This window comes from Hemitrygon akajei, unplaced genomic scaffold, assembly GCF_048418815.1.
Source record: "Hemitrygon akajei unplaced genomic scaffold, sHemAka1.3 Scf000034, whole genome shotgun sequence".
Classification (NCBI taxonomy): Eukaryota; Metazoa; Chordata; class Chondrichthyes; order Myliobatiformes; family Dasyatidae; genus Hemitrygon; species Hemitrygon akajei.
In genome coordinates, this window is record NW_027331920.1 from 2,990,664 (window position 1) to 3,062,752 (window position 72,089).

Consider the following 72,089-nt stretch of genomic DNA (forward strand, 5'->3'; position numbering starts at 1 on the left):
CCGGGCATGCAGCGAGGATCAGACTGGGAGGGTCCCTCTCGTCTCCACTGTAGTAATCTCGGGGCAGCGCGCTGTGGGAGTGATCTCCGGGCATGCAGCAAGGATCAGACTGGGAGGGCCTCTCTCGTCTCCACTGCAGTAATCTCGGGGCAGCGCGCTGTGGGAGTGATCTCCAGGCATGCAGCAAGGATCAGACTGGGAGGGACCCTCTCGTCTCCACTGCAGTAATCTCGGGGCAGCGCGCTGTGGGAGTGATCTCCGGGTATGCAGCAAGGATCATACCGGGAGGGACCCTCTCGCCGCCAGACAGGTGAGGTGTTGGTACCTGTCGGTGAGATCTGGTGATGAGGCATTCTGCCAGATGGTGTGGACTGTCTGCTCAGGGAACCTGTGTTCATCCAGTCCTTCTCCTGCAGTAACTGCAGGACATTCCGTGCTGACCACTGTCTGGTGTTCTTGTGGTCAAAGCCGCTGGTCTGAAAGGTTCACATGGATCGCGATGAACAAAGTAGTTCATCGCCCTCCTGATGAACCTACACAAGGTGTTGGATTCGGCCCGGTACATCCCGGGTGGATCCTCCCAACCACTGAGCACATCGACATGAAACCCTATCGGAGTAGAGCATCATCCATCATCAGAGATGCTCACCACCCAGGCCAGGCTCTTTTCTCGCTGCTGCAATCAGGTAGAAGGGACAGGCTCAATCTCACAGGATATTGACAGGGTCGGGGCAGGAATGATGTTTCCCCTGGCTGGGCTGTGGAACCAGGGTTCACAGACTGAATATCACAGTTCACCTCAGCAGGACTGAGATGAGGAGAAATTTCCTCACCAGTGCAGCGAATCTTTGCAATCTCCTCCACAGGGTTTCTAAATTCAATAGACATATTCTGGGGTTCAGCGCTGATGGGGACATTGCAGGAAAGTGGTGTTGAGGTCAAAGGTCAGACATGGAGAGGTTTCAGATCAATTTCACAAGGATGATTCCAGGAATGAAATGGTTATTATATGTTTGATGGCTGTGGGTCTGTACTCGATTGAATTCAAATGGATGAGTGGAATCTGATTGATACCTTTTGAATATTAAAAGGTAGACAGAGTAGATGTGGAGAGGATGTTTCCCATGGTGTGAGAGTCTCGGACCTGAGGGCAGGATAGAGGGGCGCCCTTTCAAAACAGAGATACGGTTTAGACAAAACCTGGTGAATTTGTATCCGGGTCGTTGATTGTCATTAATGCAGAGATTGATAGGTTCTTGATTGGACATGACAGCAAAGGTTACGGGGAGAAGCCGGGAACTGGGGTTGAGGAGGGAAAAAGGATCATCCATGATCGAATGGCGGAGCAGACTCGATGGGCCAGGCGGCTTAATTCTGCTCCTGTGTCTTATGGTTTTATGTTCTGAGTGAAGGGCAGAACAGGCGCAATGGGCCGAATAGCCACGCCTCCTCCTGTTTCTAATTTTCTAAATCACCAGTTTTCTTTTGCGCCTTGTTCTCTCTTGGCCTTCAGCCTGTCGGATTGCACAGGGGAGCGGTGAGAGCTCCGGAGATCCATCAGCAGCCGCTGCGGTTATTTCATGTTCCTGTTATTTATTGCTATTAATTTATATTTGCATTTGCACAGTTTGTTCTCTTCTGCACTCAGGCTGATCTTCCACAGATCCAGGTATAGTTACTATTCTGCAGATTTTCTCTGTGTCCGCAGCAAAATGCTTTTCCTGGTTGTATGTGGTGAGTTATCTGTATCTGATAATAAAATTTACTTTGAACTTTAAGTTTCGGGGAAATTCCTTTGATTCCGAGAACAAACTGTGACTGACATCTCCAGCTCTAGGCCGCAGCCTGTCCTCCGACACACTCACAGCCAATCAACGGCACCGCTGGAAAGTCTTGCTCCCATTGGCTGAGTGTCAGTAGGCGGGATGCTGAATGTTCGGAGCGGTCCGAGTTTTGGAACCGAGAGCGAGTGGACCCGGGGAGAGGCCGGAGGTGAGGTGCTAAACTTCGGGTAAAGGCTGCAACACCGGCCGGGTGAATCCTTCCCATGGCAGAGGTGAAGAGACTGGCGGAGATTCTGTGAGATGTTTCATCTGCACGGAGGGTGCCCAGACTTTCCCCGCCGTGGATCGGGGCCTGTTGCCGGGAGTTAACTCCCAGACCAACCTCCTGATGCTGGGAGCCCGGATCTGACCTGCAGCTGCCTCCGACGGCTCTCCGGTGCTCTCTCCGCTCCCCTGTGCAATCGGACAGGCTGAAGGCCAGGGGAGAACCAGGCGCAAAGGTGAGTTCGTGCTTTAGAAAATAGGAAACAGGGGTAGCTGTGGCCATTCAGCCCCTTGCGTATGTTCTGCCTTTCCCTCCGATCATGGCTGATCTTTGACCTCAGCGACACTTTCCTGCAACGTTCCCATCTTCGCTCATCCTTTCAATATTCCTTCTGAATTTAGAAAACTTGCGGGAAAAATCCAAAGATTCGCCGCACTCTTCATCTAACTCCTGTCAGCTGACATCGGATTCTGAGTCTGTGACCCCTGATTCAACACCCAGTGAGGAAAATCGTCATTCCTGCCCCCACCCTGTCAATACCCTGCGAGACTGTGTCTGTCACAGTCAGACCTCTTGTTATTTCTCTAATTTTGAGACAGGCCCAGTCAGTGTAATCTCTCTGAGGACACTACCGCAATCCCAAAATCAATCTCTGAACCCTTCTCTTCATCCCTTCATCCCAGAGGCTGACTCCAGGAGGGAGATCAGACCTGTGCACAGTGTTCCATGTACGCTCTCACCAGGACCCCATATACCTTCAGAGGAGATCTTTATTCTTGTATTCAAACCTTCCTTCTCATTCAATTCTCTTCATTTAATATCGAACTCAAACAGTGAACAGACACAACACAGCCTCAGCCATGAATTTAAAGGGCAGGTGTTGCAACAGTTTGAGCTTCATACCGGGGGCCACGGAGCAAGCAGGGTGTCACAAAGGGAGGAATGTGGGAGTGTTGTATGTCTGAGCTCAGCTGTGTGTGTTTGTGTATCAGAATCAGGTTTAATATCACCGGAATATGTGGTGAAATTTGTTGTTTTGTGACGGCAATACATAGTAATAAAAAGTATAAATTGCAATCGGTGAGTATAAAAGTAAATTAAATAAGCAGTGCAAAAAAGAGAGGGAGATCGGGGTCCTTAATGATGGATGCCACCTTTTGTGGCATCATCTTTTGAATGTGTCCTGGATGCTGTGGAGTCCAGTGCCCATGAAGGAGCTGGCTGAGTTTCCAACTTTCTGCAGCATTTTCCGATCCTGTGCAGTGGCCTCTCGACACCAGGCAGTGATGCAACCAGTTAGAATGCTCTCCAAAGTACATCTGTAGAAATTTGCAAGTGTCTTTAGTGACAGACCGATTCTCCTCAATCTCCGAATGAAATATAGCCGATGTTGTGCCTTCATTGTATCTGCATCAATATGTTGGGCCCAGGATAGTTTCTCAGAGATGTTGACAGGCAGGAAATGGAAACTGCTCACCCTTTTCACTTCTGTTCCCACGATGAGGACTGGTGTGTGTTCCCTCGACTTCCCCTTCCCGAATCCACAATCAATTCCTTTGTATTCATGATGCTGAGTGCAAGGTTGTTGCTGTGACACCACTCAACTTGCTGATCTATCTCACTCCTGTACTCCTCCTCGTCACCATCCGAAATTCCAGCAACAATAGTTGTGTCATCGGCAAGTTTATAGATGAGCCTAGCCACACAGACGTGGGTGTTGATAGAGTAGAGCAGTGGCCTGAGCACACATCGTTGAGGTGTGCCAGTGTTGATTGTCAGCAAGGAGGAGATGTTATTTCTGATCCACACAGACTGTTGTCTCCTGGTGAGGATCCAGTTGCAGAAGGAGGTACAGAGGCCCAGGTTTTGGAGCTTGTTGATTACAATTGAGGGTCTGATTGTGTTGAACGCTGAGCTATAATCAGCAGCCTGACTTGTGTATTGTTATTGTCCAGGGATGATCTAAGCCTGTGGGTGAACTGTGTTTGTAGACGTAATAAGAAGGAGCAGAGGGTAAAGATGGGAGATGAGGATGACTTTGTCCCCTTTCCCACAACCTCATCCCCCGCAGCCCCTCATTAGGACAGGGGATGAATTTGCCGGAACCCTTAAGCAACACCGGTCCTGATGAAGTGTTTCAGTCTGAACCGTCGACTGTTTTCTCTTTTCCATAGAAACTTCCCGGCTTGCTATTCCCCCAACAATTTGTGTGTGTTACTCCGCTTTAAATATACTCAATTACTTGGCCTCTTGGCAGATTCACTGTCCTGTGGATAAAGGAATTCCTCCTCATCTCTGTCCTAATTGGACATCCCTATAGTCGGAGGCTGTGCTTACCGTTCTCGACCCACCCACATCCTCCCAACATCAACTCTCTCCAAACAGGTGTCAGGGAGATCGGGCCGGGACCTTCACCAGGACCTGTGTAGCTTAGATTACCAGCATCTGCAGATTTTCTCCTGTTTGATTTTTAAAGCAGAAGTTAATAAGTAAACTTCTTGATTAGTCAGAGTCTCAAAAGTGTTGTGGAGGTGGATGGAGAATAGGGTTGAGGGGGATAATAAATCAGCCATTCTTCTAAACTCCAGTGAGTACAGGCCCAGAACTATCAAACACTCCTCATATATTAACTCTTTCATTCCCGGAATCATTATTGTGAACTGCCTGGAGCCTCTTTCTGATATAAGGGACCCAAAACTGCTCACAATACTTCAAGTGTGGTCTGACCAATGCCTTATAAAATGTCAGCATTACATCCTTGCTCTTGTATTCTAATCCTCTCGAAATGCATGCTCACATTGAGTTTGCCAATCTTACCACTGACACAAATTGCAAGGTAACCTTGAGGGAATCCTGCACAAGGACACCCAAGTCCCTTTGCTTTTCTGATTTTTGAATTCTATCTCTTTTCAAAAATGTCTATGCCTTTAATCCTTCTACCAAAGTGCATGCATGACTTCCCTACCCGATAATCCATCTATCACTTATTTGCCCATTTCCTGATCTGTCTCTGTCCTTCCCCAGATTCCGAGCTTCTGCAGCACTACTTGCCCCTTCACCTATCTTCATATCGTCTGCAAGCTTGGCCACAAAGTCAACAATTCTGTCATCCAAATCATTCTTTGTATATCTTGGCTTTGTGTTCCTCAAAGAATTCCAACAGATTTGTCAGGTAAGATTTCCCCTTAAGGGAAGGCATACTGTCTTTGCCCTATTTTATCATTTGCCTCCATTTACCCAAAAGCTCGTTCTTAATACTGGACTCCAACATCTTCCCCAGCACACCACATCCAGACTAACACACTTATAATTTTCTTTCCCCAGCTGCTCTGCCTTCTTAAAGAGTTAAGTGACCTTTGCAATTTCCAGTCATCTTGAATGACCAAGCTTCTAGTGATCCTTGAAAGATCATCACTAATGGTCCATATTCTCTTCAGTTAACTCCATCCAAAGACTGGGGTGTAGTCCATCTGGTCCAGGACCTTCAGACCTTCAATCGCCCCACACACTTTCTCCTCAGTAACAGCAACAACACTCATTTCTGTCCCCTGACACTCTCACATTTCTGACATACAGATAATATCATTCACTGCGAGAATTGATGCAAAACATTAATTAAGTACCTCTGCCATGGCTTTTGTCACATTTCTCCTCTCCGGTGTCATTTTCTAGGGGTCCAATATCCACTCTCGCCTCTCTTTTACTCTTTAAATTTTTTGTGTCCTCTTGAGTATTGTTGGTAAGCTTTCCCTCGGATCTCATTTTCACTCCTTATGGCTTTGTAATTGCTTTCTGTTGATTATTAAAACCTTCTCAATACTCCAACATCCGGCTAGTTTTTGCCCTCCCTTTCGCTTTTATGCTGTCTTTGACTTCTCTTGTCAAACACGGATACCTCATCCTCCCTGTGTAATACTTCTTCATCTTTGGGATTTATCTATCCGAATTGCCCCTGGAACTCCAGTTTCTGTTGCTCTGCAATCATCCCTGCTCGTGTCCCCTTCCAATCTACTTTGGTCAGCTCCTCCCTCATGACCCATCAGGGTCTTTTTACCCTTGCACTTTCGTAACTCTACCCGCAATGATTCTCCATCTTCCAATCCTATGTCACCTCTCTCGAAGGATTTCATTTCATTTCTTACCAACAGACCCTCCCCAGCCTCTCCGCCTACCTACCTGCCTGTCCTTTGAATACAAGGTGGATCCTTTAAAGTTCAGCTTCAAGCCAGGATCTCCTTTCCATCACAACTCAGTGATGCCAACAACGTTGTAACTGCTAATCTCTACCTGTGCTACAACATCATCTACCTTATTCCATATACTGGTGCATTGAAATGCAACACCTTCAGTCCTGTATTCATCAGCCTATTCCACACTGTCCACATGAACTGAAGTAAGGCTTTTGATTTCAATGATAGACCACACTTGGGGGATTGTCTGCATTTCTGGTTCCCCGAACATGGGGAGGATGTCATTACACTGGACAGGAAGCTTCAGGAGGATGTTACCAGGACTGGGGGCTTGGGTTAAAAGCAGAAAGTAGAGAAGCTTGAGCTATTTAGCTGTAGTGTAGGATGTTGAGGGTTGACCCCATATCGAGGTATATACATTCATAAGGGTCTCTGATAAAGTGAGTCATTTTCTGAGAAATGGGAGTACAGAACCAGAGAGCTCAGATTGAATGTGAAAGGGGAAATTTTATGAGGGATCTAAAGGGTAACATTCCCACAGAGAACGAGGTGGGTAAATGGAATTTGCCATCAGGCGCTGTAGAAACAGGTATAAATAAAATATTTTAAAATAAATTTGTACAGGTACATAGATAGGAAATGGTTAGGGGAATATGGGGCAAACACATACAAATGGACATGCTCAAGTTTGGACATCTGCCAAACCCTCCCAGATCATCCTCCTGAGGAATCTCTCCCCGAAGACTGTCTCTGAACTGTTGATGTGACATCATGTCAGAGGGCAGCTCAATACCTCAGAAAAGACGGAATGGGTAAAGACTGCAGATTTTATTCATAAATGGGAATTTGTGTCTGGTAATGTGTGTGTGTGTGTGTGTGTGTGTGTGTGTGTGTGTGTGTGTGTGTGTGTGTGTGTGTGTGTGTGTGTGTGTGTGTGTGTGTGTGTGTGTGTGTGTGTGTGTGTGTGTGTGTGTGTGTGTGTGTGTGTGTGTGTGTGTGTGTGTACACACTTGAGCAGAGAGACAGAGTATTTGAGGCTTTCCAGTTCAATTCAGGAATATTTCCTGTAATTGGTGTGCCTCGAAAGACGGGTCACAGTGTTGGGCCGACCATTCAGATCAGAACAAAATAACTTACCCGGCAGACTGAGCTCACAACCCGCTCTTGCGTTTCAGAGTTATTTACAAATTGAAATGTACAATTTAAAATGTGCAAAGTAAATATATTATCAAAGTATAGGCACATCACCATGTATAATTCTGGGATTTGATTATTTTGTAAATTCAGTGAACTCAAGAACCATTAAAAGATGAATGAAAGATCGCCCCCAACAGGACAAACAAAACAACCATGTGCAAAAGACAACAAAATTCAAATACAAAAGAAGTAAAACTAACAAATAACCCAGAAATAAACATCAAGAACATGAGATGAAGAGCTGTTGATTGTGTCCATTGGTTGTGGGAATAGCAAAGTTTAAGGATCTGGTCTCAATTTAGAAAAAAAATTTGGTTTAGCGAATTTTTCATTATCATCTCCCATTCTCCTTAATTATTTTTTTTTATCCCTTCCATAACTGACAAAGTCTTTAAGTATTGGGATGAACTACGTATTAAGTGTTTTTGGAACTTGTTTATCTCAGGATCTCTTGCATTATTTGACCAATTGTCAAATAAATTTGCACTCCCAAAATCACATTTTTACAGATAGCTTCAAATTAGAGATTTCTATGTTTCCAATTAGCTACTTTTCCTATAGGTCCTGATAAAAATTTACTGGACGATGTTTTAAATTTAAAACCTTTTGTTAATGGTTCTATTACCGGTATCTATAACTTGTTGATTAATTCTAGACAAGACTTTTTAGATAAAATAAAAAAAGCTTGGGAGGATTACCTAAATTGTCAGATTGATAGATGGAATAAAATTCTTAAGCGGGTTAATAAATCATCTTTCTGTGCTCGTCATTCTCTTCTACAATTTAAAGTGGTTCATAGAGCTTACATTTCTAAACAGAAGCTCTTCAGTTTTTACCCGAATGTTTCTGCACTTTGTAATAAATGCAACTCTGCTGATGCCTCTTTAATTCATGTGTTTTGGTTTTGCCCTACAATTGAAAAGTTTTGGCGGGAAGTATTTCATACCTTCTCTCAACTTTTTAGGGTCCAATTTGACCCAAATCCCCTTACTGCCTTGTTTGCTATTATTGCAAATGAAGATATAACTTTAAATACCCCTAACCTACCGGTTTTAGTTTTTACCTCTCTTTTAGCAAGAAGAGCAATCTTGCTTAAATGGAAGGAGTCTACCCCTCCTACACATCTTCAACAGCTACATGATATTATGTCGTATTTAAATTTTGAAAATATCCGCTGCTCAGTCTTAAATTCGAAACAATCTTTTTTATGATATTTGGGGACCTTTCTTAAATTACTTTTCCAATTTATAAAGTTTAACAGTGCCCAGACTTTTATGTATATTTTTATCTTCTCTTAAGTGAATACGTTTTTTTTCTAATTATCGATTGTCATCCATTACCTTTTTTCTTTAGTAGTTGGTAGGGGTTTGACTTTTTTATATATAAAAAAATTATTTTATGGTGTATGACCTATCTTTACATGTTTGATTACTTTATGTATTATGCTATAACATTTTGATCAATTTTATTACAATATATGAATGTACACAAGTTATGTTGAGATATATCTATGTGTTGCACTCTGTAAATCTTTTTTTTTCCTTCTGAATAAAAATATTGTAAAAGAAAGCAGGACCTGTTGGTTGAGTGTAATAACTGTTCCTGAACCTGGGGTTGAGGCTCCTGAGGCTCATGCACCTTCTTCCTGATGGCAGCATTGAGAAGAGAGCATGGCCTGGGTGGTGGGGGTCCTTGATGATGGATGCTGATTTCCTGCGACAGCACTCCGCAGAGATGTGCTCAGTCGTGAGGAGAGTTTTACCCGTGATGTGAAGGGCCATATCTACTATGATGTGCTGGGCCACACTACTGAGGGCAGACAGTTCCTACTTTCTTGTAATTGCACCTGTGTCTCGGGCTTGGGAGAGGTCCTCTGAAATGTTAACAGTGTGGAATTTAAAGTTGCTGAACGTCTCCACCTTTGAGCCCCGATGAGGATTGCCTCATGGGTTCCTGTTTCCTCCTCCAAAGTCCAGAACCAGTTCATTGCTCTTGCTCTCATTGAATGAGAGGCTGCTCTTGGTCCATAAGACCATGAGAGACAGAAGCAGAATTAGGCCATTTGGCCCATCAAAACTGCTCTGCCACTTCATCATGGTAAATCCATTTTTCCTCCCAGCCCCATTTTCCTGCCTTCGCCGCGTATCCTTTCATGCCCTGACCGATCGAAAGTCCATCAACCTCTGCCTTAGCAAAAGGAAAAGCAGCATCCGTCATCAAGGCAAGATGAGCTGAGGCACCTCCCACTCCATACCCATCCATTTCTGTCCCTCCCCCCTCTCCACTCTCTTGCCTACAAACCTCACTTTCACTCCTTACCATTCTCTTCTCTCTCTACCTCCCCTCCCTCAACTTTCTCCTCTCTCCTCTCTCTCTCACACTCTCCTCCCACACTCTCTCCCCACACTTCCCACTCTCTCCCAACTCTCCCACCCTCACCCCCACTACACCCACTCTCTCAGATCAATGATTCTCTGCTCTGTTTAGACTTGTTTAGTAGATTGTTCGTATCACTTGTTCCTTCATCAATTCCTTCACTCTTTGTTTTAGACGTGGGATTGTGTTTTTCATTATATATTGTACTTCTCACTTACTGTAATCCAAAAAACAATCCCGCAGCATCCTCGAAAAGTTCCTAATCCCCTCTGATCGAATCCTCTCATCTTGCTGATCTCGGTCCGACACGTCCACTCTTTATTATTTTCCATAGAGGTTGCCTGACCTGCTGAGTTCCTCCAGCATTTTGTGTGTGTTGTTCTCCTTTACACCAACTCCTCTCTGTTCCTTTCCTTTCCCATTTCCTGCACCTCTCTCCCTTCCTCCATTCTTACCCATGTCTGCCACGCGCTCTCACTCCCTCTGTCCCTCTCTCATCCCGACAATTCATTGCAGTCTCTCTGTCTCCCCCTTTATCACTCTCTCTCTCACACACACAAACCTCTCCCCTGTATTACTCTCGCAATCACTCCCACACTCTCCTCCACTCCATCCCTCTCCATCTCTCCCGCCTCCACGCTACTCCACTCCTTCCTATCCCCCTCTCTCCTTCCCTCCCTCTCTATCCCACCCCTGTTCCTGCTCTCCTTCTCTTGTTTGCCCAAATTTCACGTAAAATTGTTCTCCCTCTCTGCCTCCCCAGCCTCTATCTTTGCTCAGGTTCTTACCCTCCACCTTCCTTCCTCCTTCCCTCGGTGCCTCTCTTCACCCTCTATCACTGCACCCACTCGCTCAACCCACTCTCACCCTGTTCAACCTACTTACCCGCACTCTCCCATTCTCCCCCCTATAGTCTACCCTTTGTCTCTTAACATCTCTCTCCCTCACTCTCTTTCTCTCCTCACCACTGTCACAACTGTCCTTCGGCCACGGAGAGAGGGGAAAGAAATAGACGCAGATGAAGAGGGAGGAGTGAAACTGATCGAGTCAGCAATTGATTGTATCGGCATTGGCTTCGTTCAGTGAACCCAGCTCCGCCTTTCTCCCAGACTGCATATCCTTCCCTCCATCCGTGCATTTATAGTACACTGAGTGAGAGAGAGAGAGACAGACAGACAGACAGAGAGGGAGACAGAGAGAGAGGGAGAGACAGAAAGGGAGAGGGGGAGAGAGGGAGAGACAGCGAGAGAGGGAGAGAGAGAGAGAGAGAGCGGGAGACAGAAAGGGAAAGAGAGTGAGTGGGAGAGGGAGACAGAGAGAGAGAGGGGGGAAGAGAGACAGAGAGGGAGAGGGAGACAGAGGGGGAGAGAGAGAGGGTGTGGAGAGAGTGAGAGAGAGACAGACAGACAGAGAAGAGAAAGTGAGTGAGAGAGAGTGGGGGGAGAGACAGAGGGAGAGAGAGAGAGAGGGAGACAGAAAGAAAGTGAGAGACAGAGAGAGGAAGGGGAGAGAGAGAGAGAGAGGAGGGGGAGTGAGAGAGGGAGACGTATAGGGAGAGGGAGATGGAGAGGGTGAGAGTAAAATTCCTCTCCTGTCTGGTTCCATTTAGTCCTGTTTCTCCATCTTCCCAGTATCTCCTGCTTCTCAACTTCCCCCGAGCTCTTTACCCGTTCTATCTCTCCTCCTTCTACACACTTACTTCTCCCCACATCTCGTCATCCCTTAGTCTCCCTCCTCCCTCGCCGCCTTCCCAATTCCCTCAACTGTTTCTCCCTCTTCCCAATGGCCTGATACTTCGCCTCGCCCTCTCCCTCCCTCTCCGCTGAGGGTTTAACAGTGAATCAGAGTCACCGGAAGTTGAGTAAATCCGTGTCCAGCGGAAGCGACAGCAGATAAAGCCTTTCGGCTGGATGAGGAGGGCGCGGGAGGAATATGTTTCTTATGAGTGATGCAGGATTCAGGAAGGTAGGGAGTAAGCAGAGGGTGAGGGGTTAGTGTGAGAGTGGTGTAAGGCGGAGGGAGTGGGGAGTAAAGGAGGAGAGTGAGGAGGAGGGATAGTAGAGTTTGGGATGAGAAAGGAGAAGCGGAGAGAGACTAGAGAGAGGAAGGTGAGAGTGAGAAAAGTGAGAGAGAAGGACGAGATTCGGGGAAAGCGCGTAAATAGACCCTTCAGTCCGTCTGGACAGTTCCACCCGTGTTCACAGAGCCAGTGCTGTTTGCACACGGTTGGAATTTACTCCTGTAAACCTTCTCCACCCGCGTGTCGGGTCGGAGCTGGAGAGCTTTGTGACCTGGTATCGACACTCCCCACCCCCTCCATTTCACCAACACAATAGAGCTGGTTACTGACAACAGGAAGTCAGCCGGGGCGATGCAGACATTCCTGATTACATCAACGGCAGAGGATAAGGGGGTTGACAGCTCCAATCTCCTGAGAGTGAACACCACTAACAGCCTGTCCTTGTCCTGCCACAAGGACACTATCGCCAAGAAAGCTCAGCGGCATCTCTGCTTCTGTGAGAGGCTGAAGAAAATCGGCGCCTCCTGGACGACCATCATCTATTTTTACAGAACTCATCCTGTGCGGAAACTAGTCGTGTTGTCACGGCAACAGCACTGGCCACCACCGGAAACACTGCAGAGAGCTGTGAACAAGTTCAGCACATCATGGAAACTGTGGACACTGTTTACACATCTCTCTGCTTCAATAAAACAGTCCACGTTATCAAAGACCCCACACACGTCGAACATTCTGACTTCCTGAGAGATGGACCACTAACTTCACAATCTCCCTAATGCAGTGTTGTGATTAATTGGTCTGTATAATTCGTTAATTTAATTAATTGTCCCCCTACATTTCGCGACCCCGCACTCCCAGTCCCGAGGTGATGAATTGATCTTTATTGACGGGATGCGAATCAAAGGTTATCATTGTACCTTGATTCATTGAAAGCAAATGTCCCAATTTACACTCATCTCCCCTCTCCTCTTCTCTCTCCCCCCTCTCTCATTCTCTCTGCCTGTCACTCTCTCTCTCTCCCTCTCTCTTTCCCTTTTCTCTACCCCTCTCTTTTCCCTTCTTCCCCCTCTCTTACGTCCTCACTTACACTCTCTCTCCCCCCTTCTCCAGACTCCTCCGCCGCCTATTCTGCAGCACACTAAACGGAAACAAACAGGCCTCTCCCGGATACCACAAACCTTTATCTTCTGAGAGAACATTGAATCTTTCCAACCGACGAGAAATTATACAGCATCTGTAATCCACTGAGTGTGTAAAACCGTCATCACAGTGCGGGGTGGGGGAGGGGTGCTGGTCTGGACGGGTGGGTGGCGGAGACAGCAAGCTACAGGAAAGGTGGAATTGGGGAGAAAACGAGAGGCAAGCGAAAGGTTAGGCATAAACGGAGTAAGAGACAATAAGGGAAAGATGCAGGTTAGTGACTGTGTAGGGAAGAATGTTTGGATGAAAGAGTGGGAGGGTGCAAAAGAGAACAGATGAGGAAAAGAAGAGATAGAGAAATTGAGGAATTGTATATGTAAAGAGAGAGAGTGAGAGAGAGACGGAGAGATAAGAAAGTTAAGGGGGAGAGATAAGAGAGTTAAGGAGGAGAGAGGGAGAAAGGGAGAGAGAGAGGACTGTGCAGCAGAGTGGAGTACCGGGGCACAGGTAAACATCATCTTTGAACTGTCCCACCCTCACCTTGAAATCACGTCCTCTGGTAATTGAGATATTCACCTGGTGAACAAACGATGTCGGTTCTCTTCTCTCAGATCTCTACTTAGCCTCGGTCTGCCTCTGGTCTCCCCTCAGCCCCCATCGCTACAGAGGAAACAACTGAAGCCTCTCCAACCTTTCATTCCCTCTGATCCATGAGGCAACCCCTCCATTTCCGGGACATTAACTCTCACCCGATCCTCCCTCCGCCGTAACAGGGTTAGAGTTCCTCCTGTTGTCAACCAACGACCAGCGGTTCTGTGGTGGCGATAGAGTCACCCGGATGGTGAGATGTGTCCAGGTGCCAGGGACAGGGATGACTCCGATCAGGTCCCCTGCATTCTAAAGAGGGAGGGCGAGCAACCAGACTTGTTGGTAAATATTGGCACCAATGACAGGTAAAAAATGTCAGCAGGCCCTGGAAACTGCAGAGGCGTGAGAGAGGAGCTGGCCAAAAGTGATTCGAAGAGATGTCAAAGCAAGACTGGGTGGAATTTTGGGAAGCAATTCAGAAAGCCCAGGTTATACACATCCGAAAGAGACAGAAGTGTTCAAAATGCAGATAGTCCATAAGACCATGAGGTGCAGGAGTAGATTAGGACATTCGGCCCATCGACTCTGCTTTAACATATCACCGTATCATCCTTGTTGATCCAATTTCGTCCCAGACCCAATCTCCTGTCTTCTCCTCGTATCCTTTCACACCCTGAACAATCAGTACTATATGACCTTCTGTAGTAAATGTACAGAGACTCGGCCTCCACCGTTGCCTGTGGAAAAGAATCCCATAGATTCTCCACTCTGGCTAAAGAAATTTCTCCTCATTTCCGTTCTAACAGGATGCCCTCTGTTATGGCACATCCGGTCTTAGACCCACCAATCACAGGAAAAATCCTGCCCACATCCACTCTATCAAGGCTCCTCCTTCAATGAGTTCACCCCTTATTTTTCTGAATTCTGGCCCAGAGACATCAATGGTGACATGACAACCTATTTAATACTGGAACTATTTTCGTGCACCTCCTCTGAACCCCCTGGAGATTCAGCACATCCTTTCTAAGACAAGGAGCTCAAACCTGCCCAAAATACTACAAGTGAGGCCAACACAGATGCCTTGTGCAGGAAGGCACAGAGTCGACTGTACTTCCTTAGAAGGCTGGCGTCATTCAATGTCTGTAGTGAGATGCTGAAGATGTTCTATAGGTCAGTTGTGGAGAGAGCCCTCTTCTTTGTGGTGGCGTGTTGGGGAGGAAGCATTAAGAAGAGGGACGCCTCACGTCTTAATAAGCTGGTAAGGAAGGCGGGCTCTGTCGTGGGCAAAGTACTGGAGAGTATAACATCGGTAGCAGAGCGAAGGGCGCTGAGTAGTCTACGGTCAATTATGGAAAACCCTGAACATCCTCTACATAGCACCATCCAGAGACAGAGAAGCAGTTTCAGCGACAGGTTGCTATCGATGCAATGCTCCTCAGACAGGATGAAGAGATCAATACTCCCCAATGCCATTCGGCTTTACAATTCAACCGCCAGGAGTAAGATATGTTAAAGTGCCGGGGCTAGGACTCAATGTATTTAAGTAAACTACTTAAGAACTTTTTAAAAGCTATTATTAATGCTTTTTGAGAGAGTGATTTAGATGCATATCATATTTTTACTGAGTTAAGTATTGTATGTAATTAGTTTTGCTACAACAAGTGTATGGGACATTGGAAAAAAATGTTGAATTTCCCCATGGGGATGAATAAAGTATCTATCTATCACCAGAGCTTTTTAATGTTTCAGCATTTCGTCCTTGCTTTTACCTTTTAGTCTTCATGAAATTAATGCTCTGTATTCCATCTGCCGTTTCCAATCCTAATCTGTCTAGCTCCTTCTGTGGCCTCTCTACGTCCTCAGAACTGCCTTTTCCCCATCTCTGTTCATGTCCTCTGCAGATTTTGTAACAAAGCCATCAAATACATCATCCAAGTCATCGCCATATAGCAGAGAATAATCGGTCCCATCACAGATCCCTGTGGAATGCCACTGGACATCTGCAGCCAGACAGAAAACGCTCCATTTATTCACACGTTCTGCCTCCTGTCAATCAGTCACTGCTTTATCTGTGCGAGACTCTTTCTGTAATATCATGGGCTCGTAGCTTGTTAAACAGCCTCATGTCTGCCACCTTTTCAAAGGCCTGAAATTCAAAGTACACAACATCAACCGATTGTCCTTTGTCTATCCCGCTTGTTATTTCATCAATGAATTTCAGCAGATTTGTCAGGAAACTATGCTGACTCCGGCCCTTTTTATCATTTGCCCAAAGTTTCCTGAGACATCATCCTTAATAATCGAATCCAACATCTTCCCAAACACTGAGGTCAGACCAACCGGCCTCCCTCTGCCTCTCTCGCTTCCTGAAGAGTGGAGTGACACTGTTGTACTCCCCTTCCTCCGGAATCCCTCTTCCACACCACACTGGTCCTTACCCTGCACTAATTCCCTAGTCTCTCTCTCTCTCTCTCTCTCTCTCTCTCTCTCTCTCTCTCTCTCTCTCTCTCTCTCTCTCTCTCTCTCTCTCTCTCTCTCTCTTTTCCCCCTACACCCCCTTTTCTCTTTTACTACACCATCTCTTCATATCCACTGCCGTCTCTCTCCCAGACCACACACTCCCTTCTCTCTTCTATTGCCCTCTCTCCCTAATCTCTCTCCCAAGCCCCACTCCCCCTTCTTTCCTTTCCCCCGTCTTTCTCCCCAATCTCACTTCGTTCGCTGCATTACAAGGGCAAATCTAGCTACAACAAGACCACCCAGACCGCCCCGCCCAGCCAGACCATGCCCACACCAACCCACCCTCTGCACCTCCCTTACCTGAAACTGCCTGAGGACAGAACTCAGAGATTTTCTGAGACAGGAAATGCCCCACCTCAGCCACCAAGGCGCCTCACCACAGGGGTGGCAGACCTTCTCCCCCCCCCCCATAGGATGATGGCCAGGGCCCCCGGTGCATTTGCTCTCTCGCCCTCTCCCGCCCGGGGGACCTGAGGCCACATATACCTGTCGTAGTACACTGGGGAAAGGGAAACACGCAGAGGTGGATGGCACTTGTCGATACAGGTGCCCAGCACACCATCCTCCCAGGCAATCCCGCCGCATAGCGCGCTACAGCCCCTTCGAGCGCCAGCTACTAGCCTGTTACCTGGCGTTCATCGACACAGAACACCAAACAGGCATCGACCCTGTCGTCCTCCGCCCCCACCTCCCCATAATGCGATGGGTCAGGTCCCCTGATTCCTCCCACAGACAGGGCCGTCCTCCATTGTCCAGTGGAAGCTACATTGCGGAGCGGGCTGAACCCGGTCCCGAAGGGGTCAGCCGCCTCCATGAAAAAGTCATGCCTTTCCCCCGTCCCAGAACCCTGCCCCGGACATCCCCAAGGTACAACCCTCCTCAGCGTGTTGGGGTCAACCCTTCGATTCCATCCATCCCGACGACAAACTGCACGCCTGGTTCACAGACGGCTCCAGCCGCTGGAAAGGGGGAGACCATTGTGGACAGCGGCAGCACTTCATCCCGCCACGGGTAAAATTTACCACAGAGAGGGAGGGGGGCTCCAGTCAACTTGCCGAGCTGGCAGCAGTAGCCCTCCCCCTCCAAAACACCACCGGACCAATCCACATCTACACTGACTCCTGGGCTAATGGCATTGCGGTGTGGATGGCCACACCGGGAGCACCGGATGCATTCCGGCCCTCACCCCATCCTCCCGTCACCACAACAGGGACCGTGCTCCCCTCGTCCTCACCTATCACCCCACCAGCCTCCGGATCCAGCATATTATCCTCCGCCATTTTCAACAGGACCCCACCACTAAGCACATCTTTCCCTCTCTACCACTCTCTGCTTTTCGCAGGGATCGTTCCCTCCGCGACTCCCTGGTCCACACGTCCCTCCCCACAGATCTCCCACCGGGTACTTATCCCTGCAAGTGTAAGTGCTACACCTGTCCCTACACCTCCTCTCTTACCACCATTCAGGGCCCCAGACAGTCCTTCCAGGTGAGGCAACACTTCACTTGTGAGTCTGTTGGGGCATCTATTCCATCCGGTGCCCCCGGTGCGGCCTCCTCTACATCGGTGAGACCCGACGCAGATTGGGGGACCGCTTCGTCGAGCACCTCCGCTCCGTCTGTCACAACAGACAGGATCTCCCGGTTGCCACCCACTTCAACTCTTCTTCACATTCCCATTCGGATATGTCCATACATGGCCTCCTCTACCTCCATGATGAGGCTAAACCCAGGTTGGAGGAACAACACCTCATCTACCGTCTGGGTAGTCTCCAGCCCCTTGGCGTAAACACCAAATTCTCCGACTTCCGGTAATTACCTCCCCCTCCCTTCCCCCATCCCACTTTCTCTCTGCCTGGTCTTTCAGCTGCCTATCACCTCTCTCATGATTCTGCCTTCTTCTACTACCCATAGTGCTTTCCCCTTACATTCCTTCTTCACCTTTCCTGCCTATCCCCTCCGTGCTTCCCCACTCCCACCCCTCGATCTTTCCTCTGATTGGTTTTTCACCTGGCACCTACCAGCCTTCTCCTTCCCACCCTCACCCACCTTCTTTGTAGGGCCCCTGCCCCCTCCTTCGTCAGTCCTGACGAAGGGCTTCGGTCCGAAACGTTGACTGCTCGTTTCCACGGACGCTGCCTGACCTGCTGAGTTCCTCCAGCTGGTTTGTACGTGTTGATCTTTGTTTAACTGTGTTTCCTAATATAATCTTCCAAACCCCAAACTGATTCGAAAGTTTTCAGAATTCCCGTCTGATAAAACGTGAAATCAACTCTTTTATCAAAAAAATGCAAACTCTCGATTACCACACATTCCACAAGTTTTCATAAAAGAGACGTTCATGATATTGGCCTATAACAAGGAGGATCAGACGGGGAGCTGCAGGTTTTAGAATGGATACTACTACAACCATTTTCCATGAGGAAAGTGGATGGCCAAACCTCCAAATACGATTCAAAAAGTTAATATTTTCACACAAGAAACTACATACATACCTGTTGAATCAAGAATTTCTACTACACGTGCGTCATACATTTTATTCCCATTCACAACTCTATACCCTGCCCCTTTCCTTATAAAACTGCCAACTAACTAACTAACCCCTCCACCAACTAACCTGTCAAGCCTAACGACAATATAATCCTCCACAGGAATAAAAATTTAAAATGTGCTGGTTTCCTGAAAAGATATGACATTGGAAGAATCTGAAAATCAGAAATAAACTTCTTAAAGTCTTGACCATTATAAATCAGATTTCTTGCATTTCCTTGGTATATTTTAATACTATTATGCATGTTCACAAGTAGACTGGGATACAGATACCCCACCCAACAAAACTTCATTTAAAGCTTCCCACATAACACCAGTTACAACAAGATACCTTTCTGCAGCTTTCACAATGATTTTAATTTCCTCAGTAGGATGAGATGTCTGATCAGTACAATTCACCACATTGGTTATAAACATCACAAACTTCATTTTATCCAGCAGTGAAGTATCTTTGGTGAGAGAACTGTGATGCCGGCATATATCCACTGACGTCACAGTCTGTTCTCTGAGTGGGATCACGTTATCCAGTTTACCTGCTCTGCTTGCTGTACTTGTCCTTGAACAGGCCCTTCTGCTCACTGTGTTGTTCTGAACCAATTGAACTGGTCACTTCATGCCTTACTAAACCAATCCCTTCTGCCTACACAAGGAACACATCCCTCCAGTCTCCTCACATTCACGTGGTATCTAATACCTCCATCACATCGGTCTCCACCACCACCCGATATTCACTCCAGACACCCACCACTATGGGAATGAAAAACAAAACTTGAAACGCAAATCTCCTTTAAACATCCCGAGTCAGGTTTTTAACATCATTTTCTTTCTCTAATTGTTTTCTTTTTCAACAGCAGCTATGCAGAGAAAAGATACAAAATACACAAAATTACAATATACTTAAATAGTGCAGAAAGAACCAATGAGGATGTGATCCCCCTTTCTCCTGAACTGCATGCCCACTGGCATTGGACATTTCCTCCTTAGAGAAAAAATCCCGGCTGTCCACTCTGTCTGTGTCTCTCACATTCCTGTAAACGTCTGTCAGACCTCCCTCAGCCTCTGCCACTCCGGAGAAAATTCCCCGAGATTGTCTGGTCTCACTTTATCCAGGCAGCATCCTGTTAAGCCTCTTCCACTCAGCATCAAAAACCTCCGCATTATTCCTGTCTTCGAATGCAATTCTAAAGATGTGGTTAAACTAGAGATTTATACAACTGCAGCATCACTGCCTGACAACGAAACCGCTATCTGGGAGTTATGAACTCGGATTCCAAAATCCCCCTGCAGATCATCACAGTCCAATATCACCCCATGAACATAACAGCAACGAGATAATGCTGAGGCTTTATAAGACACAAGTCAGGCCGCACTTGGAGTATTGTCAACAGTGTTGGGCCCCACATCTCAGACAGGATATGTTGTCATTGGAGAGAGTCCAGAGGAAGTTCAGAAAGATGATTTCGGGAATAAAGGGGTTAAAATGTGAGGAGCACTTGGCAGTTTTGACCGTATGTTCACTGGAACTCAGAAAAATGCAAGGGCATCTCATTGAAACCTACCGAATGTTGAAAGGACTGGATAAGGTGGATGTGGAGAAGGTATTTCCTGTGGTGGGGCACAGCCACAAAGTCGAGGGGCCACCTTTTCAAACAGAGGTAAGCAGTTTATTTTTTTATTAGCCAGACAGTATTGGATCTTTGGAATGCTCTGCCATAGACTGCGGTGGAGGCTGAGTGTGTGGGTATATTCAAGGCGGAAGTTGATCGTTTCCTGATCGGTCAGGGCGTCAAAGGATATGGCGGGAGGTCAGATATCTGGAATTGAGTGCGATCTGGGATCAGCCATGATGGAAAGGTGGCTGACTCAATGGGCTGAATGGCCTCATTCTGTTCCTATGACTTATGGACTTATGAACACAAGCCCCCTCAATCATGATGAATCTCCTCTGCACTCTTCCAGCACAAAACATCCTTTGTACAGAATGCTAAGCGGAACTGAATGCAACTTTTTCAAGAACGTTGTCAAGTCGGGCAGCATACATTGTGGGGAATAGAGATGTTTGGGACAGAACCCCTCCCTTACGGCATTAACACAGGCCCTTCGGCCCAACCTTTCCACCCTGTCCTCCTGTCCATTTAAACTAATCCCTCTGCCTGTCTTTGACACAGAACACAGAAATCTACAGCACATTACAGGCTCTTCAGCCCACAATGTTGTACCGACCATTTAACCTACTCTAGAGACTGCCTAGAATTTCCTGATCGTATATCCCTCTGTTTCTAAGCTCCATGAACCTATCTAAGAGTCTCTTAAAATATCCTATTGTATCCACCTCCACCATCGCTGCAGGCAGTACATTGCATGCACCCACCAGTCTTTGTGTAAGAAACTTACCCCTGACATGCCCTCGGTACCGACTTCCAAGCAGATTAAAACTACGTCCCCAGGATTACGGCTGCACAGGTGGAAGGTCAACTGAGGAAGATCTGTACCAGCAAGGCGGCTGGACCGGATGGAGTTTCCCCACGATTACTGAGGGCCTGTGCGACTGAACTGGGAGAACCACTACAGCGAATCTTCAACATGAGTCTAGATCAGAGAAGAGTACCCAGACAGTGGAAAACATCCTGTATTGTCCCGGTACCGAAGAAACCACAACCAAAGGAGTTGAATGACTTCAGACCTGTTGCCTTGACGTCGCACGTGATGAAGACCATGGAGCGGCTGATAATACAGAATCTGAGGCCACAAACCAGGCACGCACGGGATCCGCTTCAGTTTGCGTATAAGGAGAAGGTGGGAGTGGAGGATGCTATCACGTATTTGCTGCACAAATCACTCTCTCACCTAGATGGGGTCAGTTGTGCTGTGAGGATTACATTCCTTGACTTCTCTAGTGCCTTTAACACCATCCAGTCCAAGATCTTAAAGCACAAACTAACGGAGATGGGAGTAGACTCTCACATGGTGGATTGGATAGTGGACTACTTGACAGATAGACCTCAGTATGTGCGGTTGGGAGACTGTAGGTCTGACACGGTGGTCAGCAGCACAGGAGCGCCGCAGGGAACCGTACTCTCTTGGTCCTGTTCACCCTGTACACATCAGACATCCAATATAACTCGGAGTCCTGCCATGTGCAGAAGTTCGCTGATGACACGGCCATAGTGGGGTGTGTCAGGAATGGACAGGAGGAGGAGTATAGGAAACTGATACAGGACTTTGTGATATGGTGCAACTCAAACTACCTGCGTCTCAATATCACCAAGACCAAGGAGATGGTGGTGGACTTTAGGAGATCTAGGCCTCATATGGAGCCAGTGATCATTAATGGAGAATGTGTGGAGCAGGTTAAGACCTACAAGTATCTGGGAGTACAGTTAGACGAGAAGCTAGACTGGACTGCCAACACAGATGCCTTGTGCAGGAAGGCACGGAGTCGACTGTACTTCCTTAGAAGGTTGGCGTCATTCAATGTCTGCAGTGAGATGCTGAAGATGTTCTATAGGTCTGTTGTTGAGAGCGCCCTCTTCTTTGTGGTGGCGTGTTGGGGAGGAAGCATTAAGAAGAGGGACGCCTCACGTCTTAATAAGCTGGTAAGGAAGGCGGGCTCTGTCGTGGGTCAAGTACTGGAGAGTTTAACATCGGTAGCTGAGCGAAGGGCGCTGAGTAGGCTACGGTCAATTATGGAAAACCCTGAACATCCTCTACATAGCACCATCCAGAGACAGAGAAGCAGTTTCAGCGACAGGTTACTATCGATGCAATGCTCCTCAGACAGTATGAAGAGGTCAATACTCCCCAATGCCATTAGGCTTTACAATTCAACTGCCAGGACTTAAGAACTTTTTTAAAAGCTATTATTAATGCTTTTTGAGTTAGTGATTTAGATGCATATCATATTATTACTGAGTTAAGTATTGTATGTAATTAGTTTTTGCTACAACAAGTGTATGGGACATTGGAAAAAATGTTGAATTTCCCCATGGGGATGAATAAAGTATCTATCTATCTATCTATCTATCTATCTATCTATCTATCTATCTATCTATCTATCTATCTATCTATCTATCTATCTATCTATCTATCTATCTATCTATCTATCTATCTATCTATCTATCATGTTAGTCACTTCAAGCCTGGGAAAATGCCTCTGGCTATCCACATGGTCAAAGCCTCTCATCATCTTATACACATCTATCATGTCACCTCTCATCCTCCGTCGCTCCAAGAAGGAAAGGCCAAGTTCACTCAATCTATTCTCATAAGGCATGCTCTCCAATCCAAGAGCAACATCCTTGTAAATCTACTCTGCACTCTCTATAGTATCCACATCCTTCCTGTAGTGAGGCCACCAGAACTGAACACAGGACTCCCAAGTGGGGTCCAACTAAGCCCACAGCCCTGCCGTGTTGGGGTACAATTACTGATGTACAGGTTAGTAGAAATATAGCTTCAACATCACCTCACAGCTCTTGAACTCAATCCCACGGTTGATGAAGACCATCACACCAGACGCCTTCTTAACAACACTGCCAACTTCCACAGCAGCTTTGAGTGTCGTATGGACATGGACCCCAAGATCTGTCTGACCCTCCACACTGCCAAGAGGCTTAACATTAATACTATATTCTGTGTTCAAATTTGACCTGCAGAAATGAATCTCTTCATCTGTGTTGAACTCCATCTGCCACTTCCCAGTTCTGCATCCGAGGCGAGGAAATAGATTGCTGAGCCTCTGGCGAGGATCATTATGTCCTCATTGTCCACGGGAATGGTACCAGAGGATTGGAGAGAGGTGAATGCTGTCCCCTTGTTCAAAAAGGGTATTAGGGATAGTCCGGATAATTATAGACCATTGAGCCTTACATCTGTGGTGGGAAAGCTGTTGGAAAAGATTCACAAAGATAGGATCTATTCGCATTTACAGAATCATGGTCTGGTCAGTGACAGTCAGCATGGCTTTCTGAAGGGCGGATCGTGTCTAACAAGCCTGATGGAGTTCTTTTAAGAGGTGACCAGCCATATAGATGAGGATAGTGCAGTGGATGCGATCTACATGTATTTTAGTAATGCATTTGATAAGGTTCCACACGGTAGGCTTATTCAGAAAGTCAGAAGGCATGGGATCCAGGGATGTTTGACCAGGTGGATTCAGAATGGGCTTGCCTGCAGAAAGCAGAGAGTTGCGGTGGAGGGAGTACATTAGGATTGGAGGGTTGTGACTAGTGGTGTCCCACAAGGATCAATTCTGGGATCCCTAATTTTCGTGATTTTTATTAACGACCTGGATGTGGGGGTAGAAGGATGGGTTGCTAAGTTTGCAGAAGACACAAAGGTTGGTGGTGTTGTGGATAGTGCAGAGGATTGTCAAAGATTGCAGAGAGACATGGATAGGATGCAGGAGAGGGCTGAGAATGGGCAGATAGAGTTCAACCTGGAGAAGTGTGAGGTGGTACACTTTGGAAGGACAAACTCCAAGGCAGAGTACAAAGTAAATGGCAGGATACTTGGAAGTGTGGAGAAGCAGAGGGATCTGGGGCTACATGTCCACAGATCCCTGAAAGTTGCCTCACTGGTAAACAGAGTAGTTAAGAAAGCTTATGAGAGGTTAGCTTTCATAAGGCGAGGGATAGAGTTTAAGAGTCGCAATGTAATGATGCAGCTCTATAAAACTCTGGTTGGGCCACACTTGGAGTACTCTGTCCAGTTCTGGTCACCTCACTATAAGAAGGATGTGGAAGCATTGGAAAGGGTACAGAGGAGATTTACCAGAATGCTGCCTGATTTAGAGAGTATGGATTATGATCAGAGATTAAGGGAGCTAGGGCTTTACTCTCTGGAGAGAAGGAGGATGAGAGAAGAAATGATAGAGCTATAGTTGATATTAAGGGGAATAGATAGAGTGGACATCCAGCGCCTCTTCCCCAGGGCACCACTGCTCAATAGAAGAGGACATGGCTTTAAGGTAAGGGGAGGGAAGTTCAGGGGGGGATATTAGAGGAAGACTTTATACTCGGAGAGTGCCCGAGTCAGTGGTGGAGGCAGTTACACTAGTGACATTTAACAGCCTACTAGACAGGTATATGGAGGAATTTAAGCTTAGGGAGGCAGAGTTTAAGGGTCGGCACAACATTGTGGGCCGAAGGGCCTGTACTGTGTTGTATTGTTCTATGTTCTATCTATTTCTCACTGGAATCTCTCTTTTAATTTTTTTTATTGAAGGCACGACACAGTAGAGAAAACGTAATGCATTCATAATCAGGATAACTTAAGTGATGAAGTTAAACAATGTAGGGATATGTTTTTTCAGTGAATACCCTGATGTGCTGGAAGTCAGCTGTAGCAATGATGGTATCACTGATGGAGAGATTTATTTGTATGAATTTAAGAAGTCTATTAATAATGCAGGTCAGGTGTCCCCAGGACAGAGTGATATTTGAAATTGTAATTGTATATAATTCTCTTTTGTGAAAATATTAAATGTTTGAATTGTGCATCTACTTTCCTCATGGAAAATGGAAATAGTAGTGCCTATTCTAAAACCTGGCAGATCCCCATTTGATCCTTCTAGTTATGGCCCTATATCGTGAATGTCTCATTTACGTAAACTTATGGAATGTATGGTAATCAAGCGCTTGAGTTATATTTTGGAAAGAGTGGTGATAAAGTGTTTTATTAGAGTGAATTTTGGAAGGGTGAAATGACATTAGATTCAGTTTTAGGTTTGGAAGATGATATTCGGAAAACACAATTAAATAAAGATGTTGTAATAGCAGTATTTCTTGATACTGAAAAGGGAAATGATATGGAAGAAAGGACTTTTGATTAAATTAGGAGTGAGGGGGACATTGTATAATTTTTATGAGTTTTTTTGGGATGGACTGTCCAAGCACCGGTCGGCATGTTATGTTTGTGTTTCTATGAGATAGAGAATGGGATCCCACAAGGCAGTATTTGTAGCCCTTTATTATTTAATATTATGATTAACGATATTTTCTCTGAGATGGAAAAATGGGATACCCTGGGTAAATCACAATATACAGATGACGTAGCTTTATAGATTAGAGGTATTAATTGCAATTTACAATTAATAGGTCAGACAGTGGGCCGATTGATGATAATCTTAAGCTTTCAGTCGTTAAAACACTGCGTGGTTTACAAACAGCATTAATAGACTTGCACTTGATTTAAAATTATATGATTAATATCTTGAGGAAGTGTCAGTGGTAAGATTTCTCAGTATGTGGGTGGATAATAAGCTGACATGGAAGCACCTATCAGTAAAATAATTGATAAATGTAAAGTAGCTTTAAATCTCCTCAGACATCTATGTGGGTATTCTTGGGTGCAACATGAAAATCTTTGTTGACCAATTATATTTGTTTAATTTGATCTGTTCTTGATTAAGTCTGTGTGGCTTGTGGATCAGCTTCATTTTCAAATTAAAAATGTTTGTATGTGATACAATTACAGACTTTAAGATTGTGTTCTGGTGCAGTAATGTTGTCTCCTGTTTTGGCTTTACTGATTGCAATGAGACAATTGCCCTCAAAGTAACAGAGGTTCAAGTTGATGTCAACATACTGGATTAATTTGCGGGGGCAAGCAAATGATTATCCTGTTAAAGGTGTGCTGGAGGACGGTTGGGGACATCACAAGAAGAGTGTTTTTTGTTCTGAGTGGCTGGGTTCTTATCACGCTGGGAATACGGGTGTATTTGATGATACAATATGTCCCACTGTAGCTTTCTCTGTAACCACACCTTGTTTTTTCCAATGACTTCAGTTGATTTTAGGTTACACGATCGGATTCGGTTCTGCCTGACAGTCTGTTGGTTCATTAGTATATGAATGAAAGTTATTATTATACAGTAACCATTTTTACAGAAGAATCCAAAGATAAGTTAACTGGGTATGTTGGTGTGGCTGCTTTTGTGTGCCTGAATTGCAGGTAATGATAAAGAAATGACTTATAGCCATTTATCAGCATAGGAAGCAGAATTATTTGCCAACAGTTTAGGCTTACAGTGGGTAGAGGAAATTGGTCCTTATAATTTGTTCAGAATACATTTCCGTTTTGATAAATCTTAAACAGGTCATTCTGGCAGTAGGTCAGATTGACTGTTGGAAACATGTCAAACGGTATTTCATAGATAAAGTTTGATTTATATGTCTGCACATTATGGGCCCTGAACATCACACTGTTGAGGGAAATGATGATGTTGACTGTTTAGCACCAAAAGCTGTTAAATGTTAAGCTGTGGATATAGACCTTCCACTTAGCAAATTAGAAGCTAAAGGGTTGGTAGTGTTAAGAATTAGGGGCTTATAGCAAGACGTAGGATAATGGACATAAGGACAGACACCTTTACAGAATACATAAACCTGTTGGGTTTATAGAAGAAGGGCTTAAAACAAGGGAAGGAATGATATTGACATGACATAGAAATGTCCACACTATGCTTAATTATGCCTTGTAACTAATTGGAAAACTTCATTCTGTGTCGTGTACATTTTGTCATTATGAATCTGTCGAAACACATACTATTTCAATGTGAAGCGTATAAGGCTGAAGAAAAATCAAATGCAGTCTTCAGTACAATGTTTGCGAGGGTAGATAGTTTTCAAATAAAAACTATTAAATTATGGGACTGACTTTAAATCAATTCACAGTTTGAGCTGGAAAAGGCATGTAATAATTGTGTTAAACCTAAGGAAATGACATATAGGGTAGCAAAGGTGAGTGGGATGATGGATTATTGGGATGCTCTTATAATCCAACAAAAGGCAACGAAAAAAGCCATAAGAATGGTCAAGACGAAATATGAGGGCGAACTGGCCAGTAATATAAATCAGGATACTAAAAGTTTAGTTTTCAGTTACATGAAGAGTGAAAGGGAGATGAGAGTTGATACTGGACCACTGGAAAATGATGCTGGTGAAGTAGTAATGGGGGACAAAGAAATGGCAGATGAACTTAATCAACAATCTTCACTGTCTTTTCTGGTCAGCACCGCCCCCACTTGTCCCATTTAACCAGTCTCATTACGGGTGGACTTTAGGACCCGGGGGAGCTCAGGACCCGCCGCCCGCAACTGCTGCTGAATCCCCGGTGTTTCTGTTCGGTTGACGGATGCGGTGAACGAGTTAAAATTAATCAATCGACAATTCTTATTTCGTGTTTATTTCACTCCATAGAACCATAGAACACTACAGCACAGAAAACAGGCCATTTGGTGCTTCTAGTCTGTGTGGAAACTTTATTCCGCTCGTCCCATTGACCTGCACCCAGTCCGTAACCCTCCAGACCTCTCCCATCCAGGTATCTATCCAATTTATTCTTAAAACTTAAGAGTGAGCCTGCATTTGCCATGTCAGATGGCAGCTCGTTCCACACTCCCACCACTCTCTGAGTGAAGATCCTCCTAATGTTCCCCCTAAACCTTTCCCCTTTCACCCTAAAACCATGTCCTCTCATATTTATCTTTCCTAATCTAAATGGAAAGAACTTACTCGCATTTACTACCTATACCCCACATAACTTTGTAAACCTCTATCAAATCTCCCCTCATTATTCTACGCTTCAAGGAATAAAGTCCTAACCTGTTCAATCTTTCCCTGTAACTCAACTCCTGAAGACCTGGCAACATCCTAGTAAATCTCTGCACTCTTTCAATCTCTCCAACCTCTCCATGGATACCTCATGTCTGAACTTTCTGAACTAACCTCCCATGTGGGACCTTGTCAAAGGCCTTACTAAAGTTCATGTGGACAACATCCACAGCCTTTCCTTCACCTACTTAGTTGGTAACCACCTCGAGAAACTCTTCGAGATTCATTAAACACGATCTACCATGCACAAAGCCGTACTGACTATCCTTAATCAGCCCTTGGCTGTCCAAATACTTGTAAATCCGATCTCTCAGAACATCCTCCAATAACTTACATACTACTGATGTCAGGCTCACTGGCCTGTAGTTACCTGGTTTACCATTGGAGCCTTTTTTAAACAACGGAACAACATGAACTACCCTCCAATCCTCCGGCACTGCACCCGTGGCTGAAGAAATTTTAAATATTTCTGTCAGGGCCCCTGCAATTTCTACTCTAGTCTCTCTCAAGGTCCGAGGAAATATCAAGTCAGGCCCAGGGAATTTATCTACCTTTATTCGCTGTAAGGCAGTAAGCACCTCCTCCTCCTTAATCTACAAATGTTCCATGACACTACTGCTTGTTTCCCTTCCTTCCATATACACTATGCCAGTTTCCTGAGTAAATACTGATGCAAAAAAACTGTTTAAGATCTCCCCCATCTCATAAGGCTCCACACATAGACGACCACTCTGATCTTCTAGGGGACCAATTTTGTCCCTTACTGTCCTTTTACTCTTAATATACTTGTAGAAACCCTTCAGGTTTTCCTTCACATTATCTGCCAAAGCCACCTCATGTCTTCTTTTTCCCTTCCTGATTTCCTTCTTTAGTATTTTCTTACGTTTTCTATACTCTTTAAGTAACTCATTTGCTCTTTGTTGCCTCTACCTGCTATACACCTCTCTCTTTTTCTTAACCAGATCGCCAATATCCCTTGAAAACCAAGGTTCCCTGTGCCTGTTAACTTTCCCTTTAATCCTGGCATGAACATGCAAACTCTGCACTCTCAAAATTTCACATTTGGAGGCCTTCCACTTACTGAACACGTCCTTGTCAGGAAAAAAAAAACTTATCCCAATCCACTCTTCCTAGATCCTTTTTCATTTCCACAAAATTAGCCCTTCTCCAATTTAGAACCTCAACTCAAGGACCAGACCCGTCCTTATCCATGATTAACTTGAAACTAATGACATTATGGTCACTGGACCCAAAATGTTTGCCTACACATACTTCTGTCACCTGACTGTCTGGTTTCCTAATAGGAGATCAAGTATTACATCCTCTCTCGTAGGTACCTCTATATATTGATTTAGAAAACTTCCCTGAAAACATTTCACACACTCCAAGCCATCTAGCCCTTTTACAGTTTGGGAGTCCCAGTCAATATGTGGAAAGTTAAAATCCCCTACTATTACAACTTCCTGTTTCTTACATCGGTCTACTATCTTTATACAGATTTGCTCCTCCAATTCTCTCTGTCTATTAGGCGGTCTACAATACACCCCTATTAGTGTGGTCACACCTTTCTCGTTCCTCAGCTCCACCCATATGGCCTCTGTAGACAAGCCCTCCGGGCTGTCCTGTCTACGCACAGCTGTGATATTTTCCCTGACCAGTAATGCCACTCCTCCCCGTTTCATCCCTCCCCCTCTATCACGTCTGAAACAACGAATATTTCTATCATGTATAAACCTTAGGTGGGAGGTTATCTTTTTGTATTAATGTATTAAAAATAAATTAAAAATTCTACAATGAGAATTACAAATTCTCTTACTGAAGGATTCATATTCAATATAGTATCCAACAAATCAGATTCTTGCATATATGGAAACTGAGATAATTATTTTTGTAAAAATCTCTAACCTGAAGATATTGCAGTAAGTGTGTATGAGAGAGAATATTTGCTAATTAACTCTTCAAATGTCATCAATCGACCATCACAAAATAAATGATAATAAAAATAATTAAATCTGCAAAAAAAAACAGATCCCCTTAATCACTAAAGATTAAATAAGTTTGGGAGAGAGAACTTAATATGACCTTTGTTAATGAAGATGGTCAATTCTTCTTTAATATGAACCAATCAGTGTTTAATTCAATTTAAAATTGTTCACTGTTACTATTTAACAAAGGAGAGACTATCCAAAATATTTCCTAACATAGACAATTATTGCGATAGGTGTAAAACTGAAGTAGCCAATTTTTCACATATGTTCTGGTCATGTTCTTCATCAAAATCTTTTTGAAAATCTTTATTTTCTACAATTTCTAAAGCTCTGAAAATTAATTTACAACCTAATGTACAAACCTTTGATTTCTGTCTATACATGCAGTCCTCGTATGACCTTTATCCTCCTCCACCTCACTATCTGCTCTAACACTCTGGTTCCCCTCTCTCTGCAAATCTAGTGTAACACCCTCTCCCCCCCCCCCCCCCCCCCCCGCCGAGCAGCAATGGCAAATCTACCCGCAAGGATGTTAGTCCCCCTCCAGTTCAGGGGCAAACCGTCCCGTCGGAACAGGCCCCACCTTCCCGGGAACAAAGCCCAATTGTCCAGAAACATGAAGCCCTCCCTCCTGCACCATCTCCTTAGCCACGTATTTAGCTGCACTCTCCACTCATTTATATTTACAGGGACTTTACTCCTGACGCCGGTCCCGGGACCCGACCCGTTTACAGACCCGGAGCGGAACCGGAGCAGATTCTCAGCCACTGGTTTACATCCCCAGTCTGGAAGAAAGGATAAAGTTTCCCCGTGAATTTATTCACAGTGAAGGTGTGGAGATGGGACTTGGACTCCGCGTTGTAAAATGAAACTGTCCCGGACTCGTAACTGAGATAAACTCCCACCCTCCCGGGTATGGGAACGGCAGGGAGACGGGACTCGGGGGAGGGGAGACCGGACACGTCACAATCCCGATATAACACGTCATCATCCCGCCCGATGACCCAGAATCCGGTCTCCGGACACAGACTGAACAATCTCTTCCTCTCCACAGACTCTGCGGCGACTCCCAGACACCAGTCCCGATTCCCCTTCACCTCCACCTCCCAGTAATGTCTCCCCGATGTGAATCCCTCCGATCCCAGCACACAAGCCCGTTTTGTGAATCTCTTCCCGGTGTCAGGGAGATCCCTCCGGGTCCAGGTCCATCTCACACTCTTCCGATCCTCAGACACCTCGAGATACGGATTCGCCGTTTCCACATCCAGGGTGACAGAGACTGGGGGGAGAAGCAGAGAATTAGAGAGTCCTCGGGGATCGGGGGGAGACTCGGGCAGCCCGGCCCCGGGGATCGTGGGGAGAAGCAGAGAATTAGAGAGACCCCGGGGATCGGGGGGAGAAGCAGAGAATTAGAGAGTCCCCGGGGGTCGGGGGGGAGAAGCAGAGAATTAGAGAGACCCCGGGGATCGGGGGGAGAAGCAGAGAATTAGAGAGACCCCGGGGATCGGGGGGAGAAGCAGAGAATTAGAGAGACCCCGGGGATCGGGGGGAGAAGCAGAGAATTAGAGAGACCCCGGGGATCGGGGGGAGAAGCAGAGAATTAGAGAGACCCCGGGGATCGGGGGGAGAAGCAGAGAATTAGAGAGACCCCGGGGATCGGGGGGAGAAGCAGAGAATTAGAGAGACCCCGGGGATCGGGGGGAGAAGCAGAGAATTAGAGAGACCCCGGGGATCGGGGGGAGAAGCAGAGAATTAGAGAGACCCCGGGGATCGGGGGGAGACTCGGGCAGCGCGGCCCCGGGGATCGGGGGGAGACTCGGACAGCGCGGTCCCGGGGATCGGGGGGAGACTCGGACAGCGCGACCCCGGGGATCGGGGGGAGACTCGGGCGGCGCGGCCCCGGGGATCGGGGGGAGACTCGGACAGCGCGGCCCCGGGGATCGGGGGGAGACACGGACAGCGGGGCCCCGGGGATCGGGGGGAGACTCGGGCAGCGCGGCCCCGGGGATCGGGGGGGAGACTCGGACAGCGCGGCCCCGGGGATCGGGGGGAGACTCGGGCGGCGCGGCCCTGGGGATCGGGGGGAGACTCGGGCGGCGCGGCCCCGGGGATCGGGGGGAGACTCGGGCAGCGCGGCCCCGGGGATCGGGGAGCGGGGGGAGACTCGGGCAGCGCGGCCCCGGGGAGCGGGGGGAGACTCGGGCAGCGCTGCCCCGGGGAGCGGGGGGAGACTCGGGCAGCGCGGCCCCGGGGATCGGGGGGGAGACTCGGGTAGCGCGGCCCCGGATATCGGGGGGGAGACTCGGGCCGCGCGGCCCCGGGGATCGGGGGGAGAGGCCGCTGGGCCACAGGTGGCCGACACGAACCTTTGATTCGACAAAAGCAGATGTCTCCACAAGGGTTTTCCGCTGGACAGGGGAAACATCCTCCCTCACTCCTGCCTGTTGACCCCTGAAAGAATTTTGTGTTTCCATGAGATCTCCTCTCATTCTTCGAAACTGGGAACAGAGAACATAGAGCAGTACAGCACAGGAACAGGCCCGTCATACAATGTTCACATTCATTTGTGAGTGTGAAGTGGGGGAGTGTGATGGTTTGTGACAGTAAAGGAGGTGATAATGGGAACCAATAGGGGAGAGATGAATGGCAGATTGAACCAGGAGGGGGAGGGGTGGAAAGACCGTGTGTGAACTGTGTGTGTAGACGTAATGAGAAGCGAGAGGGGGCAAAGATGGGAGATGAGGATGGCTTTGTCCCCTTTCCCAGAACCCCATCCCTCGCAGCCCCTCATTAGTACAGGGGATGAATTTGCAGGAACCCTTAAGCAACACAGGTCCTGATGAAGTGTTTCAGTCTAAACCGTGGACTGTTTATTCTTTTCCATAGAAACTTCCCGGCCTGCTGTTCCCCCAACATTTTGTGTGTGTTACTCTGCTTTAAATATACTCAATTATTTGGCATCCACAGTTGCCTGTGGCAGATTCACTATCCTGTGGATAAAGGAATTCCTCGTCAGCTCTGTCCTAAGTGGACATCCCCATAGTCGGAGGCTGTGCTTACCGTTCTCGACCCACCCACATCCTCCCAGCATCAACTCTCTCCAGACATGAGTCAGAGAGATCTGGCGAGACCCTTCATCAGGACCTGTGTAGCTTGGATTACCAGCATCTGCAGATTTTCTCCTGTTTGATTTTTAAAGCAGAAGTTAATAAGTAAACTTCTTGATTAGTCAGTGTCTCAAAAGTTACGGGGAGGAGGCAGGAGAATAGGGTTGAGAGGGATAATAAATCAACCATTCTTCTAAACTCGCGTGAGTACAGGCCCGGAACCAACAAACACTCCTCAGATGTTAACTCTTTCATTCCCGGAATCATTCTTGTGAATCTTCTGGACCCCCTCCAATGCCAGTACATGTTTTCCGATAGAAGGGACCAAAACTGCTCACAATACTCCAAGTGTGGTCTGACCAATGCCTTATTAAAACCTCAGCACTACATCCTTGCTCTTGTACTCTAATCCTCTCGAAATGAAAGCAAACATTGAGTTTGCCAATCTTATCACTGACACAAACTGCAAGTTAACCTTCAGGGAATCCTGCACAAGGACACCCATGTCCCTTTGCACCTCTGATTTTTGAATTTCGCCCTGTTTACAGAATTGTCTATGTCTTTATTCCTTCGACCAAAGTCGTACCTGCCTAAGTTTGTACCTGCCAAACTCTACCTGTGCTACAAGATCCTTATTACGTATACTGGTGCTTTCAAATAAGACCATAAGACAAAGCAGCAGAAGCCGGCCATTCGGCCCTTCGAATCTGCTCACCATTTTATCATGAGCTGATCCATTCTCACATTTAGTCCCACTCCTCCACCTTCTCACCATGACCTTTGATGCCCTGGCTACTCAGATACCTATCAATCTCTGTCTTAAATACACCCAATGACTTGGCTTCCATTGCCGCAAGAAACTCACAGATTCACCATCCTCTGGCTAAAAAAATTTCTTCGCATCTCCTTTCTGAATGGGTGCCCTTCAATCTTTAAGTCATGCTCTCTCGTACTAGACTCCCCCACCATGGGAAACAACTTTGCCAAAACCACTCTGTCCATGCCTTTTAACATTCAAAATGTTTCTGTGAGGTTACCCTCATTCTTCTAAACTCCACGGAGTACAGTCCAAGAGCGGTCAAATGTTCCTCATATGTTTACCCTCTCATTCCCGGAATCATTCTAGCGAATCTTCTCTGAACCCTCTCCAATGTCAGAACATCCTTTCTTAAATAAGGAGCCCAAAACTGCACACAGTATTCCAAGTGAGGTCTTACCAGTGCCTTATAGAGCCTCAGCCTCACTTCCTTGCTCCTATACTCTATTCCTCTAGAAATGAATGTCAACATTGCATTCACCTTCTTCGCCACCGACTCAACCTGCACGAGCACTCCCAAGTCCCATTGCATCTCAGAACTTTGAATTCTCTCTCCATTTAAATAATAGTCTGCCCATTTATTTCTTCTACCAACATGCATGACCATACACTTTTCAACATTGTATTTCATTTGCCACTTCTTTGACCATTCTCCTAATCAATCCAAGTCTCTCTACAGACTCTCTGTTTCCTCAGCACTACCCTCCCCTCCACCTATCTTTGTATCATCAGCAAACTTAGCCACAAAGCCATCTATTCCATAATCCAAATCGTTGATATACAACGTAAAAAGAAGTGGCCCCAACACGGACCCCTGTGGAACACCACTGGTAACTGGCAGCCAACCAGAATGGGATCCTTTATTCCCACCCTCTGTTTCCTGCCAATCAGCCAACGCTCTATCCACATATGTAAATTTCCTATAATTCCATGGGCTCTTATCTTGTTTAGCGGCCTTGTCATGGGCACCTTGTCAAAGGCCTTCTGAAAATCCAAATACACAACATCCACTGCATCTCCCTTGTCTAGCCTACTTGTAATCTCCTCAAGAAATTTCAATGGGTTTGTCAGGCAGGATTTTCCTTTAAGGAAACCATTCTGAGTTTGTCCTATCTTGTCATATGCCTCCAGATACTCCGTAACCTCATCCTTGACAATTGACTCCAGAAACTTCCCAACCATTTCTCAAGCTAACAGGTCCATAAAGCACTTTTTGCTTCCTTGCCCCCTTCTTAAATACCAGAGTGGCATTTGCAATCTTCCACTCCTCCGGAACCATGCCAGAATCTATTGACTTTTGAAAGATCATTGCTCCGCGATCTCCACAGCTACCTCCTTCAAAACACAAGGTTGCATTCCATCTGGACCTGGAGATTTATCTACCCTTAGACTATTCGGCTTCCTGAGTACTTTCTCTGTCGTAATTGAGACTGCGCACACTTCTCTTCCCTGACACCCTTGAGTGTCCGGAATACTGCTGATATCTTCCTCAGTGAGGGCTGATGAAAATACTCGTTCAGTTCCTCAGCCATCTCCTTATCTCCCATTACAATTTCTCCAGCATAATTTTCTATTGGTCCTATATCCACTCTCACCTATTTTTTTACTCTTTATATACTTGAAAAAGCTTTTAGTATCTTCTTTGATATTATTTGCTAGCTTCCTTTCATAGTTCATCTTTTCCCTCTTAATGGCCTTCTTAGTTTCCTTTTGTAAGCTTTTAAAAACTTCCCAATCCTCTGTCTTCCCACTAATTTTTGCTTCCTTGAATGCCCTCTCCTTTGCTTTTACTTTGGCTTTCACTTCTCTTGTCAGCCATGGTCGCATCCTTTTTCCATTTGAAAATTTCTTCTTTTTTGGAATATATCTGTCTTGCACCTTCCTCACTTCTCGCATAAACTCCAGCCACTGAGCACCTTCTCCTTTGTAACAGTAACTGCACTCACTTCTCTTTCCTCGCACTCTTCAACACCGGGCACACTGCTAGTGTCTTCCATGGTGAAGACTGGTGCAAAATATTTGGTTTATCTGCCATCTCTTTATCCCGCGTTATTATTTATCCGGCCTCATTTTCTACTGGTCCTATATCCACTCTCATCTCTGTTTTATTTTTTTACAATACTTGAAAAACAAGTTGATATAGTTTGCTAACTTGTTTTACAATGACAGGTGTGTAAAAAGGGCCTGAAAGATCTTTGGAGCCCAGAGTCACCCCAACCACAAACTGTTCCAGCTGCTACCATCCGGGAAACGGTACTATAGCATAAAAGCCAGGAACAACAGGCTCCGGGACAGCTTCTTCAACCAGGCCATCAGACTGATTAACTCATGATGACACATCTGTATTTCTATGTTATATTGACCAGCATGTTATACATATAATTCATCATAAATTACTATAAATTGCACATTGCACATTTACATGGAGACGTAACGTAAAGATTTTTCATCCTCATGTATATGAAGGATGTAAGTAATAAAGTCAATTAAATTCAAATCAATTTCTTGTTTATTTTTTCCCACCCAATCATCCTTTTAGTTTCTCTCTGTAGATATTTAAAAGCTTCCCAATCCTCTGTCTTCCTACTAATTTTTGTTTAGTTGTATCCCCTCTCTTTTTCCTTTACATTAACTTGTCTTCCCTTGTCAGCCACGGTTTTACTATTTTGCCATTTTAGTATTTATTTATTTTTGGAGTACATCTATCCTTCACCTTTCTCATTTTCCCAGAAACTGACACCATTTCTGCTCTGCTCTCATCCCTGCCAGCATCTCCTTCCAATTTGCTTTGGCCAACTCCTCTCTCAGACCACTGTAATTTCTTTCATTTCTCTGAAATACTACAATGTCAGACTTCACTTCTCCTTATCAGATTTCAAGTTGAACTCAGTCATGTTGTGAGCACTGCTTCCTAAGGGTTCTTTTAACTACTCACCTCTGGTTCAATACATAACACCCAATCCAGTAGAGCTGTTCCCCGAGTAGGCTCAACGACAAACTGCTCTAGAAAGCCATCACATTGCATTCAACAAACTCACTCTCTTGAGATCCTTTACCAATCTGATTTCCCCAATTGACCTGCATATTGAAATCTCCCATCATTATCATAACATTGTCCTTTTCATCAGCCTTTTCTATTTCCAGTTGTAATCTGTGGGCCTCAACCCACTGACTGTTGGGAGGCCTGTATATGACTGGTGTCAGAGTCGTTTTTACTTTTGCAGTTCCTTACCTCAACCCACAAGATTCAACATCTTCCAATCCTATGTCACATCTTGCTGCTGATTTACCAGCAGAGCCACACCACCCCATCAGCCTTCCTTCCTTCCTCCGATAGATTGTGTAATCTTGAACATTCAGCTCCCAACTACAACTATCCTTCAGCCACGTTTCCGTGATGGCCACAACATCATACCTGACAATCGGTAATAGTGCAACAAGATCATCCACCTTATTTCTCATACTCCATGCATTGAGATATAACACTTTGTGTACTGTATCTGCTACCCTTTTTAATTCTGCATCTCTAATGCACTGATACTCACCCTGCTGGCTGCAATTTTCTCCTCTCATCTGTCCGCCATATCTGTCAGTCTGACTGCACGCTATCTTTGCATTTTTACCATCAGTCTTATCCCTTCACTCCACTTCCAACCCCCCACCCCACCAAATTAATTTAAACCCTCCCCAACAGCTCTATCAAACCTCTCTGTGAGAATATTGTCTCCCTCGGGTCGAGGTGCGACCCATCCCTTTTGAGCAGGTCATTCCTCCACCAGAGGCCATCCCAATGATCCAAGAACCTGAATCCCTGTCCCCAGCATCATCTTCTCAGCCATGTTTATCTGTCAAATTATCCTGTTTCTACCCTCACCAGCACGTGGCACAGGCAGCAATCCAGAAATTACAACCCTGGAGGTGCTGCTTCTGAGCTTTCTACCAAGCTCTCCAAATTATATTTTCAGGACCTCTTTGCTTTTACTTCCAATGTCATTGTCTCAAAATTTACCAAGATATCTGGCTCTTTTCCCTCCCTCTCTAAAATGCTGCGGACACGATTCGAGGCATCCCTGACCCTGGCAACCAGGAGGCAACATACCATTTGGGTGTCCCGTTCACATCAATAGATTCTCCTGTCTGTTCCCCTGACGACTGAGACCCCGATCACGACCACTCCCCCTCTTCTGCCTCTAACAACAGTGAGAGATGCTGATCCGGAAGGGGGAAGACCTGTGTCAGTCAGAGTCTGCACTCACAGGGAACAGAGGACGTGTGTATTTTTCAGACAATCCCGGTCATCACACTGATACCTGCTTTTATTCCCTACAATATTATCATCAGTATTAAAATCCCAGTTCCTCTGGTAGATCCAAACTCATGTCCTGGTGTGTTAGTGCAGTGTTCCTGGGATCAGGACACAGTGGTTCATTTGCCAGTCCCGTGTATTGATTGTATTGTGACCCTGTGCTGGTGTGTTCAGGGGTCTGACATCTCCAGCTGACTATGTGACAGTGATGCCTCCCAGTCGGTGGGGTTGATGTGGAATAAACTTCAGTTCCCCTTCAGCCCAGTATTACAGACAATCTTTGCCTCAAATTGGAACTATATCGAGCTTCATAAACAAGAAGAAATGAATCTTTGTAAGTTTTACCTTGATTAATAGTATCAAGCGTTTCTCTCAGCACTGTTTTCAACAAATAGGGGTGATCGAATTTTTCAACCGGTAGGGTCTCATCTGTCACTGACAATTCCTCGATATCGTCATTAATCCTGTAAATATTAAACTGCTGGTTATAAATTGCTATTCTGAACTATTTTACAAATCCAATCAGGGTTTCAGTAAAGAGCATGTCCTACCTCCTGTTCCGACGAGCTTCCTCCTGAAATAAATCAAACACAAATCCGATTAGACTTGGACTTACTGTCCACATCATGAATTTCATCCAAATCATTACAAGGTTTTGAAAATTCCCACTCCCACAGTCACTCAAACACACGGACAATACAGAACCACAGGGTAACTTACAAGGAAAGTTTCTGAATGTCAGACCATTTCTGAGAGGATGAAACTTACAGGGAAGACAGGACAGGCTGTGCATTATCATCTGGATATGACGCCAGGCTGATAGGATGGAGGAATTTAAGATCAGTGATGTATGTGATTGTGTGCGGGTGGAGGAAGTACCTCTATTTATGGGGAGACTTGTGAGGTGATGTAATTCCAGATGGATTTTAACAAATGCCACAAGAAATTTAGTGAAGAGGATGTGGAACTCAGTGCCACAGGAGTGGCTGAAATTGAACAGCAGAGATTGAATGTAATGGGGAGGCTGGATAAACACGTGAGGGACCAGGGAGTTCGGGGCACTGTTGCTGGGTGCGGTGAGTAGGTGGCAGGAGGTTTGTGAAGCAGGGAAATGGATAGAAGATGGACCTAATGGCCTGTTTATGATAGAGAATGGGATATAATCCCATGTGAAATGTATCCAAAAAATAAAGAGACAGTGAAAGATTCCCATTTGATGGAAACCGGATATGGAGGATAAGTCTGGTGTGCGGGTCACATTCTTTGTTCTCACTGATTGACAGAGAGATCCTCACACCCACCGCACCAGACACACTCACAGCCTGTGACTGGAACTGGGTGTTAATGGGAGTTTTAGAGGATATTTAATGCGGTAATTAAGGAAACAGTCAGCAGCTCTCTGTTATGATCAGAGTAAATAATTTCAGAGAGATTTGCATTCTGTCCTTGGATGTACAAAAGTTGTGGAAGCCCAATTTTGGGACAATAGACAATAGGTGCAGGAGTAGGCCATTCGGCTCTTCTAGACAGCACCGCCATTCACTGTGATCATGGCTGATCATACACAATCAGTACCCGGTTCCTGCCCTCTCCTCATATCCCTTGACCCCGCTATCTATAAGAGCTCTATCTAACTCTCTCTTGAAAGCATCCAGAGACTTGGTCTTCACTGCCTTCTGTGTGAGGTCACCAGAGCGACAATTGATTTGTTAGAATTGGCCGCTGTGCTGTGTTTATTTCAAACATACCACTGATCATTTAGTGCCCTTTGACAGAAACAAATTGAAATATAATCCCTCACCTTGAGAAATATCACACTGTCTTTTTGATCCATCTGTTCCTTTAACTTAGTGATTTCCTCCTGAATAAACCTTATATTCTCTTGAATCTCCCGAAGATTTTTCTCCATTGGGTTGAGAATCCTCTTCTCTTCTTCCCTGAGATCCCTGAGTAAGCTCTGCTCTTTCTCGGTGATAATATGGCGCAGTTCAGCAAACTGGGATGTGACGTGGGACTGAAGGCTGTGTGACTGTTCCTGTCGAAGGAAAGGTGAAGATTAATATACTGCATCGGTCTGTTTTGTTACCTTTTGTCGTTAAGTTCAGTCTATTGGAGTCCATTCTACTTCTGTGAGCATTCCCGTCAACACCATTCCCTCACGTTTTCCTGAAACCTATTCTCACTTATTGACCCATTAACTCCCATCTGATTCACACACACCCTCCCCACCTTTACAGGGTTAACGGTAATTAGCCATTCATCCGGCATGTCCTTGGGATGTGTCGGAGTCTCTCGTGGTCACAGGGAGAGCATGCAAACTCCACACAGACAGCAGCAGAGGTCAGGATTGAACCCAGGTCACTGGAGCTGCGATAACCGGCTATTCTGCATAAAAAGGAGCAAAACTCGACAGTAATATCAGAAATTCCGCTCAGGAAGCCTCACCCGAACTCCGGAAATCTTCTCTTTCTGTTGCTGCTCCTTTTCCTGGAAGTCTGATTTCTTTTTTGTGAGAGAGTCTAAGGAAGATTTTAGTTGATCCTGGAAGTCAGAGAGTGAAGGAAATAGAAACAAAGTTGCATCAAAAGAAACAGGTGATCAAACCCGATTATCACACAAAATGCCGGAGGAACTCAGTGAGTCAGGCAGCATCTATTCAGGGGAAATAAACAGCCGGTGTTTCGGGATGAGACCCTTCATTAGGACTGGGAAGGAATGCGACAGCAGCCAGAATAAAAAGGTTGGGGATGAGAACCAGCTGACAGGTGACGGGTGAGACAACGTGAGGGGGAACGTGGGGGAGGGTGATGAAGTGAGAAGCTGGGAGGGGACAGGTGGAAGAGGTAAAGGGCTGGAGAAGAAGGAATCTAATACGAGAGGACGATCAACCATGGAAGAAACGGGAGGAACTGGGCTGTTTGCGGCCCTGAATGGTGACGAGGGAGGAGGTTAGGAGTCAGCTCCCACTTTTCCCATTTTCAGGTATCAGTGCCAGCAGGGAGATCAGTGGGGAGGAGCGAGTGGATCAGGGCGATACAGTACGTGGAGCCCGATCCGTATAGAGAGCGGAGAGTTGCGGTGTGCGGAGGTTGGCTGTGGGACGGAGAGATGCTAGAATCCCGTTGGAGATGGCAGAAGTTGCAAACAATGAAGTGTTGGTTATGGAGGCTCGTGTGATGATATGTAGGAGAAAGGAAATGCGTTAAGTGTTAAATTAACGTTAGTTTTTACCATGTAGATTTTAACAGCTTCTTTAATCAGCACAAATCGATGCTCTCTGTGTTCCTGCGCAGCTGCACAGATCACACAGATCAGTGTCTTGTCCGTTTCACAAAACAGCTTCAGTTCTTCCTCATGTTCCTCGCAGTGAAGTTTACTATCCTTCCCTTTCGGATTCAGGTTTAGATTTCGAGCTTTTTCAGCCAGATTTGCTAAGGCCCGATTCACCCTGAGGGTGCGGTCAGCAAACACCGCTCTACATTCCGGGCAGGAGTTTCTCTCCTCCCTTTCCCAACACCGTGTGATACAAGAGCGACAGAAGTTGTGTCCACACTCCAGTATAACCGGATCGATGAAGAAATCCAGGCAGACGGGACAAATTGCCTCCTCTGTCCAACTCTCGGTCTCTACTTTCGAAGCCATGTTAACTCCCAGCACTTCCTGATTCAGAATGCTTTCACTTTCGGGGAGTTGCTGATCCCCTGCAGTACCGCGATTATCCACTACGCGCGCTGCAGACTCAGGGAATGAACATTCTGCTGCTGAATATGTTCAGAGGAAATTCTGGCTATTTCCATGTTAGTATGGGATCAAAAACAAATTAAACAGGGAAAAGATAAGAAAACGCCCAATGGACTGTCTAAGCCCGGCGACAAGCGTAGGTGAGTTGGCCATATGCCCAGCAACCCCATCTCGTAAACACCTAGAGCGACAAAAAACGTTAGCTGAATATCCAAAGGCCCCATCGCTCCGATCAGAAGGACCTTTCCGGATCGAGATCCATCATCTGAACTGTCTCAACCCGAAATGTCGATTGTCCATTTCCCTCCACAGATGCTGCCCGACCCGCTGAGTTCCTCCAGCAGCTCGTTTTTTTTAAATCTTTCTCCAGGTCTAAGAGAGTCAGAGTGGAGTCTAAAACGGTGAATAAGTAAACAGTGAAAACATGTCATTAAACTGGGGATGCGGAGAGAATATTGTGCTGTGAGGAGAGAGATGCAGTGGTGATGACCGACCCGTGGCTGCAGGAAAAAGCACACGACTGGACATTCTACGTCACAGGGTGGAAAATGTTAATTTTTCGGTAAGGTCCTGATTTCAACAGCCCTTCGTGAGAAAAACTTCATGACTTGACCCAGGTCTGTCCTGTCTCCAATAGAAGGCCTGGTCTCCTTCACTCTGGCCATAGATCAGACGTTGATACTTTCTTTGTATCAAAATAAGCTTTATAAGCTTTATTCAGAATGATAAAACGTGCCAATACCTTTACCCAATGAATTTACATTCGTTCTCTATGGGGTATTCTGTTGTCTGTTGTCGCTCATGTGCCACCTGGGGTGGTGAACAATAATTGAGAGGCTTCCTCAGCCAACACGGCCTCTCCCAGTCGAGCAGTAGAGGGACCCGATAGTTCCAATGGTGTCCCTGTAGTCTGGAATGTGTCAGTCGGCAGCATTCCTGTACGACAGGGGTTCGCAAACATTTTGTGCCAAAGACCAATACCAGTAACTGTGGACCCCAGGTTGGGAACCGCTGCTCTCCGGACATCTCGATGTGATGGCAGGCCAACAAGTTTCGAGCGTCTTTCCCCGAGTTGATGATCTCCCAGCAGCATTTGCTGTCCGTTTTCCTGCGCGTCCTGGGAACAGCCCGAGGATCAGTGAACCTTCTGTCACGCAGCTGCTGTGGCACAGGTTCTTGCATCTTTCTCCACAGATCTTCGCCAGCCCACAGTCCGCAAAGAGGTGAGTGACCGTCTCGTCTCCACTGCAGTAATCTCGGGGCAGCGCGCTGTGGGACTGATCTCCGGGCATGCAGCAAGGATCAGACTGGGAGGGACAGTCTCATCTCCACTGCAGTAATCTCGGGGCAGCGCGCTTTGGGAGTGATCACCGCCAGACAGGTGAGGTCTTGCTGCCTGTTGGTGAGATCTGTGATGAGCCATTCTGCCAGATGGTCTGGACTGTCTGCTCAGGGAACCACTCCACTGTGTCCATCCAGTCCTTCTCCTGCAGTAACTGCAGGACATTCCGTGCTGACCACTGTCTGGTGTTCTTGTGGTCAAAGCTGCTGGTCTGAAAGAACTGTCACCAATTTCATTAACACAAGGTTCACATGGAGAAGCTTCCTGATTGAGACAGACACAGTCTCACAGGGTATTTACAGGGTAGGGGCAGGAATGATGTTTCTCCTGGCTGGGCAGTGGAACAAGGGGTCACAGACTCAAAATCCGAGATCACCTCAGCAGATCTGAGATGAGGAGAAATTTCCCCAACACAGTGCGATCAATATTTGGAGTTTTCGCCACAAGTTTCCTAAATTAAACGGACATATTTAGGGGTTCGGCGATGTTGGGAACGTTTCAGGAAAGTGGCGCTGAGGTCAAAGATCAGCCATGTTCTGAGTGAGGGGCAGAACAGTGCAACAGGCCGAATGACAATGGCTGCTCCTGTTTCTTACTTTCTTAATCACGAGTTGACCTTTGCGCCTTGTTCTCCCTTGGCCTTCAGCCTGTCGGATTGCACAGGGGAGCGGTCAGAGCTCCGGAGATCCATCAGCAGCCGCTGCGGTTATTTCATGCTCTTGTTTCTCCAAATTTACATGTGCACAGTTTGTTACATTCAGAACTCTGGCTGATCATTCACTGCCTGCTTCTGTTATGGTTACTTTTCTATACTTTTTCTAAGTATATCCGCAGGAAAATGCTTCTCGGCATTGTATGTGGTGACTTATCTGGACTCCGATAATAAAATTTATTTTGAAATTTGAGTTTCGGGAAACTTGCTTTAATTCTGAGAACAAACTGTGACAAACATCTCCAGCTCCCAGCAGATGCCCGTCCTCACACACTCAGAAGGAAGTCCCCATTGGCTGAGGGGTGTCAGTGGGCGGGACGCTGAGCGCCCGGCCGGGCCGGAGTTTGGAACCGGGACCGAGTGAGACCGGAGACCGGGAGCTGCGCCTCGGGTTTCGGCTGCACCACTGGCGGGTCATGAATCCTTTCGAAGGCCGAGCTGAAGAGACCGGCGGAGATTCGGTGAGATGATTCAGCTACACGGAGGGCGCCCGGACTTTCCCCGCCGAGGATCGGGGCCCTGTTGTCTGGAGTTGTCTCCCAGACCCGTCCCTTCCTGCTGGGAGACGGGAGCTGCCCCGCAGCGGCTGCCGATGGATCTCCGGAGCTCTCACCGCTCCCCTGTGCAATCCGAACGGCTGAAAACCAAGGGAGAACAAGGCGCAAAGGTAAACCCGTAGAAGAGGAATTGACAAATTGTAAAATTTTATCCCACTGCTCTGTGGGTATAAGACAGTGAAGTTCTTTTTCCCATTCCTTCTTAATTATTTCTGATACTCCTGGCTGTATTTTCATGATCATATGATAAATGATGGCTACTTAACCCTTCTGGCAAGGATTCAGAGCTAGAATTTTTTTTGTAATGTTCATTGGACATAATTTCAGAAAATACTAACATTCAAGAAATTTCTAACTTGCAAGTATCTACAAAAATGAGTTTTAGTTTGGATAGCTGTTCAAAGGACATAAAACTGTTATCTAAAAATAGATCACGAAAACATGTTATACCTTTTGTTTTCCATAACACAAAGGCTTGGTCCATAAAAGAGGGCTTGAAAAAGAAGTTGGATATAATAGGGCTTGATTATTCAAGCCAAAGAATTTACGAAATTGAAACCATTTTCTTAATGTATGTTTAACTATAGGATGAGTTATTTGTTTATTCGGTTTAGATAAAGCAAAAGGAAGCGAAGATCCTAAAATAGAAAACAGTGAGAAGTCTTGTACAGATTTACATTCCACACTTACCCATCGTGGGCAAGGTACTATGACCGATTCTTGTGTCCAGAATATTACATATTGTATATTAACTGCCCAATAGTTAAATCTCAGGTTTGGCAAAGCAAAACCACCTTCCTTCTTAGGCCTCTGTAAATATTTTTTACTTAATCTAGGATTTTTATTCTGCCACACATACGAGGATATTTTGGAGTCAATAATATCAAAAAAAGATTTAGGAATAAAAATTGGTAATGCTTGGAATAAATATAAAAATTTGGGTAATACTATCATCTTGATAGTATTAATTCGACCAACCAACGACAGAGATAATGGGGACCACCTGGTAACAAGTTGCTTGATTTGTTCAATTAAAGGTAACAAATTAACTTTAAATAAACCCTTATGTTTCTTGGTAATTTTAATACCCAAATAAGTAAAATGATCTGTGAAAACTTTAAATGGTAAGTGTTTATAAATTGGAACTTGCATATTTAATGGAAATAATTCACTCTTATTAAAATTCATTTTGTAGCCAGAAAAGCTACTAAACTGAGCAAGCAAGGATGAAATAGCAGGAATAGATCTCTCAGAGTCAGATATGTATCTATCGAACACTTTTTCAGCATCTAAGGAAATGACATGCTGGTATTTTAGATGAAGAAGTATAAATTATATTAATTAATTTTCTACTGTTAAAAAATGAATAACAGTTTTTAATAAATCCGGTCTGATCTTCAGAGATAATTTGAGGTAATATTATTTTCTAATCTAGTGGCCAAAATTTTGGTAACAATCTTAGAATCCGTATTCAGCAAGGATATTGTCCAAGATGATGCACGTTCAGTGGGGTCTTTATCTTTTTTAAGAAATGGAGAAATGGAGGCATCATAAAAAGATTGTGATTATTTACCTACAGTTAACACATCTTTAAAAATTTTACAAAGCCAACGAGCGAGTATAGAAGAAAAGGATTTTGAAAATTTAACAGTATAACGGTCCGGACCAGGGGTTTTACCTGAAATAATTGAAAAACGGAGTGGGTTCCCCTTTCCAGACCCTGCCCGGGGACTTGTGCCACTCCTCAGGGTTATATATGGAACCTCTCGGACAGGGACAGGGAGTGGGTTCCCCTTTCCCAGCCAGACACCCGAACGTGACCGGGAGCCACCAGAGGGGCTGATGTAATACAAGCCATGGCACGGTGGGTCACTGAGGTAAGGGAACTCATTTGAATGACAGCCCGACTGCCTGCGGATTTTGGTGAATTTACCCGATAACTACAGAAAAAAGGAGAATCCCTTGCGTACATTATAGCTCGTTTTAAGGATACGTGAGAGTCCAATGCCGGCAAACCCCTGGACAGATCAGTATGTCGAGCTGGCAGTGCAGACTTTTCTAAACTGTCTCAGACCCAAGCCTGCCCACTCCTTTAAGCTGCGTCAGACCTGGCCCCGGGTGACATAAATTCTGATGAATAGGGAGCGCTGTTGACTCTGTAAAGGGACTGGGGGAAAGTGAGAGTGTGCACAGAGAACCGGTAGTGAGGAGATGGAGTTCGGATCCCGACGAAGAACCCAGAATGGGTGGCAGGATCGTGCGGACGGTGCAGATGAAGAGGACACTTGGCTAAGGACAGAAACGGTGTTTGTAGAAGGAGGGGACATTGGGCCAGAGATTGCCACACTGCAATCACAGACAAGAATAATAAGGGGCAGGAAGAGAGCACGGATCAAAGTCATACTCCGCAGAGTACCACATTTACTCTCCACAATCCCTTTGGTCCCGGATAGGGCAGGCCAGAGGGGACGGATCACAGTGATACTCGACAGAGTACCACATTTACTCTCCACAATCCCTTTGGTCCCGGATAGGGCAGGCCAGAGGGTACAGATCACAGTAATACTCGACAGAGTACCACATTTACTCTTCACAATCCCTTTGGTCAAGGATAGGGCAGGCCAGAGGGGACGGATCACAGTGATACTCGACAGAGTACCACATTTACTCTCCACAATCCCTTTGGTCCCGGATAGGGCAGGCCAGTGTGGACGGTGTTACAGGCGGCTGTGATCAGGCTCACCACACAGGCAGGCTCTGTTCTCACTGCTGTAATCAGGTAGAAAGTACAAGAGCCTCAGGAGTCGCCCCTCCAGGGTCAGGAACAGTTACTACACCTCAACCATGAGGCTGTGGAACAATACAGGATACTTGCTGTCCATAGAGATTGCTCCCACAACAAATCATTGTACTGGGACTGTCACAAAATGAGTGAAATAAGAGGTGGTTTGACAGATAGATTACATTCCAGTCTAAGAATTAGAGAAATACAATCTCACAGGATATTTACAGCGGAAGGGCTGGAGTGATGTTTTCCATAAGGTGTGGAACCAGCGCTCACAGACTCAAAATCCGAGGACAACTCAGCAATACTGAGATGAGGAGAAATTTCCAGAGTGCAGTGAATCATTGCAATTATCTCCACAAGATCACCTGACCCCACTGACCCAGTTAGTTCTGCTGTCTACAAACCCCTGTAATGGTGTGAGTGAAAACAAATGCAAGTGTTTGGAATGACTGTGTCTAGAATCCTTATTTTTATGAGTTATAGACCAGCAGTGCAAGTTAAATGAAAGGATTGTTTCGATTAGCCAAGCTAGCCATTGTTTCACTGTGGGGTGGGTAAACGGTGAACTCCCAAGAGGTGCGGAACGGGAGGGAAAAGGGCGTGAAACACTGGGGAAACTAGACCATGGACAGAACGAGGGAGAGTGAATAACCGGGCAAAGGGTCAAGGTTAGCGGAGAATTGGCACTAACAACCTGTTCAGTCACAGTCTGTTTCGTTGCTGTACTGTGTCTGTGACTGACTCCAACGTGAAAGGAACAACAGGAAGATGGGCCGGAGAGTTTGTTTCCATGCCGTAGTGTCGGTGACTGACTCGAATGGGGGAGATGTGGCAGGAGGATGGGCCAAAATGCCTCTCCCTGTGCTGTAATTTCTACTGATAATGGGATAGAATGGGTACAATGATGGGCTGAAGGGTCTCTCCTAGTGCTACATTGTCTGTGGACAATGGGATAGAATGGACAGAAAGATGGGCTGAAACAAACTAACGGAGATGGGAGTAGACTCTCACATGGTGGATTGGATAGTGGACTACTTGACAGATAGACCTCAGTATGTGCGGTTGGGAGACTGTAGGTCTGACACGGTGGTCAGCAGCACAGGAGCGCCGCAGGGAACCGTACTCTCTCCGGTCCTGTTCACCCTGTACACATCAGACTTCCAATATAACTCGGAGTCCTGCCATGTGCAGAAGTTCGCTGATGACACGGCCATAGTGGGGTGTGTCAGCAATGGACAGGAGGAGGAGTATAGGAAACTGATACAGGACTTTGTGATATGGTGCAACGCAAACTACATGCGTCTCAATATCACCAAGACCAAGGAGATGGTGGTGGACTTTAGGAGATCTAGGCCTCATATGGAGCCAGTGATCATTAATCGAGAATGTGTGGAGCAGGTTAAGACCTACAAATATCTGTGAGTACAGTTAGACGAGAAGCTAGACTGGACTGCCAACACAGATGCCTTGTGCAGGAAGGCACAGAGTCGACTGTACTTCCTTAGAAATTTGGCGTCATTCAATGTCTGTAGTGAGATGCTGAAGATGTTCTATAGGTCAGTTGTGGAGAGAGCCCTCTTCTTTGTGGTGGCGTGTTGGGGAGGAAGCATTAAGAAGAGGGACGCCTCACGTCTTAATAAGCTGGTAAGGAATGCGGGCTCTGTCGTGGGCAAAGTACTGGAGAGTTTAACATCGGTAGCTGAGCGAAGGGCGCTGAGTAGGCTACGGTCAATTATGGAAAACTCTGAACATCCTCTACATAGCACCATCCAGAGACAGAGAAGCAGTTTCAGCGACAGGTTACTATCGATGCAATGCTCCTCAGACAGGATGAAGAGGTCAATTCTCCCCAATGCCATTAGGTTTTACAATTCAACCGCCAGGACTTAAGAACTTTTTAAAAGCTATTATTAATGCTTTTTGAGATAGTGATTTAGATGCATATCATATTTTTTTTACTGAGTTAAGTATTGTATGTAATTAGTTTTGCTACAACAAGTGTATGGGACATTGGAAAAAAAGTTGAATTTCCCCATGGGGATGAATAAAGTATCTATCTATCTATCTAAAGAGTTTTTTTGTGCTGTCATGTCTGTGATTCGCTGTAATGGGACAGAATCTGCACGATGATGGGCCGAATGGCCTTTCTCCTTTTTTTTTCTCTCTCTCTCTCTCTCACACACACACACACACACACACACACACACACACACACACACACACACACACACACACACACACACACACACACACACACGTCTGTGCCTGACTCTAATGTGACATGAGCAGCAGGATAATGGGCATAACGGTCTACGTGGTCTTGTGTCTGTAATTGACTCTCACAGCCAGGATGATGTACGAAGCACATAGACTACTCTTCGGCCCGTCACCCTTTTGTTCCTCTCACGCGAGAGACAGCCAAATAAATCGCAGTGCAGAACCAAACGCTTTGACCCATCCCTGCCCCGTGAGAGTGAGCAAGGTTGTTACATTTATAGATACTTTAATAATAAATACACTTAGAAGTTTGAACTTTGTTCTTGATACTTTTTTATGTTCGGAAGGGATTTGGGAAATGTTTGAAATGATTATAGCTCTGGTATAATCTAATGTGCACAGCACTAAGGTGTCAATGGGTTTGGGGTGCGCACGGATTTGAGAATGTACACAGATTTAGGGGATGCGCATAGTTAAGCGGGTGCACACCGATTTGGGGGTGCTCACAGATTTGGGGTCGTGATGAAAAAGAACGCTTTTCATTTTTCATACCTTAACAACAAATGCACTTTGAACTTTGTTCTTGATGGTAGTTTAAGGCGGAGGCAGATATTTACTGAACAGTTTCAAATGATTCTTGCTGTGGGATAATCTAATGTGTATGTGGAGTGTCAGTGGGTTTAGGAGTGCGCACAGGTTTGGGGAAGTCTACAGACTTAGGGGTGTGGCAGCGAACGTGGGGGATTAGGGGGTGCAGATCGGTTTGAGGTGTGATGAATCTCAGCGTTGTTTCATTCATAGGTACCTTATTGATAAATACATTTTGAACTTTGAACTTTGTTCTTGCTACTTTTGTAAGGTGGAGCCAGCTATTTTGTGAACTGTTTGATACTGTTCTCGCTCTGGATAATCTAATTTTCAGGTGGGTGTGTCAGCGGGGTTGGGCTGCACACGGATTTGAGGGAGCAGATAGATTTATGTTTACACGCAGATTTAGGGATGTCGGTGGATTTGACAGTGCACACTGATTTGTGGGATGCATTGGGATTTTGTGATGGGGACAGATCTAGGGATGTGTTGGCTAATATGGGGATATACACTGATATGGGGATGTGTGTAAATTTATGGGTGTATTATCGAATAAGCGCGTACACTCGAATTTGATTGTCCAGACAGATATGATGTGTGGGTAGATTTGGGGGTGTGCCTGTAGATTTGAGGTGTGTCTGTAGATTTGGGGTACACACAGATTGGAGTGTGATAAATTTCACGGTACTTTTCTAAAAAATACGGTTTGAACTTTGAGCTTTGGTTTTGCTATTCTGTAAGGTGGATGCAGCCAATTTGTGAACTGTTTGAAATGGGTTTTGCTCTGGGAAAATCTAATGTGTATTTGGAGGTGTCACACCTCGCTATCAGGTGTGGGGAAGTGTACAGGACGAGGGTCACCAGTTGAAAATCAAACCGATATCAGTCCGCACAAGTACGTTAGTGCAAGGTGTTTTATTTAATGCAAGATGTAAAAAGTACAAAAGCTGCCAAAAGGTTGTACTGAAGAAAAGTATTTACAAAGAAACAAATGAAAACATATTCTTAGGTGGGAAAAAATTACAGATATACAGTGGCTTGCACCACAATAAGAACTTTGTTTTATTTTTAACTTTCCCATATAACTTTCTCGAGACTCCAAAGGTGGTCACAGCCGAAGGGTGGTAGTGGGGACGAGTTCCCACTGCTAAACAAATGCTCTTCATGGCGCGCGTTTCAAACAGCTTCTTTGGAGCCATTCTGCTGTCTACAAACCGCTGTAACAGTGTGAGTGAAAATAAATGAAACCATTAGAAATGACTGTGACTAGAATCATATTTTTCTCATTTATAGACCAGTAGAGCAGATTAACTGAAGGCCTGTGTCTCTTTTGTCTCTGCTGCGGTGTTTATACCGGGTCATGTCGCCTTCGGACCAGCCTCGGCGTTCTCAGCCGATTCAGCCTGAGAAGTATCGGAGGACAGTGTTGAAGTCAGTCCCTGATGATTCTGGCCATTTGGGGTTTGAAAAGACCAATCGATTGCTCAGAGATTGGTTCTACCGGCCGCTAATGAAGCTGGAGGTCGAAGAATACAGCAAGTGGTGCATTCGATCCATAAGACGGAAGAGACTGTCTACGCGGGCAGCTCCCTTGTCACATTTGCAGAGTGCAGAGCCTCTGGATCTGGTGTGTATGGATTTCCTGTTGATAGACCCCGATGCAGCAACGCGGCCAATGTATTAGTCATCACGGACCACTACACCAGATATGCGCAGGCTTTCCCTACCAAGGATCAGAGGGCGTCCACGGTGGACAAATTTTCATGGGAGCGGTATTTCATTTATTATGGCCTCCCCAGGCTGATCCATAGTGATCTGGTTGGGATTTTGAGAGTAGGCTTATCAGCATACTTGGAGAAGCCGAGGACAACTCCTCATCACCAGCAGGATGATCCCCAGCATGAGAGGTTTAATTGGATTTGACAGACAAGCCAGGAACCTTGGAAATCAGCAAAACGAGCCCGTGGAGTCAACATATTTGCCATCTGGACCACTACTAAAAGTGTACAAGTAAAGAAGCTACCGGGGACTCGCCATATTATCTGTTGTTGGGCGTGAGGCGAGGCTGCCCGTCGACCTCTGTTTTGACACTGGCCAGGAAGACCTACTTCCGAAGGCTTATCTGAAGTATGTGTCTAATGTGAGAAGGGAGCTGAAAAAAGTTTGATTACTTAGCTGAGGTCGCAGCTGCCAAGCAGAATCAAGGACATAGGCGTACGTGTCATCCAAAGGTTAGGTTCTCTCAGCTCAGGCCGGGAGACCGAGTCTTCATAAGGAATTTGGGGCTACCTGGGAAGCATAAGTTGGCTGACCACTGGGCGGCTACGCCCGATGTACTGGATAGTCTTCCAGGTGAAACAAGAGGATGGGAACGGTCCTACCAAGATTCTCCATCGGAACCACCTTGTCTGGGACAAGAGCTGAGTGTCGACTCAGCGCCCGATATGGAGCCGACACCTTTTAAGAGGATTGTGCAGAGAATCGGAGGAGCATGAGCAGGAAAGATTAGACCGTACCCCGCACCGGAATGGGATATGGACTCGGCGGATGAGGAAATGGGGGTGTGCTATAAGCTGTCTTTTGTTATCTTCCCACTAATTGAGGGAGAGATTCCCAACCCTTCTCACGCTGAGCCAGGTGAAATCGGGGACACTATCTGTGGAGAGGCTGGTTTTCATGAAGGGGGTACTGCGAGGCTCATTCACGTTGCAGAGGGATCCGAGTTGCGGGGGGACTCGAGTGGTGGACGGGGGAGTCCTCTCCAGATAGGCCAGCGGTATCCCACGGAGTGCCCAAACCTGAAGGAGTAGATGACGGGGTAAGGAGTTCTCAAAGTATCAGGGGTCCCAGATGGGCTGGCCTATGTAGCTCCGGGGAACAGGGCACTACGTCTTTCCCCCTTGTGAGGAAAGTCAGTACCCTGTAGAAAATGGACTGGAGTTTCTGACATCACGAAATTCTTTTGAACAGAGTGTGAATAATGCCGGATGAAAAATTATTTCAAAGTCACGGGGACATGATCATTGTGGAGGGTGGAGAGTGTAATGCCCTGGTTCAGATGGTTCATATTTATTTCTCTGGGATGCTGGTCTGTTCTGTCTACGCTGCTTGTTTGGCTGACTGTGGAAGATAAGAGATAGGAGAGTTGTATCCCATCCAGTTAGGATGGGTAGGTCTAGGGGAGTTTTCTCCAGTGAGGAAAACTAAGGTTGGGCTTGGGACTTGGTTGAGGAAGAAGAGTGAAGACGCCGGAGAGAGGCGGCTATCGGAGTCGACCAGGAGTGGCGCCGTGATTCGACGAAGCCCGGGGAGGTCGAAGGAGATTCGCGAAGGGGAAACTGTGAGTTCCAGGTTGTGCATATTAGACAGTTTCATTAAACTGGACACCGTTTTTGTTCTTTTCTTTACTAACTCTTTAATCAAACGAAGAATTATAAAGCTAAATATTATCATTTCTATGCGGTGTACTGTCCGTTATTTCGTGGCACATATAGAGGCATGCAAAAGTCTGGGCACCCCGGTCAAAATGTCAGTTACTGTGAATAGCTAAGCGAGTAAATGATTACCTGATTTCCAAAACGCATAAAGTTAAATATGATCCTTTTCTTTAATATTTTAAGAAAGATTACTTTTTTATTTCCATCCTTTAAATTTTCAAAATAACAAAACTGCAAAGGGGACTGAAACAAACGTTTGGGCACCCTACATGGTCAGTAATTAGTAACCCCGCCTTTGGCAAGTATGATGTTTGCTTACAGAATTTGCTGGTATTTAATTGAATTCATTCTTCCCTCTACCAGTGAAATGTTCCCCGTGCCACCGGCTGCAACACAAGTCCAAAGCATGATCGATCCACCCCCGTGCTTAACAGTTGGTGAGTTGTTCTGTTCATGAAATTCTGCGCCCTTTTTTCTCCAAACACTGCGGCCAAACTTCAGCAGTCCACAGCACTAGTTTCCAAAATGCATCAGGCTTGTTTAGGTGTTCCTTTGGAAACTTCTGACGCTGAAGTTTGTGGTGAGGACGCAGGAACGGTTTTCTTCTGATGACTCTTCCATAAAGGTCATATTTGTGCAGCTGTCGTTGCACAGTAGAACAGTGCATCACCACTCCAGAGTCTGCTAAATCTTCCTGAAGGTCTTTTGCAGTCAAACGGTGGTTTTGATTTGCCTTTCTAAAAATCCTACGAGCAGTCCTCTCGGAAGGTTTTCTTGGTTTTCGAGACCTCAACTTGACCTCCACCGTTCTCGTAAACTGTCATCTTTTAATTACATTAGGAACTGAGGAAACCGATACATGAGAACGCATTGCTATTTTCTTATAGACTTCACCTGCTTTGTGGGCATCATTTATTTTATTTTTCGGAGTGCTAGGCAGCTGGTTAGGCAAGTCCATTGCTGCTGATTGTTGGGACAAGGTTTGCAGAGACAGGGTATTTATAAAGCTTTGAAATTAGCATCACCTGGCCTTTACTAACGATGACTGTGAACATGCCATAGCCTTAACAAGCTAATTAAGGTCTGAGACCTTGGTAAAATTTATTGAGAGCTCAAATCTCTTGGGGTGTCCAAACTTTCCTTTTCCTCACTCTATAATTTAACAAAGCAAAAATAATACACTAATAATAATAATAATAATAATAATAATAATAATAATAATAATAACAACAACAACAACAACAGCAACAACAACAACAACAACAACTATGAAGCAGTTCATTTTGGTAGGTCAAATATGATGGAAGAATATAGTATCCATGGTAAGACCATTCTTGACCGTATGGATAATCAGAGGGATCTTGGGTTCCGAGTCCATAGGACACTCAAAGCAGCTGCTCGGGTTCACTCTGTGGTTAAAAGGGCGTATGGTGTATTGGCCATCATCAATCGGGGAATTGAATTTAGGAGCCGAGATGTAACGTACAAGCTATATATGACCCTGGTGAGTACTTGGAGTACTGTGCTCAGTTCAGGTCGCCTCAGTACAGGAAGGATGTGGAAGCCATAGAAAGGGTGCGGAGGAGATTTACAAGGATGTTGGCTGGATTTGGGAGCATGTCTTATGAGAATATCTTGAGTGACCTCGGCCTTTTCTCCTTGGAAAAGGAGGATGAGAGGTGACCTGATAGAGGTGTATAAGATGCTGAGGGGCATTGATCGTGTGGATAGTCGGAGGCTTTTTCCCAGGGCTGAAATGGTTGCCACAAGAGGACACAGGTTTAAGGTGCTGGGGAGTAGGTACAGAGGAGAAGTCAGGGGTAAGTTGTTTATTCAGAGAGTGGTGAGTACGTGGAACGGGCTGCCGGCAACGGTGGTGGAGGCGAATACGATAGGTCTTTTAAGAGACGTTTAGATAGGTGCATGGTGCGGAGTAAAATAGAGGGCTGTAGGTAAACCTAGTAATTTCTAAGGTAGCGATATGTTCGGCACAAATTTGTGGGCCGAAGGGCCTGTATTGTGCTGTAGGTTTTCTATTTTTCTAATCTAGCTTCAAATGTTGAAAAGAATGTTTCATCTTTTACTTTATGACTGTTGGAGATCAGTTCTTCTTAGCTATCCACAGTAACAGCTATTTTGTCCAGGGGTGCCCAAACTTTTGCATGCCCCTGTATTTGTAACAGGGTAACAATTGACGCAGCATCCATACAAACAAGGGATTTTAGGGGGGGGGGAGGCTTGCACTTCCATCCCCCACATTGGCGGCGTCCGAGATTGTCTTCCCTCGACTTCCGCAGCTGACGGGACCGGCGTGTACAAACATATGAACTCTCCGCTCTCAATATTTCACTATTGAAGGATTGCAACTTAGAAAGCATCCTAATCGGATCTACGCCGGCCTGAACTCTGTTGAGGACATCAAACTTCATTTTGTTTCCAACCTAGAATCGCAATCCGAGGACCGGTTATATCAATCTTCACAATTATCCAGAAACTAATAGAATTATGATCACAGGATGCAAAGTTTCCCCTGGCACACACTCCCGTCACCCCTAAACTATGACCCCTAGCTTGTCACCCTCTCCGTGAAGAATGCTACTTCCGCAATTGGAGATGTCCCTGACCCTGGCTTGTGAATTTCAGCAGACTTTTCCGAAGTCTCATTCTCGTCAACAGAACCCACAGTCTCTGCCCCTAACCAGTGAATCCCCGGTCAATCCTGTTAAAAGGATTCGTAACGATTTGTTAAAGTATGGCCTAATTAGGGACAATAAATAGAACTATAGACTCATTGAAAAGTAAAGCAAAGAAACTGTCATGTTCCCCTTCAGCTCTCGACCTTTCAACATTAACCCGTGGCTTCTGGTCACAGTCCCACCCAACCTCAGAGGAAGAATCTTGCTTGCATTTACCCTGACTATACACCCCACAATTTTGTTCACCTCCATCAAGTTTGCTCTCACTCTTCCACGTTGCAAGCATGAAAGTCCTGTGCTCTTCAGTCTTCGGGTATAACTCAGGTAATGCAGACCTGGCAACATTCTTGTAAATTCTCCCTGCACTCTTTCAATCTCATTTACAACTTTCCTGTAGGTAGGTGACCAAAACTGCGTACAGTACTCCTACCGAGGCCTCACCAATATCTTATACATTACATCCCATGTCCTGCACTCGATAGTTTGATTTATGAGGGCAATTTCCTGAATACCTGCGAAGCTTTTCAATGAATTATAGGCCTGTATTCCCAGATCCGTTTGATCTTCCACAGTGTTCAGTGCCCTTCCGCTCACATTGTAAGACCTATCCTGTTTGGGTCTGTGAGAGCGCAACACCTCTCTGTTGTCTGCATTAAATTCCGTCTGCTATTCTTCATCCCATTTTTCCAGTTGTTTCAGATCCTGCTGAAAGCAATGATATCTTTCTTCACTGTTTACTACACCCCCAAACTTGTTGGCTTCCGCAAATTTGCTGATCCGGTTTATCACGTGATTACCAGATCGTTGACATAGATGACAAACAACAACGGACCCAGCACCGATTCCAGCACATCACCGGTCACAGGTCTTCAGTCAGGGAGGCAACAAACTACAACCACCATCTGGCTTCCTACACAAAGCCGATTTGGGAGTGTCAGTTGATTTATGACTGTGACTAATCTCAAGTTTGTTTCATTTATAGATACTTTAACAACACATAAAGCATCCAATAAAACTTTGAAAACTTTGCAGTTTGATAGATAGATAGATAGATAGATAGATACTTTATTCATCCCCATGGGGAAATTCAACTTTTTTTTCCAATGTCCCATACACTTGTTGTAGCAAAACTAATTACATACAATACTTAACTCAGTAAAAAAATATGATATGCATCTAAATCACCGTCTCAAAAAGCATTAATAATAGCTTTTAAAAAGTTCTTAAGTCCTGGCGGTAGAATTGTACAGCCTAATGCCATTGGGGAGTATTGACCTCTTCATCCTGTCTGAGGAGCATTGCATCGATAGTAACCTGTCACTGAAACTGCTTCTCTGTCTCTGGATGGTGCTATGTAGAGGATGTTCAGAGTCATCCATAATTGACCGTAGCCTAATCAGCGCCCTTCGCTCAGCTACTGATGTTAAACTCTCCATTACTTTGCCCACGACAGAGCCCGCCTTCCTTACCAGCTTATTAAGACGTGAGGCGTCCCTCTTCTTAATGCTTCCTCCCCAACACGCCACCACAAAGAAGAGGGCGCTCTCCACAACTGACCTATAGAACATCTTCAGCATCTCACTACAGACATTGAATGACGCCAACCTTCTTAGGAAGTACATTCGACTCTGTGCCTTCCTGCACAAGGCATCTGTGTTGGCAGTCCAGTCAAGCTTCTCGTCTAACTGTACTCCCAGATACTTGTAGGTCTTAACCTGCTCCACACGTTCTCCATTAATGATCACTGGCTCCATATGGGGCCTAGATCTCCTAAAGTCCACCACCATCTCCTTGGTCTTGGTGATATTGAGATGCAGGTAGTTTGAGTTGCACCATATCACAAAGTCCTGTATCAGTTTCCTATACTCCTCCTCCTGTCCATTCCTGACACACCCCACTATGGCCGTGTCGTCAGCGAACTTCTGCACATGGCAGGACTCCGAGTTATATTGGAAGTCTGATGTGTACAGGGTGAACAGGACCGGAGAGAGTACGGTTCCCTGCGGCGCCCCTGTGCTGCTGGCCACCGTGTCAGACCTACAGTCTCCCAACCGCACATACTGAGGTCTATCTGTCAAGTAGCCCACTATCCAATCCACCATGTGAGAGTCTACTCCCATCTCCGTTAGTTTGTGCCCTAAGATCTTGGGCTGGATGGTGTTAAAGGCACTAGAGAAGTCAAGGAATGTAATCCTCACAGCACAACTGACCCCCTCTAGGTGAGAGAGTGATTTGTGCAGCAAATACGTGATAGCATCCTCCACTCCCACCTTCTCCTTATATGCAAACTGAAGAGGATCCTGGGCGTGCCTGGTTTGTGGCCTCAGATTCTGTATTATCAGCCGCTCCATGGTCTTCATCACGTGCGACGTCAAGGCAACAGGTCTGAAGTCATTCAACTCCTTTGGTTGTGGTTTCTTCGGTACCGGGACAATACAGGATGTCTTCCACTGTCTGGGTACTCTTCTCTGCTCCAGGCTCATGTTGAAGATGCGCTGTAGTGGTTCTCCCAGCTCAGTAGCACAGGCCCTCAGTAATCGTGGGGAAACTCGATCCGGTCCAGCCGCCTTGCTGGTACAGATCTTCCTCAGTTGACCTTCTACCTGTGCAGCCGTAATCCTGGGCGTGGGCAAGGTCTCCTGTGATTGGCTATTTTCCTGTGAGGGAAGTAATCCTGGTGTGGATTTCTGCGGTGAGGATGAGATTGAGCAGTCGAACCTGTTGAAGAAGTTGTTCAGCTGGTTCGCTTTCTCCACATCTCCACTTTGAACTTTGTTCTTGATATTTTTAAGGTGGGGCAGCTATTTGTGACCTGTTTGAAATGAGTCTTGTTTGGGATAATCTAATGTGGAGGGTGTCAGCGGGCTTTGGGTGCGACAGATTTGGGAGTGCACATAGAGCTGCGGGTACACACTGATATGTGGCTGCACACAGGTTTGGTGTGGAGGTAGCACTGTGACGAAACCCAAGATATTTTAAAAATAATTGCACTTTGAACTTTGTTCTTGCTACTAGTTTAAGGTGGAGGCAGCTACTTACTGAACAGTTTGAAATGACTCTAGCTCTGGGATAATCCTCTGCGGGGTGTCACTGGGTTCAGGACTGCGCACAGGTTTAGGGATGAGCGCAGATTTAGGGGTATTTCGGCGAATGTGGGGTTTTAGGAGTTCTGGGTCAATTGGAGGCATGATGAATCTCAACGAATCATAGGTACTTTACTAACAAATATAATTTAAATTCTGAAATTTCATCTTGCTATTTGTCTAAGGTGGAGGTAGCTAATTTATGAACTGTTTGAAACCGTTATTTCTTTGGGATGATCTAAGGTGTCCCTACCTTAGAAATTACAAGGCTTACCGATAGCCTTATATTTTACTAAGCTACATGTACCTATCCAAAAACCTCTTAAAAGACCCTTTCGTTTCCGCCTCCACCAGCGTTGCCGGCAGCCGATTCCACGCACTCACCACTCTCTGAGTTAAAAACTGCACTCTGACATCTCCTCTGTACCTACTCCCCAGCACCTTAAACCTGTGTCCTCCTGTGGCAACTATTTCAGCTCTGGGAAAAACCCTCTGACTATCCACACGATCGATACCTCTCAGCATCTTGTACACCTCTATCAGGGCACCTCTCATCCTCCGTCACTCCAAGGAGAAAGGGCCGAGTTCATTCAACCTATTCACATAAGGCATGCTCCCCAATCCAGGTAACATCCGTGTAAATCTTCTCTGCACCCTTTCTATGGCTTCCACATCCTTCCTGTAGTGAGGCGAGCAGAACTGAGCACAGTACTCCAAGTGGGGTCTGACCAGGGTCCTATAAAGCTTCAACATTACCTCTGGGCTCCTAAATTCAATTCCACGATTGATGAAGGCCAATACACTGTATGCCTCCTTAACCATAGAGTCAACCTGCACAGCTGCTTTGAGCGTCTTATGGACTCGCACACCAAGATCCCTCTGATCCTCCACACTGCCAGGAGTCTTACCATTAATACTATATTCTGCCATCATATTTGACCTGCTAAAATCAACCACTTCACACTTATCTGGGTTGAACTCCATCTGCCACTTCTCAGCCCAATTTTGCATTCCATCAATGTCCCGCTGTAACCTCTGGCAGCCCTCTACACTATCCAGAACACCTCCAACCTTTGTGCCATCAGTAAACTATCCCATTCCTCCACTTCCTCATCCAGGTCATTTATAAAAATCACAAAGAGTAAAGCTCCCGGAATAGATCCCTGAGGCCCACCGCTGGTGACCGACCTCCATGCAGAATATGATCCGTCTACAACTACATTTTGCCTTCTGTGGGCAAGCAAGTTCTGGATCCAAAAAACAATGTCCCCTTGGATCCCATGCCTCATTACTTTCTCAGTAAGCCTTGCATGGGGTACCTTATCAAATGCCCTGCTGAAATCCATATGCACTACATCTCCTACCTTTGCTACATCCATGTGTTTAGTCACATCCTCAAAAAATTCAATCAGACTCATGAGGCACCAGCCTTGACAAAGCCATGCTGACTACTCATCATCATATTGTACCGCTCCATCAGCTTAACAACCACTGAAGTAAGACTCACTGCTCTATAATTTGCTGGGCTATTAACTCCCTTTCTTGAATAAGGGAAAACATCCGAACCTTCCAATCCTGCGGAACCTCTCCCGTCCCCATTGATGATGCAAAGATCATCGCCTGAGGGTCAGCAATCACCACCCTCTCTTCCCACGGTGACCTGGGGTACATTTCGTCCGGTCTCGGCGACTTATCTAATTTGATGCTTTCTAAAAGCTTTAGCACATCCTCTTTCTTAATGTCGACATGCTCTAGCTTACCAGGCTGCTGCAAGCCATCACGACAATCACTAATATCCTTTTCCATAGTGAATACTGAAGTAAAATATTCATTAAGTACCTCTGCTATTTCCTTTAGTTCCAAACATACTTTCCCACTGTCACCCTTGTTATTTTACACATAACGTCTCATCCTCTTGCTCTTCACATACTTGTAGAATGCCTTGGGGTTTTCCTTTATTCTGCCCGCCAAGGCTTCTCATGGCCCCTTCTGGCTCTCCTGGTTTCCTTCTTAAGTTCCTTTCTAGTAGCCTTATAATCTTCTAGCTCTCTAACATTACCTATCTCCCTGAATCTTTGGTAAGCTTTCTTTTCTTCTTGACTAAATTTATTACAGACTTTGTACACCACGGTTCCTGTACGCTGTGTCATTGGAACGTACCTACACAAATATTCCCTGAATATTTGCCACGTTTCTTCCGTACTTTTCCCTGAAAACATCTGTTTCCAATTTAAGCCTCCAATTTCCTGCTTGATAGCCTCATAATTCCACTTACTCCATTTAAGCGCTTGTCTAACTTGTCTGTTCCTATCTCGCTCCGATGTTATTGTAAAGGAGATAGAATTATGATCACTATCTCCAAAATGCTATCCCACTGAGAGATCTGACACCTGACCAGGTTCATTTCCCAATATCAAATCAACTTGAGTCTCTCCGCCTGTAGGCTTATCTAGATACCGCGTCAAGAATCCTTCCTGAACACACCTAACAAACTCCACCCCATCTAAAGCGCTTGCTCTAGGGAAGTGCCAATCGATATTTGGGAAATTAAAATTTCCCATCAGGACAACTCTGTTATTATTACACCTTTCCGGGATCTGTTTCCCTACTTGCTCCTCGATATCCCTGTTACTATTAGGCGGCCAGTAAGAAAACACCCAGTAAGGTCATTTATCCCTTCCTGTTCCTAACCTCCACCCACAGAGAGTCCGTAGACAATCCCTCCATGATGTCCACCTTTCTGCAGCTGTGACACTATCTCTGATCTACAGTGCCATGCACCCATCTCTTTTGCCTCCCTCCTAATCCTTTCTGAAACATCTAAAACCCGACACTTGAAGTAACCTGTCTTGGCCCTGAGCCATCCAATTCTTTGTAATGTTCACCACATCATATCTCCAAGTACTGATCCATGCTCTAAGCTCATCCGCTTTCCTCACAACACTTCTTGCATTAAAAGAGACACTTATCAATCCTTCGGTCTGAGCGTATCCGTTCTCTATCACCTGCCTATCCTCCTTCTCTCACTGTCTACATACTTTCTCTATTTGTGATCTAACCTCCTCTACCCCAGTCTCTTCAGTTCGGTTCCCTCCCCACAACAATTCTAGTTTAAACTCTCCCCAGTAGCTTTAGCAAACTTCCCTGCAAAGATATTGGTCCCCCTGGGATTCAAATGCAACCCGTGATTAGACAGGATCTGAAGGAAGATGGCCCGAAGAGCCTTTTTCTATGGTGGCGTGTCCGTGAATGACCTTAACGGGACAGGACCGGAAGTAGGCCTGGCGTTCTGTTTCTGTGCTGTCGTGTCTGTGAATTACATGAACGGGACAGGAACGATAGATTGAATGGCCAAAGCCTCTATTTATGTGCTGTAGTGTCTGTGATTCAATCTGATGTGGCGGCAGCAGTAGGATGATGGGCCGAATCGACACTTCCTGTGCTGTCTTGTCTGTGAAGGACACTAACGGGATAGAACGGCAGGATGCTGGGCCGAAATCTCTGGCTCTCTGCTGTGCTGCCTGTCAGTGATTCTAACCATACGAAACGACCGACGGGTTTATTTTCAAAGCTGTGGAGTCGGTCTCTGATTCAGAGAGGACAGGAACAGCAGTTTAATGGGCCAAAGGGTCTGTTTCTGTGGTCTAATGTCTGTGACTAACCAGACAGAACCAGCATGATAATGGGCTGAAGGGTCTGTTTTTGCGATGTCTTTTCTGTAATTGTTAATTGAGTGTAACAAGATAGCAAGGACAGGATGATGGGCCGAGAAGTCCTTTCCGAGGTCTTGTGTCTGTGACTGACTAACGGGACAGGATGGTCAGGATGCTGGGCTAAAGCGTCTATCTCTGTGGTGTTATGTCTGCAGTTGACCGTAACAAGAGAGCCACTGCGGGATGATTGGCTGTACGTCTGTTTCTGCAGCGCCTTGTCTGTAATTGAGTGTAACAAGATAACAACGACAGGATGATGGGCCGATTGGGCTTTCCCTGTGGTCTGTTGTCTGTGACTGATTCTGAAAGGACAGGATCAGCAGGATAATGTGCTATCTGGTGTTGTGTCTGTAATTCACTCTCACAGCCGGGATCAGCAGGATAATGTGTTTAATGTCTATGTGGTGTTGTGTCTAATTGACTCTCACAGCCATTAACAGCAGGATAATGGGCCTAACGGTCTATGTGGTGTTGTGTCTGTAATTCACTCTCACGGCCAGTAACAGCAGGATAATGGGCCTAACGGTCTATGTGGTGTCGTGTCTGTAATTGACTCTCACAGCCAGTAACAGCAGGATAATGGGCCTAACGGTCTATGTGGTGTTGTGTCTGTAATTCACTCTCACAGCCAGTAACAGCAGGATAATGGGCCTAACGGTCTATGTTGTGTCGTGTCCGTAATTGACTCTCACAGCCAATAGCAGCAGGATAATGGGCCTAACGGTCTATGTGATGTCGTGTCTGTAATTGACTCTCACAGCCAGTAACAGCAGGATAATGGGCCTAACGGTCTATGTGGTGTCGTGTCTTTAATTGACTCTCACAGCCAATAGCAGCAGGATAATGGGCCTAACGGTTTATGTGATGTCGTGTCTGTAATTGACTCTCACAGCCCGGAAAAGCAGGATGATGGACTGAAGGATCTATGTCTGTGGCTGACTCTAGCGGGATAGTAATAGTAGGATGATGGACCGGGTGGACTGTCTCTGTTGTGTCCTGTCTGTGCCTTAATTTCACTTGACAGGAACGACAGGGTTGACGGACCATGCGCTATGGATATTTGACTGTCCGTCGTGGGGGAGAAACGATGGGGTGACGGGCCGAATGAACTGTTTACGTACTGTAACGTACTTACCCCAACGCAATTTTAGGATCAGAAATAAATGGGTTAGAGTACACTGGGGTAGGGCTACAGATACGGAGAGGAGCATCGGAGAAGGAGTGGGTAAAGAAGACGGGGTGCGCTGCAGGAGAGCGAGGGGTAACAGAGACAGTGAGAGGGAACTCGAAGAAACCCAAGTTGGACTGGACAAAATTGCATGGAATGCATTTAGGGACGCAGTTGATTTTCTTTCATGGCAACTATCGAACAGCAAACTACATGCAGCTGGTTGACAACAAGCAGACAAAACACTGAAGCGCAACCTGCCACTCAAGACTAATTTTCTGCATTTCCGTTTAGACTCTCTGCAGATCTTTTCACAGTCAGTGATGGGCACGGTGAAAGGATTCACCAGGACATTGCCGTCGTGGACAAACGGCATCAGGGCAACTGGAAGCATCAATGTTGGCTGAGTATGGTTGGGCACTTTAGTGAGGAGCCTCTGACACTGAGTGCAATCGAAAATCATCAACAAATTTAACAAGTTCGGTTGACCTATTGAAAAACTTTAGCACCGTTATGCAATTAAACGCATTATGGTTTCAAAACAGTTAATTTCCTGTTTGTACAAAATCCTTCGTGATACAAGTGCACTGAAGTTATTTTTGTTTTTAGCTTCAATCACTCTAACGTTTTAAAAAAAATTATATTTCTGAGAAAGCAACACTTTCAAAAAAATGCTGTCCGGTCTAATAAATGTACTTCAAGCTTTGACCAGCTAAACTTCAAGAATCTTCTCCAATAATTTTCTCACTACTACAATGACATTCGCTGGACTATCATTTCCAACGTTATCCCTACCCACTTTGCTGAACAAAGGAATAACATTTGCCTTCCTTCAATCATCTGCTTCTACTCCTGTGGCCAGCGAGAATATGAAGATTATCGCCAAAGGCGAAGCAATCCCGATTCCCGAAGCAACCTGGGTATATCCGAAATGGCCCTTGGAACTTACCTGACCTAACGTTTTTCAAAGTTTCCAACACATCCTCTTTCTTAAACACTAAGTGCACGGCAGATGCTGCGGTCAAATCAACACGTACAAAACCTGGATGAACTCGGCAGGTCCGGCAACATCCGCTGAAAGGAGCAGACAACGTTCCGGATGAGGCCCTTCGTCAAGACGAAGAAGGAGGGGGCGGGGTCCTATAAAGAAGGCGGGGGGGGGGGGGGAATGTGCCAGATGAAAAACCAATCAGAGGAAAGATCAAGGGGAGGAGGGGAAGCAGGGAAAGGATAGGCAGGAGAGGTGAAAAAGGAAAATAAGGGGAAAGTACTATGGGTAGTAGAAGAAGGTAGAATCATGAGAGAGGTGATAGGCAGCTGGAAGAGGAGACAGAGTCAAAGTGGGATGGGGGAAGGGAGAGGGAGGGAATTAACGTAAGTTGGAGAATTCGATGTTCAAACCAATTCCCCTCTGATAAAATATGAAATCACCTCTTTTATCGGAAACATAATTCAAACGTTGGATTACCATATATTCCACAATTTTACATAAATGAGACGTTAATGATATTGGCCTATAACAAGGAGAATCAGACGGGGAGCTCCAGGTTTTAGAATGGGCACTACTAAAACCATTTTCCATGAGGAAAGTGGATGGCCAAACCTCCAAATACGATTTAGAAAGTTAATATTTATGCAAAAAAAATCATATACATTCCTGTTGAATCAAGAATTTCTTCTACAAGTTTCTCATATATTTTATTCCCATTCACAACTCTATACCCTGCATCTTTCCTTATAAAACTTGCAACTGTCAAGGCAAACGACAATATAATGACACACAGGAATAAAAACTTGAAATCTGCATGTTTCTGAGGAGGGCTAAGGGACCGGTAACCCCTTTTTCCATCCAAGGGGGTCAGTGTGGACATGGTGGAGGATTACAAATAACTGGGAATACGAGTTGACAATAAACTGGACTGGTCAAAAAACACTGAGGATGTCTACAAGAAGGGGCAGAGCCGCCTCTATTTCCTGATGTGACTGAGGTCCATTACAATCTGCCGGATGATGCTGAGGATGTTCTATGAGTCTGTGGTGGCCAGTGCTATCATGTTTGCTGTTGTGTGCTGGGGCAGCAGGCTGAGGGTAGCAGACACCCACAGAATCAACAAACTCATTCGTAAGGCCAGTGATGTTGTGGGGGTGGAACTGGACTCTCTGACGGTGGTGTCTGAAAAGAGGATGCTGTCCAAGTTGCATGCCATCTTGGACAATGTCTCCCATCCACTCCATAATGTACTGGTTAGGCACAGGAGTACATTCAGCCAGAGACTCATTCCACCGAGATGTAACACAGAGCGGCAGAGGAAGTCATTCCTGCCTGTGGCCATCAAACTTTACAACTCCTCCCTCGGAGTGTCAGCCACCCTGAGCCAATAGGCTGGTCCTGGACTTATTTTGACTTGGCATGATTAACTCATTATTATTTAATTATTTATTATTTTATATTGCTATATTTCTTCATTATTCTTGGTGCGGCTGTAATGAAACCCAATTTCCCTCGGGATCAATAAAACATATCTGTCTGTCTGTCTGTCTGTCATGTACAGGTATAACATCGGAAGAATCTGAAAAATCAGAAATAAATTTCTTAAAGTCATGACTATTATAAATCAGAGTTCTCGCATTTCATTGTAATATTTAAATCCTATTATGTATGTTCACAAGTAGACTGGGATACAGATACCCCACTCAACAAAACTTCATTTAAAGCTTCCGACAAAACACCAGTTACACCAAGATACCTTTCTGCAGCTTTCACAATAATTTTAATTTCCTCAGTAGGATGAGATGTGTGATCAGTACAATTCACCACATCGGTTATAAACATCACAAACTTCATTTTATCCAGCAGTGAAGTATCTTTGGTGAGATATGCCGGCATATATCTACTGACGTCACAGTCTGTTCTCGGAGTGGGATCACTTTGTCCAGTTTACCTGCTCTGCTTGTTGTACTTGTCCTTGAACAGGCCATTCTGCTCACTGTGTTGTTCTGAACCAATTGAACTGGTCACTTCATGCCTTACTAAACCAATCCCTTCTGCCTACACAAGGAACACATCCCTCCATTCTCCTCACATTCACGTGGTATCTAATAGCCTCTTTCACATCTGCCTCCCCCACCACCCCTGGCATTCACTCCAGACACCCACTACGATGGGAATGAAAAACAAAACCTGAAACGCAAATCTCATTTACCATTCTGATTCAGGTCTTTAACGTCATTGTCCTTTCTAATTGCTTTCTTTGCAAAAGCAGCTGTGCAGGGAAAAGATGCAAAATAACACTAAATTGCAAAATACATAAATAGTGCAAAAAGGACCAATGAGGATGTGTTCCCCCTTTCTCCTGAAGTGCATGCCCACTGGCATTGGACATTTCCTCCTTAGAGAAACAATCCCGGCTGTCCACTCTGTCTGTGCCTCTCACATTCCTGTAAACGTCTGTCAGATCTCCCTCAGCCTCTGCCACGCCAGGGAAAATTACCCGCGATTTTATCCAAGCAGCATCCTGCGAAGCCTCTTCTAATCACAATCCAAAACCGCCGTATTATTCCTAAATGAGAATACAATTCTCCAAGTTTCCTGGTCGGTCAGCGCATCAGAGGATATGGTGAGAGATCAGGTGTATGGAATTGAGTGCGACCTGGGATATGACATGACAGGAAGGCAGCAGACTCGATGGGCTGAATGGCCCAGTTCTGCTCCTATGACTTATGGTCTATGGACACATGCGCCCTCAATCATGATGAATCTTCTCTGCAGTCTTCCAGCACAAAACACCATTTCTGTGCAGAATGCTAAACGGAACTGAATACAAATTTTCAATAATGTCAAGTCAGGCAGCATCTGTTGAGGGGAATAGAGTCGATGGTTGGAACAGAACCGCACCCTTACGGTACTGACACAGGCCTTTCGGCCCAAACTTTCCATGCTGTCTTGTTCATTTAAACTAATCCCTCTGCCTGCCTTTGACACAGAACATAGAAATCTACAGCACATTACAGGCCCCTCGACCCATAATGTTGTGCCGACCATGTAACCTACTCCAGAAACTGCCAATGGTTTTCATTTAATATCGGACTCAAACAGTGAACAGACACAACACAGCCTCAGACATGAATTTAAAGGACAGGTCTTGCAAAAGTTTGAGCTTCATACCGGAGTCCACGGAGCAAGCAGGGTGTCAGAAAGGGAGGAATGTGGGAGTGTTGTATGTCTGAGCCCAGCTGTGTGTGTTTGTGTATCAGAATCAGGTTTAATATCACCCGTACATGTGGTGAAATTTGTTGTTGTTTTGTGACGGCAGTACATTGCAATAAGGAAGTATGTATGAAATTAAATTTAAATAGAGGGGGAAAATATTGAGGAAGTGTTCATGGGTTCATTGTCCATTCAGAAATCTGACGCTGGAGGGGAAGAAGCTGCTCCTGAACCGGTAAGTGTGTCTTCAGAGTTCTGTATATCCTCATTGATGGTAGCAATGAGACGAAGGCATGTTCTGGGTGATGGGGGCCCTTAATGATGGATGTCACCTTCTTGTGGCATCATCTTTTCAATGCATCCTGGATGCTGTGGAGTCCAGTGCCCATGAAGGAACAGGCTGAGGTTACAACTTTCTGCAGCATTTTCCGATCCTGTGCAGTGGCCTCTCCACACCAGGCAGTGATGCAACCAGTTAGAATGCTCTCCACAGTACGTCTGTAGAAATTTGCAAATGTCTTTAGTGACAGACCGATTCCCCTCATTCTCCGAATGAAATATAGCTGATGTTGTGCCTTCATTGTTGGGCCCAGGATAGTTCCTCAGAGATGTTGACAAGCAGGAAATGAAAACTGCTCACCGTTTTCACTTCTGATCCCACGATGAGGACTGGTGTGTGTTCCCTCGACTTCCCCTTCCTGAATCCACAATCAATTCCTTTGTCTTAATGATGTTGAGTGCAAGGTTGTTGCTGCGACACCACTCAACTTGCTTATATATGACACTCCTGTACTCCTCTTCGTTACCATCTGAAATTCCCCAACAATAGTTGTGTCGTCGGCAAGTTTATAGATGAGCCACACAAACGTGGGTGTAGAGAGAGTAGAGCAATGGGCTGAGCATGCATCGTTGAGGTGTGCCAGTGCTGATTGTCAGCAAGGAGGAGATGTTATTTCTGATCCACACAGACTGGGGTCTCCTGGTGAGGATCCAGTTGCAGAAGGAAGTACAGAGGCCCAGGGTTTGGAGCTTGTTGATAACAATTGAGGGTCTGATTGGGTTGAACGCTGAGCTGTAATCAACAGCCTGACTTGTGTATTGCTATTGTCCAGGTGATCTAAGGCTGAGTGGAGAGACAGTGAGATTGCATCTGCTGTAGATATATTGTGGTGATCGGCAAATTGCAGTGGTTCCAGGTCCATGCACAGAGAGAAGTTGATTCTAGCCATGACCAACCGCTCAAAGCACTTCATCACAGTAGATGTGAGCGCCACTGGGGAATAGTCATTGCGGCAGTTCACCCTGCTCTTTTTGGGTTCTGCTATGATTGTCACTATTTTGAGTGAGTGTGTGTGTGTGTGTGTGTGTGTGTGTGTGTGTGTGTGTGTGTGTGCGTGTGTGTGTGTGTGTGTGTGTGTGTGTGTGTGTGTGTGTGTGTGTGTGAGTGTGAGTCTGTGTCTATGTCTCAGGACGGGCTGCGGCCGGCAACTGGAGATGTCCGTCACAGTTTGATCTCAGAATCAAAGGAAGTTCCCCGAATCTCAAAAATAAGTCACCAAATTGACCACATTCCTGCGAATATACACAGAAAATCTATAGAATAGTTACTCTACCAGTATCAGTGAAAGATCAGCCAGTGTTCAGAAGACAACAAACTGTGCAAATGCAAATATGGAGAGATAGCAATAAATAACGGGACATGAAATAACCGCAGCGGCTGCTGATGGATCTCTGGAGCTCTCACCGCTTCCCTGTACAATCCGACTGGCTGAAGGTCAAGGGAGAACAGGGCGCAAATGTCAACACGTATTTTACAAAACATGAAGCTGCAGCAGGGGTAGCGATTCGGCCCCTTGCGCAGCTCTGCCCCGCAGTCAGAACATGCCCGTTCTTTAACCTCAGCGCCACTTTCATGCAACGTTCCCAGCCTTTCAGAGCCTCTAAATTTTCTCTTTGACATAGAAACAGCATGGAGAGAATCCCAAAGATTCGCTACACTCTGGGTGGGGACCTCAAAATTTGAGTCGGTGCGTCTCCCCAGCCAGGGGAGACATCATTCTTGCCCCTACACTGTAAATACCCTGTGAGAATGAGTCTGTCCTAGTCAGACCACCTCTTGTTTCTCTAATTCTGAGACAGGCCCAGTGCCATAATTGGTTGCAGAGGCATCTCAATGGATGGGCAAGCGAGTGTATTTCTACTGCACTGTTCAAGAGCCTGGTGGCTGAGGTGTATTAACTGTTCCTGAACCTTGTGCGAGTCCTGGGGCTCTTGTACCTTCTACCTGATTGCAGCAGCGAGAAAAGAGCCTGGCCTGGGTGGTGAGCATCTCTGATGATGGACACTGCCTTGCTGCGACAGCGTTTCATGTCGATGTGCTCAGTGTTTGGGAGGGATCCACCGGGGATGTACCGGGCCGAATCCAACACCTTGTGTCAGTATCCAACGACTTTGTTCATCGCGATCCCTGTGAACCTTTCAGACCAGCAGCTTTTGTTTTGCAATTCAAATCGTTATTATTATTTATTCTTATTTTACAAAGCAGCACAGCATATTATAGAGCAGGTATAGTACAGCAAATTTACACAGCCACACCGCAGGTAAAGGCTACACAGGCAGAAAGGGAAGGGGTGGCCACTAGACAGCGTAGCAGTAGGCAGGTAGTGCAGAGTCCTCTGAGGTCATCTCCCTCCTAAACAGATATACTGTTGGGGGAGATGTCTCATCAGGGGAAGGCAGTAGCAGCCGAGTTCATTGCACCATGGGTGGCTCTGCGGCACAGGAGGGAAGGGAAAGGAGTGGGAGAGCTATAGTGATAGGGGATTCGATTGTAAGGGGAATAGATAGGCGTTTCTGTGGCCGCAAACGAGACTCTAGGATGGTATGTTGCCTCCCTGGTGCAAGGGTCAAGGACGTCTCTGAGCGGCTGCAGGAAATTCTGGAATGGGAGGGTGAACGGCCAGTGGTCGTGGTGCACATAAGTACCAACGATATAGGTAAAAAACGGGATGAGGTCCTACAAGGTGAATTTAGGGAGTTAGGAGAAAAACTAAAAAGTAGGACCACAAAGGTAATAATCTCTGGATTGCTACCAGTGCCACGTGCTAGTCAGAGTAGAAATAGGAGGATACTTCAGATGAATACGTGGCTTGAAAAATGGTGCAAGGGTGAGGGATTCAAATTTCTGGGGCATTGGAACCAGTTCTGGGGGAGGTGGGACCGGTATAAACAGGACGGTCTGCACCTGGGCTGGACTGGAAACAATGTCCTAGGGGGAGCGTTTGCTACTGCTGTTCAGGAGGTTTTAAACTAACGTGGCAGGGGGATGGGAACAAGTGCAGAGAGACAGAGGGGTGTAAAATGAGGCTAGAAGCAAAAAT

The 72,089-nt window shown here is 45.8% G+C and overlaps 1 protein-coding gene across 1 annotated transcript; it reads right to left on the minus strand.

Annotated features, from left to right (window-relative positions):
• Positions 1-16,973: 16,973 nt before the first annotated feature.
• Positions 16,974-40,369, minus strand: LOC140719977 (E3 ubiquitin-protein ligase TRIM39-like). Its single transcript, XM_073034890.1, has 5 exons — positions 40,262-40,369; positions 39,012-39,034; positions 38,806-38,924; positions 31,136-31,509; positions 16,974-17,039 (listed from the first exon to the last, which is right to left on the minus strand). Exons 1-5 carry the CDS (start codon positions 40,367-40,369, stop codon positions 16,974-16,976), a joined length of 690 nt encoding a protein of 229 aa, XP_072890991.1.
• Positions 40,370-72,089: the final 31,720 nt, after the last annotated feature.

Coding starts and splice junctions, on each gene's coding strand:
- LOC140719977 (XM_073034890.1), bottom strand. CDS start 40,369: ATGGAGAAAAATCTTCGGGAGATTCAAGAGAATATAAGGTTTATTCAG. Junction 31,510..38,805: donor GCTTGATACTATTAATCAAG/GTAAAACTTACA, acceptor TTCTCCCCCCAG/TCTCTGTCACCCTGGATGTG. Junction 17,040..31,135: donor CCGTTCCCATACCCGGGAGG/GTGGGAGTTTAT, acceptor CCCCCTTTCCAG/CGGCTGGAGCCGTCTGTGAA.